Genomic DNA, 69,307 nt, shown 5'->3' with positions numbered 1-69,307 from the left:
CACACTATGACACCACATAGCAAAATAATTGGGAGACACCTATAACACTAAGAACATCCACAGTCATTGAAGTTCTCAAAGAGTTTTTTCGTTGTCACATTTGTTGAATTTTGTTTTAAAATTCAAAGTATTTTTTTTGGAGTATTTTTAATCCCACATTGCTAAGTGGAGAAGCTTGGAAGGGCTTATATAGGAAGCCCTTCCATCCTTGCTTAGCAATGATAAGAGGACCTACACGCATGCGCGGACCAAGCCCAAATCGAGTGGATTTGGGGGGTTCGAGCCGGAAATCCATAAATCGGGCGTCACGTGCGCGATTAACGCGCGCAGGAGGGGTACAAATCCCCATCCCGATCTGTTTTTGCTGGTTTGGTTCAGTCCAGCGCTTCGGTTCTGTCCGCGTCGCGTGAGTCACTTCCTTCTCAATTCACTCCAGAAAGCATAGCATTCCTTCTCCCTTGCTTTCTACTTCTTCTTCTTCTTTCTTTCTGAGTTCTGAGGCTTGGTTCGCGATCTGAGGTTGAGTCCGAGTGCGGCGCTCGTTTTGGAGTGCACCTACGAGCGACACGAGCGGTTGTCGGATCTTGGGAGGATTTTGCCGGAGAGTCTCTGCACCGTGGGCGGCAATCAATTCTCTAAAGACAGTTGGCACGTCCGACGCTTTGATCGGAGATACACAATTTCTTAACCCTTACTGTTATTAACGTTTATTGCATGCTCGTCATTTATTGGTGCAATTATAGATTACTGTATTAGCATAATTAGTTCTATTACAATTATTACAACATTTGCACCACGTCAAAAGTAAAAAACCTCACACATCTCTCTACTATAAAAAAACCTCTCAACAATTTTTGTATAAGTCTCACATTTTTTAAACCTCTACCTAATATATCTCTCCTAATTTTTTTTAAAAAAAAACACCTCTAGTATTATATTTAAATTAAAAAATTTATATTAATTAAAAATAATAATAAAAAAAAAGTGAAGAAACCATTGTTTGTTTTTTTAAAATAAATATTAAAAGAATATTTGAATATATAAAAAAAATAAAAAGGTAAGAACTACAGAGCCACTTCTACGCTTAAAATAAAAACCCTCCCTCCTCTATAGTAAGGAGGTTTTTCAAAACTACCAACTTACAGTGGAAGCTCCGTGTGGGTAGTCTAAGAAAGGAGTTAGAGTCTACATTAAACATCCTTTGCATTCATTCTTATCTTACTTAAACTTATCCTAGAATCACCGAGACTTTCTTACCAATTTATATTCGATCCCCATTCAAAAAAAAACTTAACTAAAGCATTAGGGACAATACGTGGAAAAATAACATGAAAGTGTATAAATCAGGAGATTTATTCAGCTTTAATTATCGAATCTAGACAAGGGGTACGAAATAACACGAAGTATTATTTACACCGTGCCTCACCATCCATGCAGCTATCAAAATGGTAAGACGCCTAATATTTAAGTAGTAATTTAAAATATTTTTATTATGTTATTTGATTATAATAACATATAATTAAATAAAATGATCGTTTTATTATTTGAGGGTCTTTTTTTTTTGAAAAAAAATTCATTTCAAATATGAAAAATCTTCCTCGTCTCTCTTCATCACCTGCGTCCAACTCTACCTTTTTCATTGGATAGCAGATCCAATAATACTAACTGTTAGAATAGGCTTGTACGTGCACTTCTTAGATTTATCTAAATAGTTGATCGAAAATTTTTTGGAGTCGGATCAATTATTTCAAGATTAGTCGAGTTGAAGACTTAGATACCTAGTGTCAATTAAAAAAATTCTACATTTAATTTTTCATCTTTGACAATCAACTCATTTGTAACCCCAATGTAGAGGAGCATAGCTTGGAGTTTTGAAACCGTTTTGATTGACGGTCATGAGTGGACAAATTTTGATTGATCATAATTTTTAATTCAAATATCAGAACGAGATATACTATTCGTCAAATCGAAACTCGTTCATAAATCTATGGTTGATTATCTAGTGAAACCCATAACAACCCATGTCAGAAATATTAGATCATGTTTATTTAGAAATAAACATGATAACTGAATGAGTAAAAATAAATCGATTGTTATCTCCAGCCATTAATATTTGAAGAACAATTGAACACCACTTTTGTTGCTTAATGTTTTAGAGTCTTCTAAACACTTCAAACTTCTTCTATAGATGATGTTATTTTTGAAAGATATGTATGTTTAGGGATCCTAAATACCACTATTTATAGGGATTTATTATCATCATTGAGTCAATCATTAATATTATGGTAAATCATGACGAAATAATTATACCATATTAAAAGATATGATAAAATAATTATATCATATTAAAAGATATAATATTCATATTAAGGTAAGATTTCAATTACATTTAAATCTTAATATATGACCTCTTTATTAAGATAAAAGATTAATTATACATAAATAAAATCTTAAAAAATATGTGTCACTCAATAAGTAAAGATTTTAATTAAAATAAAATATTTCTAATAACCCAATCCCAGACCCAAAATACAATATTTAAAACCTTTTCGGAAGCTCAAAATATTTTTTTTTTTTTATCATAGTTTAGGATTATTTTCATCTCTTGCATCATTAAGTTTTTGGAAACTATTTATTTGTTATTTTTGGGCAGTTTTGATCAATATTAGTTTTTAGCCGTAGTCTCCTTTTTCAGGAACAACTAATTTTTCTTTCCCATTTCCTGATATATATTATGCTAAATCAACTTTTTAAAAAGATTATTTCCGATATTCATAGTTGAATCAATGAGATCAATAACTGACAATGTGTCAAACCCTTTCACCACAATAAATTTGATTTTCCATAGTTATTGTGCATTATTAATAATAGTTTTTGCAGCCGTCCAAATAAAGCACGTTGTGGATACTATTATATTTTTTATATAAATAACAACATATAAAAATAATATAATGTTAACAACGCTCCATGCATGCTATTAATATTAATTAATAATAAAGCATTTGCAAAGCACAGGATACGCTATTAAAAAATACTTTTAACAATGCATTTGCAGAGTGCAGGATATGTGGTGTGTATAGATTATATATGTCTTTATACACTATGTGAAAAATGACTTTTTACTTCGTTGATTACCTGAAGTAAAAGACCTGTTTTTACCGAAGTAGACACGCGTGTAGTAAAAAGATTCATTTTACTTCGGATAAACTCCAAAGTCGTAGGCCCAGAAAAAACGAAGTCGTATTGGGTGTCGGGTTCGGACATATTACGAAGTAAAAAGTGCATATAACTTCGTCGGTTTTTAAAAACACCGAAGTAATTAATCCTTTTCGACTTCATCGTTTAGTATTTGTTGTGAAGTAATATACCTACTTTAACTTCGGTTAAAAATGAAGTAATGGATTACTTTTACTTCGTCATATATCGTTAATTCCTGAAGTAATTATCGATTAAATTACATTTAGCTTCGTTCTGGATCGAAGTAATAGATAGATACTACTTTGAAATTTTTGGTAATAACCGAAGTAGTTGATACTATTTTACAGCAACAAATTGTATTGCTTCGAAGTTATAAGTAGATTTTACTTCGGATTTTATGAATAAAGTGAAGTATTTTTTCTCTTTTTACTTCATTATTTTTAGACTTCAGTAATTTTGAGCATCACAAAAGGTAACTTCATAAACCTTGATCAAAATAAGCCATGATTTCAGCATATGTTTATACAAAACAAATCTCCCTAAATATGGTCAAAATAAGCTATAAAAAACCAAAAACATGTACTGGTTCATTCACACAACCTACAATTCACTTCAAATACGAGTACACAAATTCACTCCATTCAATTCTCACTTCATCATATTGTGTCTGCGTATAGTACTGGTTCTTCACACAACCTGCAAACTGCAATTTAGAAAGAACCAAGGGGCCATCTTCAGTCTGAAGTTTACTATAAGAACATATTACATCAACAGAGATAACCAGATAAAAAATTTAAGCCATCTTACAAGAGACAGTAAACGCATCAAAAGTTCCAATATCACTTTTTGAGTGACTAAACTGACACAATCAGTTATCTTTTCTCAATCAAAGAAGAAAATAAATCCAATCATCAAAACTTAAGATACCAACAGGACCAAAGTTAGAGAAAGCATCTATCATTGTTCTAATAAAAAAAAAGATGCAATTACACTTCCAACAAATAGTAAAAAATATTGGAAAGGATCATTTCGAGCTTCGAGTTCTTACCACAAGTCGGCGTGGTGTACCATATGATGAAACTTCTCCACAACTCAGTCTTCTTTTTTTCAGGTACTCCACAGTGAGACTTCTAAGCTGCAAAGAGGAAAAAAATGGAAGAGAAAAAAAAATGCACCAGTTCTCCAATGGAAGACCCTAAGATATAACTATCCACTGAAATAATCATTTAAATTAGTAATATCTAAAACAAAATATAATGCTTGATTCACATAGCACAAAACTGTGTCCCACTTTACAGGATAAATTATGAGAAACACATTATCCAGATAAGGAAGTTACTTTTTTTCGGTGTCAAACATACCTGGTTACTTGCTTCAACTACATCATGAGGAGGCATCTCTTCAGTGCCAATCTCAAGAACAAATGCTCCAGGACGTTCCAATACCTTGAGGTAAAGCAATAGAATGGGACAAAAAAAAACATTACACATGATGAACCTTTGTTAATTTTACACAATAAAAATTCACTAATACAAATTCACGAATAATATTGGAGCAAAAAAGACCAAACAGTGTAAGACTTCTAAATTAATTCAAAGGAACATAAAGAGTTCCAACTCAACAGACAAACCAGTCTAGTTGTTTAAACTTTAAAGCTCTGTCTACTAGGAAGAAGGGAAAGGGGAAGGGAGGGTAGGAAAGGAGTGCAAGGTGGAAGGAAGGGGAGAGAAAAGTTCAGTTACTCAAACATGTCTACATGGAAGGAAGAGATTTTTACTAGACAATTTATGGCATCACACCTTAGGGACTGCAGATCTTTCAACTAATGGAAATGATCGATCATTCAACAGTTGTTGCTTTAGGTGTTATAACTTACCAACAACTAAGACCATTATAGCCCATTAAGCAACATAATAAGACTAAAATTTGAAAAGGAATGAACCTTCTGCAATTGGGAATTTGGAAGATTTTGAAACAAGAGATCATTTTCCTTGGAAAATCCTAATGGGTGCCCAAGAGCTTCCCGTGTCTTCAACCAAAGTTGAGCACATTGCCGAGCAAGGCTGCAACACATTTAGAAACATATGCACTGAAAAATAGCTTAGTAGCAGCTTTATCTTTTAAGATTAATAATTCAAGAAAACTTTAGTGGATAAAAAGATTGTCATTCATCAACTCAAATTTTTAATTTAACAAAAATATTAAGAAGTATGAATGTGATACTCCATAAAAGAAAATCACTTAAATGCCAAGTTATTTTATCCATTTAAGTATTCTATCTTCATGATATTGCATCTAAAAAACCATTGTAATTGGTGTTGTCAAACGCTTCGTAACCTCGATTTAGGGGATTGGGTGGATAGACATTGCTTTTATGCTCTCTTGTCCACATCCTCTTCCCAAAGCCAAATAGAAAACTAACCATACACCATGACCTAAAACCTAGTAGAGACAAAAATCTTCTCAACTTGCTTAGATAAATTGAGATAAAAAAATTAAGTACACATATCTTTAGATAATAGTCATTAGGTACAATCAATTTAATGCAATGAAATAACTTGTGAATCTAGTGGCTCCAAGTCTGCCTCCTCATTACTGAGTTTCTGCATTAAAGAATAGACCTAAAAATGATTGAAGAAGCCTGCCATAATCTGAACCCACTTAACTGCCCTAACAACCTTGGCATCAACATTTTTCTCAACAAATTGAAGGCGCATATGCACAAAGGTGTTCAAAATAGAGTATCCATTTGTATTGTAATCACCTAAAGCAAAAACATTAGACTGATTTCTCAGAATGTTGACTCAGTGGAGCCTAATTTGCTATGATAGACTGTTGACTGATTTCAAAATAGAGTATCCTCACCCTTTTTCCAATAAGTAAAATTGTATTGATCCTCAAGATCAAGGAGCCGCAAGACGTTATCGGGAAGAGCACAAGCGACAACAATATGTAAGAGTGAAAATGCGAGTTTGCTTATTTTGATGGAACAATAAACAAATAAAAGTCACATCGAAAGGGAGCATTTTATCTTCTCTAAATATATGCCTCTATCATGACAAAGTTTCTTGAAATCGCAAGAACCTCAGCAAAAAGCGGATTACCAAATCGAAGAATAATCAATAACTAGCACAAAGCAAATAAACAAATAGAAACCATAAAAGTACGCACCTTCGTCGATCTGCTTAAGGATCTATGAAGCCGGAGGCCGCCAGAGGACGGATTCGGCATTGTGGGCATCTGCGGCTGTAGTTCATGCGTCACCGTCGAGCCTCCTGGCGAAGAATCCGAAGGGAAGGCGGCGTCGGTCGAGTCCCTCCTGCCGCCGGTCACAGCCTCGGCCATACGAGGGCCGTCGTCGTCGATATCGGCGGTTTGCGGGATAGAAACGCAAAGATTAAGCCCGAAGGCTCTCTTCGTTCTACTCCACGAGTTCGCCATGGCTTCGTCCGCTGCAAAGAAGGGGCAAGGCAAAAATACAGTTACAAAACCGGACCAAGGCGACACCCTTCCTTCAGGTCGCGCGGCTTGCGAAACAGGATCCCCGAAATCGCCTCTTTTCTAACCCTTCGCAGCGAATTTCGGCAAGGATCAGACTGCTGCGGATGGACGAACCCTAGGAGAAGGAAAAAGAGGTGGATCGATTCTCCGCTCAGAAGGGGAAGGAAGAGGAGGTCCAACAACTCAATTTCGGAAGAGGAGCATCAGAAGCCCTAACCCAAGAAAACGAAAGGAAGTGGGGGGAAATAAAAGTGGTCAGAGTCTCCTTGTAAAAATAAAAGTTAACTCTTGTATTATTACTTCGGAGTAAACACTAAAAAATGTATTCACGACGTTACTACTTCGGTATTTAACAAATTTCCGAAGTAATAACTTATTTCAGTTTAAAGCGAAGCCCGTGTTTTTAAATCTGCGAAGTCTATATTTGTATATACTTTGTCGGTTTTTGCAGCGAAGTTGCTTATACACTTTTACTTCGTATATTTAAATTGACGAAGTAAATTGTGACGAAGTAAAAAGTCATTTTTCACATAGTGTTAGGCGTTGTTTGACGCACATCTATTTGTATTTCATGCATATAATCTATATTTATTACACCATATTTTAATATAATATCGTACTTCCATTATATTCTATTTAGAGATCTGCTCTTTGCATGTTTTAATTGACAGGACATATATTGGAGTAAAAACGGAGTAAAAACGCGCTAAGGAGAAGCATGTGGAGAAGAGAGCAAAGCAAGGTCGTGCCTCTTACCTCGAGCGCAAGTAGAACATGATCATGCCCCCATGCACGACCATGTGGCAATTCCCGTGGCCGACAACTTCTGGTTGTGTAGATCTACATGGCGTGTGGGATGACCAGAACTCAACCTGATTGAGGCTATGCCTAGCTTTCAGAGACCAACTTCACTGGGGCAGTGTGATTCCATACGATCGTCCACTAGTCCCAGCAGCCAATAGGCTTTGGCCATGCCAAAGGGGCACGGTCGTGGCACAACCCGTGGTAGGGGTCGTGTCAACCTATAAAGGGGGGTTTCTTCCCCCTTTTCAAGAATCTTGGATCTTAGGAAGGGTTCTCCTCGGGGGAGCTCTAGGCTTCATCCTAGCTAATCTTTACCAATCTGTCCACCTTTGGAGCAACGGAGTGCTTCCAAAGATACTACGCTTCAACGATAAGTACCTCTTCTCTCTATCTCTATATATTGAGTGTAGCTTGCTTCTTTCTTCGTATTTAGATTGTAATAGAGTAGATCTCTAGATCTAGGATGTAGGAAGTAGTTATGATGTGATGTATAAACTTGTATTTAGATGTTTTTCTATGCAATGATGTGTTTACTATTTGTTCTATGTGTTATACCTTTTATGTGTTTGACGAAATGTGTAAATGGTGCAAAATGTGAGAAGTTTGTCTCTATGTTAAGGTTGCTATTGGACTAGATAACCCGGGGATCTTTAATGACAGAGGATACTCATTCAACCGAACATATTATGCCCTTAGTAACAGAGGGCATCGATACTTATCTATTTTCTAGAGTCAAAAGATCTTAACATAGGAACTAATTTGTAGAGGGTTGGTCACCATGTAGAGGAGATGTCATGGGTTGTAAGATCATGGGACCTAGTGATAGGGGTATCCCTTACTTTCCACGGTATTTGCTTAAAACGGGGATCCATGCTCTATTAGGGGGTTTTAATTAGATTTTTAGAGTTTTTTCCAAATTAATGTTAGGAAGTGACTGCGTAATCTGGGAACGTGTGACCAGGGGTCCTAGTGACAGGGATTTCCCCTTAATCGGACTTTCTAGGTTACCTCTCTACTTAATGACGTTAGAACTTGGATAGACTTTCCGGTGCAACCTACGTAGGGTTGTGCTAGGCTTTAGTTAAAATCCCTACATAAGTGTAACTATGGAGTTAGGTAGATGAATAATGTATAGGGGCATTAACTAGCATCGTAACGAAATCGAAATTCAAACATTTATCATCCATCCCCTTCCAAGATCATCTCTTATTCCTTCTCTCTCTCATTCTCCTTAATCTTTCTCTTACTCTCTCTTTTTCAACCAATCTTTCGTTTGTCTAGGGAATTCGCTATGTAAAATGAACTAGTGCTTAATCAACAGTCCCTATGGATTCGATAATCTTTTATATTATTGATGACATAACCGTGCACTTACGGTTTGTAACAATACACTGTTAAAAAATACTTTTAACAGTGCATTCGCAGCGTGCTACGGATGCATTGTTAAATATATGATTTTATTCCCACATCATCTAATAAAGTCCCCCCTTTTCACTTTAAAAATCATTTTTCTTCCTCTTAGCGCAAGCCACCACCCCATCCTTTGGCCCATCCTCTTTGTGCTAGTCGAGCTCTTGGCACCCCTCCGCCTCTCCGAATCCCTTTCCCTCCCTCTTCCGTCGGCGCCACCCCCTGCCCCTCTAAGTCTCTTCAAACCATCGCACCCCCTTTCCCTCCCTCTTTTGTCATCCCTCCCTCTTCGAGATCTATCAGCGAATCAACTCTGCCCCCACCCCCTCCCTCTTCGAGCAGTTCTATGCCACCCCCTCTCTTCGGACTCTGTCAATGGTAGAGGCATAGCACTCCCATTCCTCTTCGAGCTCCTTCAACGACAGAGGCATAACACCCTGTCCCTCTCTAAGCTCCTTCAACGACAAAGGTACATCCCCAGAGCACTATCAGTGGCAAAGGCACCCCACACCCCAACAAGGTTTGTAATAATATATTTTAACTTATCAGTTACTAATCTTGAAAGGTGTAGGAGTTAATCTACCATGTCTTAAGATTGATGCTTTAAATGATTCCATGTGTCTGTTTTGATTAAGCTTGATCTATTTGCAAAAAATGAAAAAAGTTAGACCTTGTTGTATAACATCATAATTAAATGTAATTATGAAATATGCATGTGTTGAAATTTAACCTAGTCACTTAATATAATTTTAAATGATGAGAGAAAAGAAAAGACATATCAATAATATTGTAGAAGTTACAACACTGCCAACTTATTCCCTTGAAAATTTCAACATTACACTTCACCTAGCTTATGATATAGAAGAAAACAATTACACTTTAACTCACTTTTCCAGAGAAGAAAATAATTACACTTTAACTCACTTTCCTAAAGAAGAAAACAATTCCTTTTTTTGTGTGCACAAACCTATTTTTTTGTGCATATCCATGATGCTTTCAATATTTCTATTTCTTTTCCAAAGATTTGGAGTATTCTATTATCTTAGGCACTTGATGTATTTCATATGGTGCTACCATGCTACTATTGATTATCAAGTACTTGTCAGAAGATGTAATTGTTACTACTGAAACATGATTGATGTCATGACTCTTGTAGTTAATGTCTATGAACTTCTTGTTGTTACTGTTATGTTTGGTTGGGTATCTTCTCATGTTTGAGGTGTCATAATTGAGCATTTATCAGATCAAGGTTTAGTCTTAATAAAATGTATAGCGCATTCATTTTGCTTCCATGGTCTGCAATGGAAGCTGATGAAATTTTTTGATCCATCAACATCTATTTTTAACTATAGTTAATGATAGATAATGACTTGGATTCATCATCGTTATCTCAATGGTAGCTATAATATTTTGTGCTTGTTGCTCCATTTCTACAGCAACACTCAGATACTGGGTTCGTTTTAGTGTTTGTGCTAACTATAAGACTTGTGCTTTTAAAGTTGATATAATACTTTTCATTGCTTTAACAACTACCAAAAACTTTTGCATGGCTGGGACGGGTTGGCGGGGGCGTTGGGGATGAGCGTATTCGCCTTTTGCCACCATAATTCAATTCATTGGAATTAGCCATCTATCTACTGCTAACTCTTTCCCTTCTTATCTTTTGTTTTTGAAAATATAATTAAACAAGCAGATGTCAACTTATGAAGCCCTTGATGCCAATTTGACATTTCCTTTCAATTAAACATAGGGTGCAATTCATGATACATGATGCCATTTATATATACACATCATTCACCTTTAGTACATTGGTTTTAGCAATTGTAACTTCTATTTTATGTATTTTAGCAATGAATTGTAACTTATATTTTAAGGTTTTGATCATTTACGAAATGAATACGGAGTGGATGAATTTACCTTCAAGGTTTGTACCACTTGCACAAGCTATAAAATATGCCAAAACACGTGAAGTAATCTTATGTCCTTGCAAGCGTTGTTAAAATAAAAAGTATATAAAATTTGGCCAAATGTATGAGCACGTACTGTAATTAGCTATAAATACATGTGTAATATACTAATACCTAAGTTATATGATAGTAGAGAAATTGTGTATGTCTAGTTCATACTGTTTCATTATTTTATCCTACATTTACATTATCCCACTTCGTATATGATGGAATTGTTGTCTTGTAACTCGAATAATGTGTTGGAATATATTAGTTTCCAATATACCAAATTTTTATTGAATGAACCAATGCTTCTTAGCATACATATTATCTTGTCTATGTTTATATTTTTGTTGAGTTCTGTTTCTTTGTTTTGGTTCTGTTAAAGTAATCTTAGTTGTGCAAGCTTGCGGGCTTGTTCTATTTCTTCACCTGTATTTATAACTAAGTAGATTACACATGTAATTAAAAGTCATAGTATCATTGACTTGGTTATTTATAAATGTTGAAATGAGAAAAAAAAATTGTAATTAGTGTTGTTCAATATTTGATATGTCAATTGATTTTCTTCATCCATTTCAACAATCCTAAGCTATATCTTATAGATTTTTTTGGTTATACAGTTACAACTAAAGAAATTGAGTCATGGAAATATCATTGATAGTATTAAATGTAAGCTGATTCATTGAAGTATTGATGGAGTTGTTGCAGAAGGTCAAACTGCATCCATATAACCAAAAGTAAAAATGCATCACATTCCTCTTGGTGGAGCTTGTTGAAAAGTTTGTATTGATAGAGTGTTTGTGGACAAGGTGGACCTAATTTGACCAAATGATGAAATAATTTTACTCGAAGATGCAATAGAAAGCACAATTGCTTGGTTATCTAAGTTTATAGTTTTTTGTGATTGAGTTACTAATTTTATACTTTTTAGGAAAGTACTTATGCTATTAAGTGAATTTGTGTTATTGGTTTGAAATGTTTGCTAGTGAATTGTTATTTTGTTAAAGTGTGATGTTGATGATTATTTGCGATATTATAAATGTTTTAGTTTTGGTTTTATAATTGAGTGTATATAGTATTATAATTCTTTGTGGTATTCATATGTGATGTAATTGTGGCTGTATATTTGTTGTATTATAATTGTATAAAATTTGTATATGTGGTTGTATAAGAATTGTATTATAATTGCTGCTATAAAATGCATCCGTAGCGTGAAGCTGCACACTGCGGATTAATGTATGTAAGTTATATAAGTTTTTAAGCATTCTTTGACGCACATCTACTTGTTTGTTGACACAACCCCTTCATGAGTATAATCTATGTTTGTTGCATGCTATTTCATTATTATGTCATACTTCCATTCTATTTTGTTCGGAGATCTACTCTTTGCATGTTTTGATTGACAGGATGTCATTTAGAATAAAAATGGAGCAAAGACACACATTGGAGCGTATATAGAGAAGACTAGCAATCTGGTTGTGCCTTGGTGCACCATCGTGTGCCTGCAACCATGTCACCCACGGGTACGATCGTGCTTGTGTACAGTTATGCCCTAGCACCAACAAAAAAGCAGGGGCAAGCATGCCCTAAAGGCACGACCGTGCCTTCCACCAACAACCAACAAGGGGCTGTCGTGTGAAATCACATGATCGTGCCTCCCTTCTAGAGATAAATTAAGGTATGACCGTGCCTCTCTGGCCATGGCGATTCATGCCCAAGAACTGCCGTGGTAGAGAAAACAAGGGGGTCGTACCCCCTTGCTATAAAAGGGGGTTTCCTCCCCTTTTCTTGTATATTTGGCTTGGGGATCCACCTTCATTCCTTGGAGAAAAGTTCTCCCCCTTAGGAAAACTTTATATCATCCATCTTCATCGATCCATCCACATCTAGAGCTAAGATTTTATCCCAGAAGCCCAGTGATGCATAGATAAGCATTCTCCTCTCTTTACTCGAGTATTGAGTTGTAGATTCTTATTCTTCTTGCTCTTGGTTGTATTTTCTATACAATGGAGTAGATCTCCATATCTATGATGTAATGTTGATGTATGAACTATGTATTCAGATATTTTCTTGTGCAATGGTATGCTTATACCATGTTCTATGTGTGTTATACTTTGTATATATTTGAAAAAATGTGTGTGAAGCCAATACATGTAGATGTAGGATTTTGTTCACCGTGTTGAGGGGATACTTAGGTTTATTAAACTGGAGACCCTGTGACAAAGGGTATCATCCTTGAAATGGAGGGCAATTCCCTACAAGGGAAGCTAATTAGAGTTTAGAGGGTTTCTCCCAAATTAATATTAGGAAGTGATTTGTGTAACATAGCGATTGTTTGACTGAAAGGCCTTGTGATAGAGGGTATCCCTTTAACCAAAATTTCTAGTTTACCTCTTCTACTTAATTGCATTAATCTACCATTAGGAAGTAAATCAGTTAACTCTAGAGATTGTATGACCGGGGGGCCCTGTGACAGAGGGTATCCCTTTAACCGGACTTTGTAGAGTTGCTTCTTTACTTCATATTATTAGAGCTTGGGTAAACTCTTTGGTGAGACCTACGCGGGGTTGTGCCGAACTTTAGTTAAAATTTCTATACGAGTGTAAGCATGAAGTTAGGTAGATAAACAATGTATAGGGACATTAACTGGCATTATAACGAAACTGGAATCCTAGAATCAATTACATTTCACTTACTAATGCTTATTCTCTCTCTACTCTCTCCTCTCTCTCTCTCTCTCTTCTCTTCTCTTTCTCTTTTAAGTGTTCATGAGCCAAGTTTTCAACTGTCTAGATAATTAACTATGCGAAGTTAACTAGTGCTTAATTAACAGTCTCTGTAAGATTAATATTTTATTACTAACGATATAGTCGTGCACTTGTGGCTTCGTAACACGGATGCACTTTACAGCAGCACGTGGCCACACACTACGGATAAGTGCATCAACAATGTGCGGTCATGTATTGCAGAAAAGTGCATCAGCATTGTGCAGCCGTGCACTGCGGATGCACTTTTCCACAACACATGATTGCACATTGCAGAAGTGTTATGACTTTTATCAATTTGGAGTTGTACAACGTGCAGTACGTGCTGGAGATAACATAATTGCACACTAAAGTCATATTTATTATAATATTTGCCTTCTTTTTTCTTCTTCTTCACGTTCCTACTATCAAGGATATTCATCACCTAGCTCCCTTAAGGGTGTCTCATTTTGATAATCTAAGTCTCACTTACTCACTTTCCTCCTTGCTTAGATTGATATATATTGAATTTTATTTTAATTAGTGATATAATTACCTAGTTTATTGAAGAATATTTTTTTATTAATTTGCATATTGTATTTATTTTAATTTATATATACATTTAGTTTCAAATTATGAATTTAATTGTTACTTGTTAATATAATGAAGGTGTTAGTTGCAAATTATAATTAGTTGCATAAACATTGAAAATTTTAAATTTAATAAGTAAATTATAAATTACATTTACTTACATAAATCGATTTGTTAGTTGTTGTGTAATTTAAGTTTGAATTTATTTTAAACTTTGTAATTAAAAATTTTTAGGCCATCAAAATCTATATTGTTGATTAACTCCATGAATATTCAACTATGTAGAATTAAAATTTGAAAATATTCGGACTCCAAAATTCATATTTTTAAGGTATGTTGTCCATAACTTGGTCAACCTAGTCCTCTCTATGACTTAGTCAACCTAATCGTCAATCGGTACAACTTGAGATGGAATTGGGCCAAATTAGCCGACTCATGCCTAAACTCGGATAAACTCAACTGGCTCTCGATTGAGTTCAATTTGAGTCAATTCTGAGTCACATCATTATGCAACTTTGAGAGATTTGGTTGTTCTTGCCAGTAGCCTTAAGGGATGCGATCATTTATGCGGCAACAATCCCAAGGGACATGGTCATTACGAGCCAACTGTCCCTTTGGGATGATGCGATGGTTAAGACATGGGATGTTATCACATGAGGTCTTGGAGTCGAAACTCGACGTGACCGAGCATAATCTCCCCATGTCTTGGCCATTTATACTAATGGCGAATCACCTTTTATCACATAATCATTACGAGCCAACAAATCAAAGGGATATAGCCGTTATGCATCAGCAATCCTAAGGGATGCAATTGTTAGGTGTAAGTGGTCCCAAAGGATACAACAATTATAGCATGTCGCCAGTAGCTCCAAAGGACACGATAATTATAATTAGTATTTTTATTTTAAATTAACAATTATCTATATTATAATCAAGTAAATTTCGACCTTCTTATTTATTTTTTTGTAAGTTGTTATTTTTATTAATATTAATTATCTTGAGTGATCAGCTTTTCAAGCAGAGAGGAAGAGTCAAAATTTGCGAACGTCAAAAATTCCAAAGGAAATTTTTATTCTGAGGTCACGATCTCCGATTCTGTGTTAGCGAACGATCTTTCTAGGGGAAAAATAATAATAATTTGAAACGATATTTATATTTATAAGGAATCAAATTCATGTCCCTAGGATTTAATTTGAGTCGGTTATCTCGATAGAGTTGCAGAATGGAATAAATATTAATTTCTGATGAAGATGAGAGAAATATCTTTCTTTCCATATAGTGATATCGGTTCAATTTCTTTATTTATCTTTATATAAATAATTTTGGAATCGACCGTGTAAAACGATCAACAATCAACAACATCTAGAATAAAATAAAATCTCTTTAAGATCTACTCGTTAAATAGCCTAAATTAATTAATCTATTAATCCAAAAGTTAATGTACCCTTCAGTTTAATAGAGAAAATTCAGTTGCATTCTAAGGAAGGTTTCTGAAGCATGTATAACTCCTATGACAATATGCGTTGTCTCTTAGTTTATCCCTATATAATATTTTCATCGAGTCAAAATAATATTCATATTCAAGAAATCAAACAAAGAACACATCATGATTCAAAAAAGTAGTTTGATTTGTGGTCTCACCATCTTCGTCCTTATTCTAGCTGCCATGGTATCTCCAACTGTTTCGATAAGAATTTCTCCGCCAACTGCGCCAGCTCCTTATCGTAAGTAATTCTTCTTATAAGATGCTATTTAAATTTTTTTTGGAAAAATAACAACAAATTTTATTATTTGTAGATGCTTATGAGGATGAGGAGATAACTAAAACCAATTATGGTCTTGAACTCTATGTACCTTGGTGGGTGTATGTACCTAATTGGCCGTCGTTATGGTGATGAGATCTTTGTTTTAATGTATTCGAATTCCATCAGACATATGAATAATGGAATTTGTTTATGAACTTGTGTGTCGCTCTCTAATAAGATTTACCTTTGTTACAATTGTCAATATCGTCAAAGAATTATGTAAAATGTTAAAACATCATTTATTTTTCTTCATATATCACAAAGTATCCTAACTCCATTTTAGGTATATTTTTTTTTCTTAACTACAAGATTTTCTCGTAATCTAATGACGATGTTAAATTTCTCCCAATAGTACTATTATATAGATTCAAGCCCCCATTTCGATGAAATTTTTCCAAGTCTTTGTTTAAGACTGTTGATTGTTTGATATTGTGTAATTTTAGGGAAATGTGGGATAAAACTTAATCAAACAAAAAAGATTTGATTGTTAAATAAAATTACTAATGATCTCAAAAATATAATAGAGTCTCACCTAATTAATTAATAAAATGCACACAATTTGCAAATAAAGTGGGAAATCAAAGGAATTTAATTTAAATTACATGGTAAAAAGTAAAGTTAGTACTTCGTTGAAAAAAATGAAAAATAATAATGAAAGGGATATCAATGGATCACAATTTCAACACTATTAATATTTTTAAATAACAACTAGTAAAAAAAAATCTTTATTTCAATATTAAAATTATTAGCTATTTTTTGTAATGGCAGTAGCCAATAGGAATTATATTCACCCTTATTTATTTGTTATTTGTATTAGCATTAGAAATGTTAGTGATCCCTATTTATTTGTCTTGTTGTGCAACTTGTGAGAACACTTTGGAAGATAGAGGCGAAGGATGATTAACTTTAATCGCTTCATTAATGATTTATTGTAATGAAAAACTCAAAATAATCGTTAACACTTGGATTTATTTAGTATCCACCTTATTGAGGTGACTAATCCAAGGATCCAAACCATACACACACTACACTATAAAAAAACACTCCTTATCAAAAATAATTCAGAGGTGGAGAAATCTCATACAAGCTCATATATAAGAATATAACGAAAACAAGATGTAAATACACAATATAAAAGAAAACCTTGCTTTCTTAATCTCTTATTACTTGAAATGCCTCCTGTGGCCTCGAAAATGCAGCAAGACTTCTCTCAGAATCTTTTAAGAACCTGTGATGAAGAGTAGAGAAGAAACGATGTTGAATCCCCTATGAAAATGCCTTTTATCTCGTGATCTAGGGTTCTCAATCGATTGCCACATTAGATTTGTCCATTCAAACCTCGCAACAGCTCTTTTATGCTTCTCCCAATTGATCAAGTAGCTTCAATCGATCAAGTTCAATACAGAAGCTTATTGTTCACTCGCGATTTTCTCCCAATTGATTGGACACTTTCCTAATTGATTCAGCACAACACCGTGCTTCATGAAACTCTACTCCAATCGATTGACCAATTGATTGGAGAGGGCTAAATCGATTGACCAATCAATTCAATAGCCCTTTGTGCTCTCGTGACGTGTGATCCTCCTTAACCCACTTGAAATTTCCTTTACCTAACTGTAATTGTTGGGATTCAATCAAACTCTCACATTGGAAAGATTTGGGAAAAATCATGGGGTTAAAAGGATGTAGGATATCTCCATTGGCACTAGACCTTTTGGGTATTGCCCAAAAGCAAAGCCATGATGGCCTAGGCTCAAAGTGGACAATATATATCATGTCATTGTGGAGATATGTGGGCATCCTTTAAGCACAACAAAATGGTATCAGAGCCATGATCCAGACCAGATGCAATGTACGGTGGCCTTGAACGAAGTTAAGGGTAGGCTCGAAGCTGGTCATGAGTGATCGGATGCTCGTGGGGAGGCCTGGAGCAGGTCAGGGTGATTGGATACTTGTGGGGAGGCGAGTAGGTCATGGTGATTGGATGCTCACAGGGAGGCCCGGATTATGAGAGTAATTGTGGTCCTTCTTTTGAGGGGAGGATTGTTGGGATTCAATCAAAGTCCCATATTGGAAAGATTTAGAAAAAATCATGGGGTTACAAGGATGTAGGATATCTCCATTGGCATGAAGCCTTTTGGGTAGAGCCCAAGAGCCAAGCTATGAGGGTCTAGGTCTAAAGCGGACAATATCATGCCATTGTGGACATCCTTTAGTCTCAACAGTAATTAGGATTTTCCTTTACCAATGTGTTGTTCTCATTGATCTACTTGGACTTTACCTTTGCTTAACTCTCGAATTAGGATTTTGCCTTGCCTAACCTCCAGTTAAGACTTTATTAGTCAAGTATCCAGTTCTCCATGACATACTTGACTTCTTTCTCATATATTTTCAAGTATCCGATCAACCTTGACTTACTTAACCTCTTTTCACATATTATCCAAATATCGAAACTCAAGCACGAATCCACTCAAGCTTAGTCAAACTCGTCAACCTTGACCTAAGGACGATTGCACCAAACAATCTCCCAACAATTTCCTCCTTTTTAATGTTTGACAATATGTTTAAGTTAGGCTAATCCATATTAATCCAACTCTATTCTTCATCTCATGCCAAATCATGAATGTGAGCTTCTAACTTAAACCCTATATTTCTCTCCCTTTGAGACACGCCAAAAACTCTTTACCTTAAGAGTCAATTTTGTCAAACTTAATAAAAATCTCATACCTTTTATTGTATCCTATGCTCACTCTAGATCATTCATTCGTTACAATGAAGATTTCCAATCTTCCATTGTCTCCAATGCTTAATCTTGAGTATTCATTACAATGAAGGTTCCCAACCTTCCATTGCAAAAAAAAAAAAAAATCTAAATCATACTTTTAAGAAGAAACTTCCCCTCAAACATGCTCCAAACTTCTATCATTACATAAATAATCGTTAGTAACTCGTGGTAGTTTTGATGTGATCAACCAAGTTAGGTTAGACCATATTGGTGTTTAACCTTGTGTCTAAGTGTGCAGTAACTTAGGAGCATAAGAAGTCAAGCGGAAGACACGGCTAGCGAAAAGGACGACAATAGAGAAAGCTGACGGGCTCGGTGGGTCTGAGGGATGAGATGCTGTGGAAGAGTACACCGGCGGACGAGAAGGAAGTGTGCGACGGTCTGAGGGATGAGAAGTTGGAGTGGAAGCCTACTCGAGGAGAAGGCCGGAAAAAGGGTTCGGGTGAGCCCTATTTCGGATGACCGCAATCACCTAGACGATCGGAGTAGTAGAAGAGCGAAAGGAGGATGGAAACATTGCTAGAGGCGCCTTCAAAGGGAATTGAAGGTGCCTCCGAGGCTCCTCCGCGTCTCACTATGGAAGGCACCTTCCATGGATGGAAGGCGCCTTGGATGAATAGTACGAAGGCGCCTTCTAGCCCTATGGAAGGCACCTTCGACCAGGCTGATTTTAACCGTTGCCAAAGGATAAAGCTTTATCTTTTGGTGCCTCGCTGGAAGCGCCTTTCAACCTTATGGAAGGTGTCTTCAAGATCTAGATAAGATTCTACAAGGGCAATAAAAAGACCCCTGGACCTAGGAAATATGTAACAACTTCAGTATTCATTTCCTAGTTACTTTCTGAGCTTCCAACGAGTGTAAGAGGCTTCTTCACCTTCAAAGAAGGAGATCTTTAGTGCGTTTACTTGCCTTGGATTAACAACCTCCTCGATTTACCAAGTAACTCTTTTGCCCTCGTTTTTTGGTTGTTCATTTATTCTGTTTTTTTAATCTGAGTTAAAAGTCGAGGAAGATTTTTCTTAACAGCTAGTTCACCTCCCCTCCTTCCGGCCTACCTAGGCCAACAATATTGACTTGGAGTTCTTAAACCTCTAAGTCTAGGAAACCTAAAATTGAAGTTTTGAGGTTAAAAGTTTAATATTGAATACAAACCTCCTCCTAAACTTCAAAATAGTCCCCTTTAACCACTCCTTTCTTGTTTTCATCAAGAAAATTATCCTTAAATATTTATCAATGTATTTATTAGGGTTAGGGATGGTTAACTTGACTAAATATGACTTAATGGACTGAAATCAGACTATTTCAGTCTAAATCAGCCTTCTTAAAAGATTAAAGATGAGAATCAATCGATTACAACATCTTAATCGATTGGATTAATCGATTAAGGAGTGTTAATCGATCACCTAATCAATTTCGCGAGCCTCTGTGCTCGCGGAAAGCCTTCATAATCGATTGGTGTACATCAATCGATTAACTAATCAATTGCTGTATCTAATTTCCTGATTTTCGATATTAGCCTGAAATTTAGAAATCCCTAAATAATTATACGATTTTCCAAAAATCATGAAAATTTACATAGATAATATTTATGTCATGTACTATTAAAGAAAAATAGTTTTTTATGAAAATAACACTCATTTTAAAAGATTGATATAAAATTAGAAATCATTGAAAAACTTTAATGTTTCACTCTACTTTGTATATACTTAATCAATGGTTACTCTTATCAAACGATAGGCTTCGATAAGGTTTTCCAAAGTGATTTTGAAATATTTTTAAAACAAATTTTAAATCATATTCTTTGGGCTAAATGCACATGATTTGTACACTAGCTTTCTCAATGATGGGACTTCACATAATCCATGTATTTTGATGAAACTAAAAACTTAAATGAATGCATTAAATCAACATCTTGAGTTTTGTTTATCCTCCTAATATCTCACTTTATCTAATGTGTCTCAAAGGCACATACAAGTCAAGCCTATGGTATTGTGAGATATAAAATGAGTTTTCCCTAAAACTAAGAGATCATTCATATCTAACTAGTCATTTAAACTTTGATCATCCAACCTAAGATGTCAATTCATGTCATTGCCCTTAATTAAAAGGAATTAAAAATAATACATGATAAAGATTTCTATACATCAAATGTATATTTTCCAAAAAGAAATCTATCATATCTAAATGATGCATGTATAATATGATATATGACATTTTTATATGGATATAAATATAAAATATGATGTCATGATATGTGATAGAACATACAATCATGGTAATTTTAACATAAAGAAAATCCTAGATTTTCTATCTAAGTATAACTGACTAATCACTAAATTTAAAAATAAGCCTAAGTTTGCCATTATTTTCTTAGAAATTACCAAAATCCCAACTTGATTTTTTTTTTTTACTTTTAACCTAATTGTGCCAATTTAATCAATCTCAATTCTTCAAATTTCATTAGTTACTTTTACTCTTCAAGAGTAAAGATTAAACCCTTTATTTTCAAGGTGTCACAATACCTTGAAAATGTCCTAAAGTGCTAACTTTACCAAGGTTGTATTAACTACCCTTCTAATTTGAGTTGACACTTTCTAAACTCATCTATGGTGTAGAGAACATACTCTTAGAAACTCAAACCTATTGGTGCTCCTTGGGTATTCTAGGTATTCACTAGGGATAACTTTTCTTGATATCTTCTTAATGATCTTCCTTGATTTTTTAGAAGTCTTGGTCACACTAGTCTCCTCAAGGTCAACTCTAGCGATAACCTCCCTTATAACCTTGGCTTGACTCCTAAACCTAGAGTTAGTTCCATAATCATATGGAACTCTATGGTACAAGGGCACATTCTTCTTGGCTTTTAGTTTATATTTCAAACCTCTCTTGTCATTGAATGACTTTTGTTTTCGTTCTTTTGACCCCTTAAGTAAATTTTTCATTTTTTAAGGGATTTTTATAATTTCTCAAGTTTTGACCTCAAAACTTGATTTTCCATCCTTAAATTCTTAAATTTTGATTTTCTATTATTGCTTGGGACACTTTTCTTTTTAAGCACATATTTAACCTATTTTAGTTTCTTGCCTAAACCATTTTCTACCTTTTTATCCTTGGATAATGTAGTCCTAGCATAAAAAAACTTATAATTTTCCTTATGGTTTTCATGTTTCTATTTTTCATAATAAATAGTATTAAAGTAATAAAAATTATTTGTAGCATGCATTTTATCATGATATAAATAAGTATCATTAACTAATGATACCTTAGTTTTTCCCTTAGAAGCTCCCCCTAGGACTTGAGCTTCCTCCTTTCTTCTTGGTTAAATTTCTCCCCTTTAGACATTGACTCTGATAATGTGCTTTTTGATTGCAAGAAAAGCACACAATGTGCTCCTTGTCTTTTCGTATCACGAGGCAGACCTCCTTTGGCTTTTTCTTCATCTTGGGTGCCACTTGGGCATTCTTGTTCCTCAATTTAGAACACTTACTCTTATAGTGTCAATTTTCTCTTCACTCAAAGCAAATGATATAATCTTTATTTTTACAAATTAAAATTTTTATACCTTTGCTTGTAGGGGTGACACTTAATTCTTCTTCTTGTTTTGGTGTTAATGAATTATGCTCCCCCTCAATCCTTGAGATGGATGCTTCTTTAATTTCTTTTTCGGATGTTGGACATCTTTCAACTTTTGAATTCTCTTCCTCTTAATCCAATGTGTCTTTCTCTTTGGATTTGTTGTTGCTTTCCATTGAAGATGAGCCTTCATAAAGCTTTGTCAATTTACTCCATAGCTCCTTGATATTTTGAAATTCTCCAATTTTGCACAATATGTTGCTTGATAATAAATTAACCAATAATTTAATTACTTTGTCGTTTGCCTCGCGCCTCTTGACTTACTCCTCGATCCATTTCTTCTTCTTAAGGAACTTTCCATTTCCATCAATTCGAGTTTGAAGTCTCTCCATTAGAGAGAACCATTGCTCTATGTCTAATATTAAGAAATTTTTGACCCTTAATTTCTAAAGATCAAAGCTTCTAATTTTGAATGGTGGAGGTGCTCGGATATCATATTTGAATCCATCTTGACACTTTATTTTTGAACTTAAGCTCATTGAATGATAATCTCTTGAGTTGCTGAAATTAGGGCTTTAGAACTTCTTCTTCTTCTTCTAGTTCATTGCTCTTTCAACGAGTAGTACAAGAAGAGCAGCCTCGCTCTGATGCCACTTGTTAAGACACTCTAGGAGCTAGAGGCGGGTGATTAGCTCCAATCGTTTTGTCTTGTTGATATGTTGTAGCGGAAAACTCGAAGCAAATGCTCACACTAGGATTTATTTGGTATCCATCTTCGTGAACTGACTAATCCAAGGATTCACACAGTGCACACACTTCACTATGCAGAACACTCATTCTCGAAAATAATCTGGAGATGGAGAAACCTCGTATAAGTTCACATACAATAATACAATGAAAATAAGGTGTAAATACACAATATAAATGAAAACCTTACTTTCTTGATCTCTTTTTGCTTAAAATGACTCTTGTAGACTCGAAAATGCATCAACACTTCTCTTAGAATCTTCCAAGAACCGATGGTAAAGAGTGGAGAAGAAGAGATGTCAAATCCCCTGTGAAAACATCTTTTATCTTACGATCTAGGATTTCTAATCGATTGGTCTTACTCCCAATTGATTGCCACGTTGGATTCGTCCATTCAAATCTCGCAATAACTTTTTTACGCTTCTCCCAATCAATTACCTAATCGATTACGCAACTTTAATAGATCACCTGATCGATTCAGAAACTTACTGTTGACTCACTATTTTCTCTCAATCGATTGAGCACTTTCCCAATCAATTTAGCACAACACTGTGCTTCATGAAACTCTACTCCAATCAATTGACCAATCGATTGGAGAGGATTGAATCGATCGGCTAATCGATTCAGCACCTCTATGTGCTCTCGCAATGATTGCCCCAATTGATTGCTTAATCGATTGGGGAAGACTTAATTGATTGCCCCAATCGATTCAGGCATTCTCCTTTCTTGTGACAGACAACTCCCAATCGCTTATATGATCGATTAGCTTTGGGCTAATCAATTACCCAATGAATTGTCCATCCATAGCTCACTTAATATGAGTCTAAGGTTCCCTTGTCCAATATTTAGTCAACCATGACCTGTTGAGACTTCTCCATCAAGTGTTTGATCAACCTTTGGTTAACTTAGACTTTGCCAACCACCCGTTGGACTTTCGATCGCCTAGTGCGGTCTTTCTTGAGCCACTTGAATTTTTTTCTTGCCTAACTATTGTTAGGACTTTCCTCTTGCCAACGTGCGGTTCTCCTTGACCCACTTGGACTTTCCCTTGTCTAATCGCAGTTAGGATTTTCCTTTGCTAATGTATGATCCTTCTTGACCCACTTGGACTTTCTTTTACCTAACCACAGTTAGGACTTTCCTTTGCTAATGTATAATCCTCCTTGACCCACTTAGACTTTACCTAACCATCGAGTTTGGACTTTACATTATTTAATTTCCAGTTAGGACTTTACCAGTCAAGTATCTAGTTCTCCATGATTTATTTAACTTCTTTCTCGCATATTGTCAAATATCTGGTCAAATTTGACCTACTTAACTTCTTTTCACATATTTCCAAATATATTATCTAAAAAATTAAAACTCCAACTCGAATCAATTTAAGTTTAGTTAAACTGATTAAGCTTGACTGAGTATGATTATATCAAATAATCTTCCCACACTTAAATGAAATACCTGAATGTATTTAAGAAAAGTTATTTTTCAAAAAATATTTATTTATTTATTTATTTTTAATCTATTAAGACACTGACCAAAGCAGATGGTAATTTTTCAAAATTTATAATATATTTTTTAAAAATATATATTTTTATATATCCACTATCGGAAAAAAAAAACTATATATATTTTATGACAAAGAATAATTTAAAATTCAAAATAATAATTTTAATTACAGAATTTTAAAGTAGAAGTCAATTATTTACACCGAAGTTAGGTAGTATTTTATATTGTAGTTCTTGCCCCTGGTTATAATAGTAAAATATTTAGGTTGTCATCTAAATATTTATGGTTTAATTTTTAGTTATGATAAATTTATAAAAAAAAAATTCTAAATAGAGCGTGCAATAAAATGATACTAGATTTCTTGACCACTTGCCGTGAGCACTTATTGATTTATCTTGATGACCAATGAAAAAATTCTATGAGGCTGGATCAATCATCTCAGAACTAGCCAATAACACTAACAGAATTTATTAATTTTTTTTATTGTAGTTCGAACGACTAAAATTGATGACTAGGTGAGTTGTGAGTTTTCATTCTAAAGATTCAAATAATTTGTTTTGAATTCCAATCATATAATTTGATTTAAAGTTTCAATACATTTTACATCAACTATGTAAGCATACACACCACATAGATGTGGTGCAGTGACAACATTTAGAGAGACAACTAAGTATAAATTAGGATTTGAATTTCACTAGGACTAATATTCATAGATCGATTTTGAGCATGCATAAGCTATACTCCAGAGGTACATGCCTTTATGATATTATATTTAACAAAAAAAAAAAGGTAAATATGCACATCTTAAATGAGATCAAATAACCTAAATTAATTTAATCTAATCCATGAGTTAACGTGCCCTTAGATCAGTTTAATAGAGAAAATTCAATTGCATACTAACTCCCATGACAATATGAGTTATCTCTTAGTTTATCCCTATATAACAACTTCATTGAGTCAAACTAAATATTGATACTCAAGAAAACAAACAAAGAGCCCATTAAAAGTAGTCTTATTTGTGGTCTCACAATCTTCATCCTTATTCTAACTGTCATGGTATTGGTGTCTCCCACTGTTTCAATAAGAATTTCTCCATCAATTGCACCAGCATCTAATTATAGTAAGTATTCCTTCTTATAAAAAGCTATTCTTATTTTTTAAAAAGAAAACTGAAAAAAATGACAACAAATTTTATTGTTTTTAGATGTTTTCACGGATGAGGAGATAACGAAAATCAATTATGGTCTTGAACTCCTGGACCATTGGTGGATGTTTATTCCTGACTATTTTGGAGGGCGTTGGTGATGATGAGATCTTTCTGTTCAAATGCCATCAGACATACGAATAATGGAATTTGTTTGTGTAATTGTGTGTGTCTCTCTAATTAATCAATATGCGATAAAATTTAATCAAGCAAAAAGAGATTTGATTGTTAAATAAAATTACCAATGATCACAATAATAGAGTCTCACCTAATTAACAAATGCACAAAATTTGCAAATAAAGTGGCAAATGAGAGGAATTTTAAATTATATTGGAAAAAAATAAAGTTAGTACTTCATTGAAAAAATGGAAAATAATAATCAAAGGGGATATTCATGATATCACAATGTCAAAACTATTAATATTTTAAAATGACTACTCGTAAAAGAATCTTTATTTTAATATTAAAATTATTAGCTAGTTTTGTAATGGCAATAGGAATTATATTCAACCTTGTTTATTTGTTATTTGTATTAGCATTAGAAATTATATTTATCCTTATTTATCCTAATTATAGAATCAATATAGGTAGGGCTAAGCATTCAGTCAAAACCGAACCGATCGAACCGAATAAATCGAAAATCGAACAAACTGAATTTTTTTTGAACCAACTGAACCGATCGAAATTTAAAAAGAAACCCGAAATAACCGAACCGATATAATATCGGTTAATTCAGTTTTAAACCGAAATAACTGAATTTATTTTCTTTTTAAAAAAATTATAAATATACTAATATACGTATAACTCTAGCACTCTATTTTCGGTTAATTAGAATTTTACAAACCGATTTATTCAAATATAAGTTATTCGAATATTATTATAATTAAACATTGTAAAACCCTAGTAACTCGGCTTAAATATAAGTTATACCTATTATTTCGGTTAATTCCTTAAATATAACTTATATTAATAGAGTGCTAGAGATGGACTAGGGTTTTATTTTTAAATTCTAATTAATATTATTTTGGTTTAACCGAATAATAATTTCTAAAATAGAAATCGAACTGATATAACCGAAATAATCAAATTTTTTTTAAAAAATGAATTTTCAAATAAATCGAACCGAATTTTTGCTCATCCCTAAATATAGGTGAATCTTAATTGTTACTTGTGCAATGAAAACATAACATGAAATAATAACAATAAAACACAGCTAAATACTTTCTTTTATATGGCTCCAAATCATGGACTTCATGACCTAACTTTGCACTATCTTTTCTCTTGTTAGGAGGCAAAGAAATCTATTACAAAAATTCTTACAATGAAGCAATAAAAAAAGTCAAACTTGTAAGTAAAACAACAATAAGATTAAAACAAAATAAAGAAAATAATTTTCAATGTGGGCGCACTTTCTTTGGTCTTTTTCAAGCCTATCTTCCACCGGTCTTGACAAGATTCCATTGTCCCTTTGAGTTGTCTTCAAACAAACTACAAAATGTTGTTCTATGTGAGCTTAATTGACTACTCATTTTTCTAGTCAATTTTTTTCATTATCGTATAAGCTTCTTTTTAAGACCCGTGTGAGACGCATCTAGTGAAAACTTAAAACAAAATACAATACAACATGAGATAATTGCTAACATACTTGATTTTACTTAGTTCACTATCTCCCAAAACGACTATATTTAAGAACTAGTTGTAACAACTACCATCATTAACTTTCTTCTTTTCGGATACCTTCCGGAGGCGAGGAAACCTCTTACAATAGGTTTTACAAGCAATACAACGAATACAAGATACAAATAGAAATGAAAACGAAAACAGCTTTATAAGTGAAACTTTGTTTTGCTTACTCTTTTATAGCTTTGGATTGCCTTTTAATAGTGAAAAATGTAGCAATACTTCGTCCTCAAATTCTCAAAAATTGGCTAGTTCAACAAGACAATTGGATTGGGCAGTTGAGTTGCAAGCCTTCTTTCTCACCTCAAACCCCAAAGGTTTAGAGTTACCAATCAATTGCAACTTCTTGACAATCGATTGTTCTCTATTTTAGTCTTTTGAAGGCTAAATTCTCCCCTCACTTAGTATTTGATTGACCTCAATCCATTAGGATTTTTCATTGCATAATATCCTATCAATCTTGACCTATTAGGAATTCGTTATTGCCTAACATTTGATCATTCTTGACCTGCTAGGACTTCACCCATGTGCTAAGTATCTAATCCTTGATGATCCACTCAGACTTCATACCTTGTCACTTCCTATTGGACTTTCCTCATTGCCAACTATTCGATCAACATTTGATCCACTTGGATTTTTATATGCCAACTCCCCATTGATCTTCCTATCACTAGGTGTCCAGTCAACAGTCAACAGTGATCTATCTAAACTTTTTTTTTTGCATGCCAAGTGTCTAGTCAACCATAACTCGAAATTTTTTCTTGTATGTTAAGTGTTTGATCAACCGTAACTCATTTGGACTTCTCCATCGTTAAGTATCTAGTCAACATTAATCTACTTGACTCTTCGCTCAACCAACTAATATATTGATCGACTCTCAAGTATCCGATCAACCTTGACATACTTAATGTCTCACTTGACCAACTAACATATTTATCAAACATTAAAATCTAACTTGAGTCAACTTGAACTTAATCAATTAAACTTGGTCAATCTATCAACTTTAGCCAGAGGTTGATTGCACTAACACTTCTATATAGCAACAAACCCTTTAGTCAACTCAACTTAATTTGACTAAACTAATTTACTTGATTACTAATATTTAAGTCGACTCAACCTTTTTCTAGTTGTTTGGCCTACTTGATCATGTAAGTCATCTGATGACCTTTCTCTAGTGCATCAACAATCTTCTTCCAACTTTTGTCATGTTTAGTCAATTGCTAGTGGACTAAACTCTTATTAGTCAAATATTCAATAAACTCCATTCTAAATAGAAATATTTAGTTTGTAAGAAGTGTTGGGGATACAATCAAAGTCGGTATAGTCATGTGTTGTCGACAGATGCTAATCCGCCAGATGCGGGGTTGTTGCCGCCAGACGCAGAGTCGTGCGGCCACGCGGTGCGAGGTTACTGGATGCGTAGTCGGTGTCGCCATGTGTTGCCGCCAGACGTTGATTCGCCAAATGCGGATGTGGAGCCGCCAGATGTGGGCTCGTCTCGGTGGCGTTTCTCGGCGGTGAGTTTCATTAACACCATGAACACGCTACCAAGCAAAAAAATGAAAATCAAGGTTAATCCCATGGAGTGAAACTTCACCTGGAACTTGAGCGACAATCGGGTCTTCGAAAAACCCTCGAAAAATTGGAAAGTCGTCGAGATGAAGCAGGGATCCTCTAGTCCGCTTTTAGCGGACCAGGCCTTGGTCCACTGCAGTGATTGGAAGGATTGGAGGGATTCAATGGTCCCCACTTGCTAAACAGGCGGGGACCATTGAATCCCTCCAATCACTGCTCTTGGTCCTGCCTTCCGCATCTGGTGACGACGGCCCCATATCTGGCGGCTCCGCATCCACATTTGGCGATGACACGTGGTGACTCCTATTACGCATCTGGCGATCCCAGACGCGCCACCGCACGACCCCGAGTCTGGCGGCGACGACCTTGGCACAATTTAGTGTTATTGCTTATCCTATTTCCGTATTTTACGTTTACTCATTTTACATAGTCTAAAAAGTCTCAGATGTGATTGGAGGGGATAATCATTTGCACTTAGCTATGGTTTTTCACTAATGAACACTCATGGTCTATATTCTTTGGTAGGAGGTTTCTCAAGAACTTTTGGAATTTAATTTTGTCCACAATTAAACATCATAAATTTGTAGGATTTTTGATATCCACATGGAAATTTGATGAATCTTGAGATTAATGGAATTCCATGGGCTTTTGTGCTTGCTTAATAAACTATAAGGTATTTTCTTTAAATGAATGTATTATTTTTTATTATGATGTAACTTTAAGATCTATGGGGGGAGTGTTATACCATTTATTGGACATGTAAGACTCACAGATCTCGTAGCCTTTGAAGGACTTCCATCATATTCTTACAAGATCTCAGTATAACTCTTGCACTAGGGGTGGGCATAATTTGGGTAAAATCGGAAAAATCGATCGAACCGAACAATTTAGGTTTTTTTATTCGATTTTTTCGGTGTTTCGACTGATTTTGATTTAAGTTTTTTAAAATTCGATTATTCGTTTCGTTTTACGATTTTGACTCCCAAAAAATCGAGTAAACCGAATTGATCATATTATACTTAAAATATGATTTTTATAGATATTGGGCCATATAAGTGGATTGGACCTCTAATTATCATTTATAATATAATAGCATAATCAAATTATATATTTATATATTTACTTATTGTTATCGGATAATAAAATTTTATTATTACTTTAAATTCATAATTATTTTAATAAATTGATACTTTTTCTTTGTCTCTAAACTAATATTTGTAGTCGCACAAAATCAATTTAATTTATTATATAAACCGTATATAACCGATCGTATAAATTGGACGGTATTACAATAAAAATTGGACCGAACCGTAATAATATGGTTTGATTTTGGATCAAAGATTTTCAAAACCGAAATCATAAAAATCAAACCGTAGTAAAATAAAACCGGATCAAACCGGCCGATGCCCACCCCTATCTTGCACAATCCCTTTCTCACTATTCTGCTGCTGTCATTGAGTTTCCTCCTGGAGATAGTGCTCTTCTCAGATCTGGTCTAGAATCTGCTCGTTTGTTTTTTTTATCAGCATGAATATACTCCTACTGATATAGCTCACACGAAGAAAACCAGGGAATGGTGCAAGACATCTGGTTATTATGTTGATCCTATATTGTGACAAGAAACATACGATTATAAGCATGGACTTACTCCAGTAGAGACACATGGTGCAATGGAACTTACTCCAGGTGCCTTGCCTGAGATATTTGGAATACTTCATGCAATCAACCTTTCATTAAACTTGCACAGCTTTTCATTTGGAGTACTTGATAACAGGCCATTGAGGATGGAGAAATTTCCTCCTCAGTTCTTTCAGTATGCTGTCACTCGAGACCATCATTTCAAGCAGCACAACATCATGCTATGACAGGCAAGCAAGGTGGACACATGCTCACATAGATGGAAGAAGTTCAGTGATTTTCAAGCTTATGCCCAGATCAATGGCAAGTCTGAGCTGCTCTGAGATGAGAGCAGCTGGGTATGGAGTCGAAGCACAATTCCAGATTCCTATATCGGTGGATGAATTTATGCGGAAACCACACTCTACTGGTAACTCAAACATTGTATTACCAATGTTTAATCAAAGAAGAAAATCTTGTTATTGCAGGATGATTCAAACAGTATATGAGCATAACTTTTTTGATTTTTTTTATGATTACTTGTGTGCACTATGCAATTTCATTATAATGGTAAAAGTATACAATCTACATTCATGTGAACACAAATTTACTTTACGAGCATATGCGCCTGTTCATCTTATCAATCAGTCTCTTTTTTAACTTCACAATAACCTTTCTTCATTGTTCTAAGGAACTGAAGGCCTGACTGAAATGTTCAAATTCATTTTATTCACAATGGGTGCATTTCCTTGAATGAGGTTGTTATGCACTTGAACAAATTAACAAAATAGAATCATTCTGTCCTTAAAATTTCTTACAAAATCCATCGAAAGAGGATATTTTTGTTTTTTTAACATCAAATTGAGTGCTAGCCATAATCATAGAAATCTCACTCAATCCTTCAACTCATGCTAACACCATTCGAGTACAAATCTCCTCATAATAACCTGTGATAAAAAATAATATATAAATGCAATGTATTAGCGACATGCTAAGTAGATTTTCCCTAGAATGAGGTTAAGCATAAGATGGGAAATTTAGGAATTTAAATAATAGTTTAGAAAGCAACTAAAGGGGCAAGTAAGCTAGCAAGTCTCAATAACATAGCGGTGCACATGAACACAAATTTAACAGAGTTTATTAAACAGAACAGTATACAATACTAAATCAATTTCAAGCGAAAAGATACAATAAATAAGCAAATAAGCATATAAACAAGAGTACAAATCAACATATGAAACATAAAACATAAGGAATGAACATTAGTAATTGACATTTTATGCTACCGATCCCACTGGATTTCATTGACACCTCTTTACCAAAATAGTGTTCAAAGTAATCTAAGTCAATATTGATGAAAGGCATATCAAGGCCAAGTGCACAACACCCAAGACGTGAGTGGTTCGTTTGGAGAAACTTCAGCAATCCCTTGGAGTGGTGTATATACCTGCCATGGTGTGATATGAGTCCACACGGTGAAGCCTATTCTTACCACACACATTTGACAACTCGAATACTGCAAAGTATCACTACATAGCATATGCTGCCACTACTAATACCCCACATTGTGAGATAAAATGAGTGGTCGAGAAACAATAAGGAATATAAAGTTCTATTTTAAGAATATTGAGAACAAAGTTAAGTGCATTATATAAATCAAGGATGGTAATATCAAGTGTTGAAGTCAAAAACATCATTGTAAGAGTTATTATGGAATTATTGGATCAATTTGTAAAATAATCACAATTGAAGATTTGTTTATAAGAAAGGATTCTCAAATTTATAGATGATTTATTATTTATTTATAGAGTACAATATCAATAGTCGTCATAACTTAATCAATTGGATTTTTAATTAAATAAGTCTATTATGGTCAATCTATAATAATGGTCATATTCTTTTAATAGCTGTGTCACTATCAAGGTATAAAATCTTGAACCTATACTGTTGTGTTAAATAATCTAATAGTAATGACTTGTTAATCATCTTCATTAAGTAACTGGGTTTAGTAACTTAGTTAAATATTGAATCATGATCATTAACTAACATTACCTTATATATATATATAGACTATTAGAGCTACGTATATTAGGCTAAATTTTATTAATTTAGTTGGGTTTAGGAATTATGGACAACTAATTCAACCTACTAACCAGGTTAAGTGTGCTAATTCTATGAACTTGGTGTAAATCAAGATTAAGAACAAGATATGATCATGCACCAATTTGTGTTTAAGAAAGCTAATAATTATAATTAATCAAACCAAGTTAAATTCATCAAATAACTAATCAAGTCATCATTGGTTGGTTGCATGCCACATGTATGTTCATTATTGTGCCTCTTACATCTCAAGTTAAGGTAATAATTACCTTAAATTATAAAACTATGGATACCAAACAGGAGAAAATTGTAACCTTTACATATGGGACAATGGCGCAACTCCATAAACTTGGTACAGATCACACATTCAATTTCATATAAATTGATCCCTAGCCAAAGTATGATTTACTCCTAAATATCTTAGTTGAGTCAAGAGGGACCAAAAATTCTAATGAGTCTGGCAACCATTTTTTAAAATAATGCTCAATTATTAATTAGTAAGTTGATCCAAGTAATTACGATATAGTAAGAAATGTAACTAACCTTTACTTATGGGTTCAAGATTTGGTTAGAACTCGATGACAAAACAATGGCTTTAAATCTATATTCAATCATGGTTTAATTTTGGTCTTAGTTAAACTCAAGATCTGTGTTCTTGAACATGATTTGGCAAGTCAATGACTGCACAATCTAACATTTAACTGGTATTAAATTAAAGAATAAAGATTTAGGTTAAGTCTAGGTTCCCAAGGGACTACGTTCAATCGTCAATATTAGACTCTAATTAGTTCGTAATTCATAAAAAATATCTAGTTGAGGTTCAATAAGTCAACAATCATTAAGTTACATATTTATTATAGATAGTATCCAGGGATCACTATAATGACTAATTCAAATTCAATTTGATTAAAATTCTAATCCAAAAGAAATCAACCTTATCATCAATTTGTCCATATCTCAGATAACTAATTTACCATCATATCATAAAGAAATCTACTTGTTACTTGATCTAACTATTAGAAAATTTACCCATTAGATAAAGAGATCTAGCAATCTTACCTAATTTGTGAATTTACAGAACTATCTAATTACAATCTGTATAAATGACTAGAAAGATACTAAATCTGGTCTTTCATAAACATTGTTCTAATTGAATGTATCCTCTGAAAAAATAATAAATAAATCACAATACCCAAAGCTATATGGAAGGTTAAAGGATGCATGCATTTCCATTGTAGCCCCTATAATAATGAATTGTAAAGCTTATGCCAACTTAAAGATTATATTAGTTGCATTGTTTATATAAAGAAATGTTTGATGAAGCATGTATTTGCATCTATAGATGTGAAAATAGGATTTATCAGTATGTCAATTAAAATTTTCTATTCTCATACCGACTAAAATTACAGATTCTCTAGGATGTATCAGATTGTACTAATAACTAAAATAGGGTTGTAGTTAATATGCAACAAGTCATGACTAAAGATACCAAAAGAACAAAGATACAAATAGAATAAGAAAAAAATTTTCAAAATTATGTGCATGGCAAAGATAAAAGTGGAAGAACCTACTCTAGTTTGGAAAAAAAAACTAACTCTCCTCTTCCTACCATTGGTGAACCAATGGTTTCAGCATGGGAGGAGGAGAGGGAGCTTATTTATAATACTGTTGAAAGAAAATAGGAAGCTTTCTCTTTAAGAAAGCATTAAATTACATCAAATGAATACCATAATTTATAATCAATTTAAAAATCAAAATTTACTAAACATAAAAATATTTTAGACATTTAGGCTTCGAAGTTCAAATTACAAATTCCAATTTTCGATTATAATATAACATTTAATTTGAAATTTTCCTAAATAAGATTATAACATGGGTGAATCTTTAGGTGGTTGTCTGATTGTGCTAGTTGGGTCAAAATATCAAAATTTAATTCACTTTACAACTCTATATTGAATGCCTGGTGATTTTTTTTTTTTAAAGGAAATATGTCATTTCTTATAAAGAGAAAAATCATACTAGAAGGGGGGCCCAACCTGACCTTCAAGTATAGTTTATTTACACCGACTCCAACCACTTACATTGATCTCTATAGTAATTGAAAATTTTCAGTACTACTCATTGGCATCACATAATAAACAGAATAAATCCCAACATTATCACAGCCAACCAATTTCAACCAACTTTCCATTTGAAAAAAACAACGCCCAACAGGAAAACTGAGAAATTCAACAGCAACATCAGCCCATCAAAATCTCAGTTTTCCTTCACGTGATCTCGCATCAACAAATAGCAGCCATCCGTAGCGGCGATTGCACCAAATATATCAATTTTAAGAGAGCAGCTCCAACTCACTTGCACCGAAAAACAACAGTTTACCACTCTAGCAAACATTCACAGCTTAACATTTCTGCAATTAAAACCTCCATCACCACCGAACTTAGCATCAAAATAACCATAGTAAAGCCAGCTACATATCCTAATATTCACAAGATAGAGCACTTCAAATAATACAGCAACTGAGAAATTCAACAGCAACATCAGCCCATCAAAATCTCAATTTTCCTTCACGCGCATCAACAAATAGCAGCCACCCGTAGCGGCGATTGCACCAAATACATCAATTTAAAGAGAGCAGCTCCAACTCACTTGCAAAAAAGACCGAATAACAACAGTTTACCACTCTAGCAAACATTCACAGCTTAACATTTCTGCAATTAAAACCTCCATCATAAAATTCCTGAAAGTCAATAACACAAGATAATATCAATAAGGAGACGAAATACTACTCCCTCAGTAATAAGGAACACTAAGAATTCCACAGCCAATCATAATAATTCCTCCAAATCTTGCACATTCCAACTCACAGAAAGACTTGCCCAGCATATCTACTTTGCGACCCACATCTATCTTTTATATTCTATACACAACAGCCTTGGAATAAATACATCGTTCATCTCTCACAAACCTCCCATAGACCACTTAACCTCTTTTGAAAACTTGCAAATTGAAATACACAAGAACACCATCGAATCCATTCAAGAATTCTGCTCTTTACAGCCATAGTTCTATTTTCCAATCTTCATTCTAACCTGGTTTTGAAGAAAACCGAATATATGGAAGGCCACTCTTATCCAAATTGCAAATTCCACAAAGCTCCTTATCAATCTCATGATTATAACATATTCTATCTGTATACAAATCAAGAGGAGCATCCAATCCATCATCCACAAGTGAATAAACGCTTGGTTAGCAATATGATCAGCTGCTGCATTGGCCTCTCTATACACATGAGAAAACCATACCTATACCTGCAAATAATACATTTGATTTTTCGTATCAGATTACACCATTCCCATGAAAAATAAGAAGCCAATAAAATTTTCAAAGTTATCAAAGAATCAGACTCTAGCCAAATCGGGAAGAACTGTTTTTCTACACATAATTCCAAGCCTTTAAGGATTGTCATCAATTCTGCCCTAACATTCGATCCCCTCCAATTAGTCCATACTTTATCATCATAACATTGCCACTATGATCTCTTATGATAACTCTGAAAGAAGATAGACCTGGATTCCCCTTCGAGCATCCATCCGTATTCAACTTGAACCAACCTTTGGTTTCTTCCACGTCACCACTGAAATGGTATTAACAGTTCTTCGTTTCACCAGCAACCCCAAATTTTGAGCCGCCATAATTAAGCCCTTCCAATGCCCTGGTTTAATGATCCCCGCAGCTATACCAAAAATAATATACTGGAAACATTCCAAATGATCTTTTTAGCTACTATTCTTATCCCACGATGCTTAGCATCATTTCGTGCACACCATAAAAACCAAATAATCAAGAATGGGATAACCTCCCTAATATGACCACCATAGGACCAAGACCGACCTCTTCTCCAATTTTCAAAAACCAAAAACCTATCAACACCAAACAATTGAGCAAAATACCTCCACACTTCTAATGCAATCGCTCTATGATAAAACAAATGATCCCAAGACTCCACAGAATCACAACAATAACATTTTGAAGCTAGGTAAACTCCCCTCCTTTGCAGCACTTCATCCACAGGTAACCGTTTCCTTAGAAAACGCCAAACAAAAACAGAGATATTTGGGAAAATAAGCTTACTCCATACTGTTCTCCAAACAACTTTGTTGTTGCCCAACTCCAACCTGTTGCTGGTCTTTCTAGGAACCCTTCCAAGCAGATTTCAAAGTAGACTTTCCATCCAAAGATGGCTTTCATACTATACAGTCCCTAGCACCATTTTGAACAACCTCTTCCACATTTCCTGCCTCACCAGAAATTCCCCCCGGCAGAGCAACCTCCTTAACTTCATCAACTATCTGTTCCGGCACACAACTTTGAAGCTCATTTACATTGCAGCCCAAATTATCAATAAAATCAACAATTCTTGCCAAAAATTGGGCACAAAAGGTAGAGAGGACCACTATCCAACCAATTATCATACCAGAAATTAATTTCTCCATTTCCAATAATCCAACCTATATTATTTTCTCCATAATTCCGTAACTTCACAAGCCGACGCCAACATGGGGAAGCATTTCTTTTTAAAGGAACCACACATGGAGAAGCACCACCATAATACAACTTAGACATAAAAATTGCCCAAAAAGATATTTGCTCCCTAAATCGAAACCAAAATTTCAATGTAAACGCCATAGCAACATCCGAGAGCCTTCGTATCCCCAATCCACCTTCCAATCTTGGTTTACAAATATCATCCCAACTAATCCAATGTGGCTTCTTGTTGGAGCCCAAAGGGCCCCAAAAGAAATTAGCAATTATCATTTCTAACTAATGAAGAATGGATAAAGGAGGGAGCAATACCTGCATTAAATAAAGAGGCACTGAACACAAAACACTTTGAATAAGCATGAGCTGACCTCCGTGAAAAAGCCTAGAGAGGTTCCAACCAAGCAACCTTGCCCTCACTTTTTCTAAAAGAGGCTGAAAATAAATTGCCTTTCAATTGCCGGAGAATATTGGCACAGCCAAGTACATGATCGGAGCAGTACCTTCCTTAAAACTTGTAATACTTGCAATCTGACCCCTTCTATCAGTAGAAATCGATTTTGAAGGATAGAAAGAACTCTTGGCAACATTTATAGATTGACCCGAAGAAGCCATGTAAAAATCCAAAAACTTTCAAATCCTTTTAACACAATTTATCGAGTCATTCATCAAAATTATCACATCATCCGCATAAGCCAAATGAGAAATCCTCATAGTACATCCAGATTCAAAAAACATTTGAGGATATTTAACAAATAAGCCATCCAAACCTCGTGATAGAAATTCCGCCATTATAATAAAAAGTAAAGGAGATATAGGATCACTTTGTCTTAACCCTCTTTTTGAATGAAAGAAACCAGACAACTGTCCATTAATTCTCACCGAAAACCAGCAATCACTGATACATCTCTTGATCATATCAATAACCTTGTCAGAAAAACCAAAAGCAACCATAACTCTAAACAAAAAACTCCATTGGGTTCTATCATATGCCTTAGCCATATCCAATTTCAAAATTAAGTTTCCTCCTCTAATATGATAGTTCAACTTATGATTGAATTCTTGTGCTAACAAAATATTATCATAAATTAATCTTCCAGCCACAAAACCACTCTGTGATGGAGATATAATTTTATCCAACATCAAGCTCAGCCTGTTTGCCAACAATTTAGATACAATTTTATTAGAAACATTACATAAACTAATTGGTCTAAATTCTTGCCAACACTGCACATTGTCAACTTTAGGAATAAGCACTATTGTCGTTGCTGCCATGCCTTTAGGGATAGAACCCCCTTGAAAAAAATTCTAAAATAGCTTGGTACAGATCCTCCTTTATAATTTCCCAGCCACATAGAAAGCTGCAGAAAAACCATCCGGTCCAGCTGCGCTGTCTTCACTAATCTCCCATACCACACGTTTCAGCTCCTCAATAGATGGTAATACTGGCAAGGCTTGATTCTCTTCCAAACTCACTAACTATGGTATGACGTCCATACCTACAGAATCACACTCGAAGTCCTCCCCTGTTAATAGATCTTCAAAAAAATGAACTCCAGAAATCTGGATAAGATTATTATCCTCCAAACAAACTCCTTCATCCCAAATCCTGAATATTTGGCTTGTCATCCTCCTTTTCTGTACCAAATTATGAAAGAATTTAGTATTCCTTTCACCTTCTCCGAACCATTTCACCGCCGCTTTTTGTTTCCAAAACATTTCTTCCATATCTAATATATGAAACAAAGAAGCTTGACATTTAGCCATATACATTTTATTCTCTATCGTTGGAGAGCGATCAAAAGCCTTTTCTGCCAACTCAAAATTCTCTTCAGCCTTCTTTACATTCTCAAAAATATTACCAAATACCTCCTCATTCCACCATTTCAAATGTGTCTTCAACCTTTTAAGCTTGAATTGAAATGTCTGAAGTCCAAAACCTGAACACGGTAACATCCAATTCAATCGTACTGTAAGAGGAAAATTATGGTGTTTAATCCACATTTTTTGAAACCTGAATGAGGCCCTTGGCATAGTAAAGCTAGGGAAAGAGATATACAAAGGGCAGTGATCTGAAGCTGCCCTACTCAAATGTTCCACCCTTACCATATGTTTTTGTTCTCCCCAATATGTTGAAACCAAAACCCTATCCAACCTCTTCCAAACTTTGCCATTTGTCCACGTGAATCTATCACCCACAAATCCAGCATCTAGAAGTCCAGCTAACATACTAAAATTATTAAATTCACTTGTGACGCCAGGCTTAGCAAGAGACCCTGCCGAATGCTCAATAATATCTGATATTACATTAAAATCTCCACCACTAGCCAAAACTCATCCATATTCGGTTTAACAGCCAAAACATCATCCCATAATTTTCTCCTTTCAGCTCTATCACACTTCGCATATACCACAGTTACCAATATAGATATAGGAAAATTAGGCGAGCAAATTCTAAGATGCAAAAACTGTTCATTATCCATCAGCACAGTACAGATTATTGAAAAATCATACAAAAACCAAATCTTACCAGAACAATTAGAAATAGCCCCATCGAAACCCAATCTTTTAGTAATGAAATTAGCATCAAGTGGAATAAATGGTTCCAAAATTCCCATAAAATTAATATGATGAACCTTCTTCAAGTAAATTAATCTCCTAAGAGAAGCATTATTCCCTATCCCCCTTATATTCCATATTAAGCCAGACATTTAAGAATTAGAGGAAGACGGAGCTTTAGGTACCTGGACCTTACTTCTAGTAATCATTCGGCTAACTCCAGGTGGTACGTACATTGTAGATGTTTTCCAAAGAGGGTCTTTCACATTAGAAGCCAGCCAGAAGGATGAAGACCTCTGAGAATCCACTACCTCTCCATAATCAGAATCATCCTCATCCTCAGACGACTTAGAAATATCATTCCTACCAACTTCATCCTTCAAATTCACCCCAGCCATATCAGAAATCCCAGAACCAACAGCAGCATTATAAGCTTCAGTCCTGAAAATAGAATTATCATCCATTTCCTGTATACCTGCCAAACCAGTTGGACTAGCTTGAGTCTGTAAAGCAACCACACATCCCCCTGCTGAAACCTTCTGCCCTGGATTTATAACAATCTGGCCCTTTCCATATAAAACCTGTGCAGCCAATTTAGGACCTGTAGTCTCCTTCAGAATTGACACCTTCTGATTTTGAACTAAAGAACTACCTCGATTGACTTGTACATCCTGTTGACATGCCTCCTTTACTGAAAACCCAACAACAATTTTACCCTTATCCCTCCTTATTCCAGCTTTTAATGCGTTGACCTGATTAACAGCAGGAACCGGATCTAAATCAGCAACCAAATGAGCATCTAGCTCATCTAACTCTTGTTCCTCCACTTCCAAAATTTTTTTGCCAATTCATGTTTCCCCTCTAATTCACCCATGTCCCCTCTTCTTCCAGAATCCACATCAGCCACTACTTGCTCAACCACCTTCTCAGCACTTCCTTCTTTTTCCTCCTCCAAATCAGCCAAACAATAAAAAACCATTTCCTTGAGCTTTAACAAACTTAGACTTAGTAGCTTGTTCTTTTGAAACACCTTTCTTTTGTATCCAAACTTGCTTTTCAACCCTCTGAACATTACCATCCAGTGCCTCAATAGGGAACTCAGAATCCACTTTTTCTGTAAAAGCTTCGTTCCTTTTGTTTAACTTCTCCCTTAGATCCTCACCACCAGGTTAAGGTCCCAATGCTGGTCCCCACCCAGCTGATTTCGCATTACTTCCACTTGCATAACATTCCTCAACCGAATGGCCCAGATGCAAACACTGAACACAGAAACTTGGATGTTTCTCAAATTCCACTCTTTGTAGTCTCTTTTCCTCACCTATACCAATCCAGAAGTCTTCGATCTTTGGTTTTAGAAGATCAATTTCCACACACACCCTTGCAACAGATAGTCTCGAGCAGTCTGCTGTAGCTTCATCAATTTTAATTGGCTTCCCTATAATGCTGGCAGCAGAAAAAAGTGTAACCTTGCTGAACATATGAATTGGAAGATCTGGAAAGCGTATCCACACTGGAACTACAGAAGATTCAGCAGTATATGAAAAATATGGCGTCCATTTGAAGATTCTTAAAGGCACACCTCCAATAAACCACACTCCTCTAATCATGTCAAAATCTTCCAAAGTAGGTTCTACCCACAATTTGCAGTCAGCTAGAAATAATCTGGAGATTGCTATAGTATGCCAATTGCTGAAAATCATTAACCGGCCATCTGTTGATTGTTGACAGAAGCTGTAATATTACTATTTGCTGATGGAGCCCTTAATTATTGAGGGCCTCATCATGGCTTCCCTTATGAAGAACTCTTAATAATTGAGGGTCTCATCATGGTTTCCTATTGAGAATTTTCTTATAAAGCAATTAGAGTGTTTTTAAAATTTTCAATTCTTTATTTAGGATATCCTAAAATAAGTCCTATATGATTTTTATATGATTTTTGCAATAAGACAGAATTGTTAGGTTTTGGGGGATGCATTGGAATCATTTCCAACATAGTCTGCATTGAAAAAGTTTGTGAACTAGGTAGTCAACAACTTGAACTCACCGGCTCCTGCCAGAAATCAACTTTAGGTGAAGTTAATGCAGCATTTCTCAACTTGATACTCAACATAATCAGGCATTGGTTAAGCTGGTCCAACTTCAATTTCCTTTAGCAATAAAAGATGACTGAATAAACTTGACCTCCATGAGCAACATATAAATATATAACTCAACTTGAATAAACTGTACATTTAACCAAGAAGTCTTGATAACTGAGGGTCTCATCATGGTTTCCTATTGAGAACCTTCTTATGAAGCAAATAGAGTGGTTTTTAAAATTTTTAATTCTTTATTTAGGATGTCCTAAAATAAGTATGCACAAAGCGATCTTAACTAGCATGCACAAGAAGAGATTGTTTCTTGTGTGTTAATGTAGCATGAAATGAAAAGAAAGGCCTCCACACTTTATCTTACCTTAGAAGAAGTATTTGGAGTTGAAATATACGCTGTAGTTCCATCTACACTTGCATCAGATGTGAACCCCAACAGAGCATTTGATTTGATGTCATCTTTTACATTAATCTGGTTTGCATTATAAGAAGATGAATCCATGGAGTTTGCAGGATTAACTTGTTGGTTATCTTTGTATTTTCCAGCACTTTCCCTTGCCTCAGACAACTCCAGTTGAAATTGTTGTATGACTTGCATATGATGGCGATCCATTTCAACAAACTAGCAAGGCGCCAAAGATTAGTTATAGAAGAGGAAGCAACCAAACAAAAGATTGTGGCCGATGCACAATATAGCGGAGGAAAAATCCATGATCACACTTTCGTAGCAAATAGAGGCACAAAGCATTAGTAATCTAACCTGTCGTTGGATACCGATCCAGCATTGGTTAAACTGCTCAGTGCGCTGTCATAGCTCAGCTTGCAATGACTGGTTAGTGGAGGTATGCAAAGCATCCATTTCTTGAACACGTGAAATCCATGAGTGTGCCTCCCTCAATTGTTCATCCTTAAAATGAATTGTTTCTTGTGCAAGTTGATTCTGAAAGGAAGAATATTATATTACTTTGCTTCAAAACAACAGAAGGATACATCATTGGATAGGATATATAACCAGGCAAATTTTAAACAAATGCATTAGCAGTAGAATGGAAGAAGAAGAAAACTATTAAAATGACCAATTGTGATTATCATAAATCCAGTACAAGCAGGTCAAAGTTTTATATTTAAAAAGTTAGGAAGCAACTCCTGGCAAAATAAATGGCAGGTGGACATAATATTCTCTGCACAATATTTTATAGGTTTGGTGAATGATTGGCAGTCTCTAGAAAATTTATCTGTCAACCGTGAATAAGCTTATTCACACCCTTTAGTAAAAGTGTGTCGTGCTAACTCTTCTGACAATATGCCTCCAGTCATGTGATAATCCAATTTCACTAACCAGATAACAATTGTCTAAGTTGATACTATCTACCAACTTTACCACAAATCTTTAGGTACAACCGTTAAGTATTTCCATTAACACTCATCTTCACAAGCTCAGAAAAAAATGGCAGTCACATCACTAACTGTCAGTGCATTTTTTTGCTACGGCTCAATCTATTTTCTATTGGTAACTTGACAAAAGGACACTGTCTTGTCAGCTTTTCTTGATACTTTTAATTCCCTATTATAACACCAGTTATTGAATCTTGAAGAAAGAAATGTAGCTGTAATGAAGGAAATTATTAGACTTTTTCCCTAAACTTATTACAACTTTACATACAACATAGTTCACATATTTATAAAAAAAAAATTCTAACTATTCATAAGCAAGTTCATAGCACCCCCCACCCCCCAATCAAACTGATTCAAAAAGATTATATGTAGGATTTGAAAGAAGGCTGGGGAGTGGGGGCGGCCTTAAAAAGAAAACTATGTTCAGGGTCCACAAAACAAAGGAATGGACGATAAAGAAAATGCACAAAAGTAAAGAGAGAAAAGCAATGATAACTCAGTTTTTTATGTCATTTGGTAGCCCTTAGGCTCCAATTCCACAGCTTATGACCTTTTGATAAGTCGCTCCACAAATTCCACTAGCTTTCTCCTTCTCGAATAGCTTTGGAGGTGGAGAAACCTCTTGCTTACAAAAGAGTAAAGAAAAATACAAACGAAGGAAAGAATGGAAAAGAGAGCCTGAGAGTAAAGATTTTGGCTTAGTAGATCTGAGAAGAGCACTATCTCCAGGAGGAAACTCAATGACAGCAGCAGAATAATGAGCAAGGGATTGTGCAAGAGTTATACTGAGATCTTGTAAGAATCTGATGGAAGTCCTTCCGAGGCTACGAGATCTGTAAGTCTTACATGTCCAATAAATGGTACAACACTCCCTCCCATTGCACCCTGGTTTTCTTTGAGATATCAAAGAAGGGAGCAAGTTGTGCTAACTTAGATCTTAAAGTTAACATCATAATAAAAAATAATGCATTCATTTAAAGAAAATACCTTATAGTTTATTAAGCAAGCACAAAAGCCCATGGAATTCCATTAATCTCAAGATTCATCAAATTTCCGTGTGCATATCGAAAATACTACAAATTTATGATGTTTAATTGTGGACAAAATTAAATTCCAAAAGTTCTTAAGAAACCTCCTACCAAAGAATATAGACCATGACTGCTCATTAGTGAAAAACCATAGCTAAGTGCAAATGATTATCCTCTCCAATCACATCCAAGACTTTTAGACTTTGTAAAATGAGTAAAAATAAAATGCGGAATAGGGTAAGAAATAACACTAAATTGTGCCAAGGTCATCGCCGCTAGACGCAAGGCCGTGCGGTGGCGCGTCGCGGGATCGCCGGATGCGTAATAGGAGTCGCCGTGTGTCACCGCCAGATGCGGATGCGGAGCCGCCAGATGTGGGGTCGTCGCCGCCATACACGGAAGGCGGGACCAGGGGCAGTGATTGGAGGGACTCAATGGTCCCACCTGTTTAGCAAGTGGGGACCATTGAATCCCTCCAATCCCTCCAATCACTGCAGTGGACCAGGGCCTGCTCCATCTCCGATGGCTTTCCAGTTTTTCGAGGGTTTTTCCAAGACTCGGTTGCCGCTCAAGTTCAAGGTGAAGTTTCGCTCCATGGGATTAACCATAGTTTTCATTTACTGCTTGGCGGCGTCTTCATGGTGTTGATGAAACTCGCCGTCGAGAAACGCCGCCAAGACGAGCCCACATCTAGTGGCTCCGCATCCGCATTTGGTAGATCGGCGTTTGGCGGCGACACATGGCGACACCGACTACGCATTTGGCGACCCCGCACCGCGCACGGCCCCGCGTCTGGTCGCGACGGCCCCGCATCTGGCGGCGACGGCCCCGCATCTGGTAGCGACGGCCCCGCATCTGGCGGATCAGCATATGCCAACGACACATGACTACACCGACTACATATCTAGCGACCCTACGACGCGTCGCCGCACGACCCCGCGTCTCGCGGCGATGGCCCCGCATCTGGTGTAGGGATCCTCTAGTCCTAGTTCACTGTAGTGACTTGATATAAAAAATATATCAAAATATAATTAAAAATAAGAAAAAATTAACTTGATAAATGTTAAACCATTAATCTTCTAATCTATTAAATGAAAATTTTAGTGGAAAACTAAAAATAAATAAACTTGTGGGGGTAAAATAAAATTTGCACATCTGATCTCTTCCGCAGATGCCGAGGGAGAGCCAGCAACGGATTCCCCACCCTACTCATGGCAAAAGCCAAACGCCTCAATTTTGAACCATCGACCCTTCCTCCATTCCTCCTCTTCCTCCTGCTTTTTGGTATCAATCTCTCTTCTCGTCTCCTCGGAAGCAGCACCGATCCTTCAACTCAGAGGTCCTAGGCGAAATGATAAAATAAGATCCCAAATAAATTTCTAATAATATATAATTTATCTATAATGACTTCTTCTAGCATTTCTATTTGTAAAATCTTCTATAATATTATTAGTTTCAAGATTTTCCAAGATGTCTTTCTCAATACATAAAATTGTCAATCCATTTAATCTTTCTTGAGACATTGACGATCTCATATATGTTTTTAATAATTTTAATTTTGGAAAACTTCATTCAATCGATGCTACTGTGATAGGCATAACCAACAAAATTCTATAAGCAATTGCAACATTTGGATAACAATTTACACTTTGAACAAATTCAAGAAGAGGAATCAAATGTGACAGGCTCTCCCTCGGCGTCTGCAGAGGAATCGGATGTGCAAATTTTATTTTACCCCCACAAGTTTATTTATTTTTAGTTTTCCACTAAAATTTTCATTTAATAGATTAGACGATTAATGGTTTAACATTTATCAAGTTATTTTTTTCCCTTATTTTTAATTAGATTTTGATATACTTTTTTATATCAAGTCACTACAGTTAACCAGGACCAGAGGATCCTTGCTCTAGACGCGGGGCCGTCGTCGCCAGATGCGGGGCCGTGCGGCGGCGCATCGCGAGGTCGCCAGATGCGTAGTCGGTGTAGCCATGTGTCGCCGGCAGATGCTGATCCACCATATGCGGATGTGGAGCCGCCAAATGCGGGGTCGTCGTCGCCAGACACGGGGCCGTACAGCGGCGCTGTGCGGGGTCACCAGATGCGTAGTCGGTATTGCCATGTGTCACCGCCAGACGTTGATCCGCCAAATGCGGATGCGGAGCCGCCAAATGCGGGCTCGTCTCGACAGCGAGTTTCATCAACACCATGAAGACGCCGCCAAGAAGAAAATAAAAACCAGGGTTAATCCCATGGAGCGAAACTTCACCTTGAACTTGAGCGACAACCGGGTCTTGGAAAAACCCTCGAAAAATTGGAAAGCCATCGGAGATGGAGCAGGGATCCTCTGGTCCGCTTGTAGCGAACTAGGCCCTGGTCCACTATTGGGATTGGAGGGATTCAATGGTCCCCACCTACTAAATAGGTGGGGACCATTGAATCCCTCCAATAATTGCCCCTGGTCCCGCCTTCCGCATCTGGCGACGACGGCCCCACATCTGACGGCTCCACATCCGCATCTGACGGTGACACATGGCGACTCCTACTACGCATCTGATGATCCCGCGATGTGCCGCAGCACGGCCCCGCGTCTGGCGACGATTACCCTGGCACAATTTAATGTTATTTCTTACCCTATTTCCGCATTTTACTTTTACTCACTTTACAGAGTCTAAAAAGTCTCGAAACGATCAACTCCTTTCTTTTCAACAATTGCTTGAACACGTTCTTTAAGAACCCTCTGTGCCTCTTGACGTAGTTTCTTAGAAGGGGGCAAAGACTTGCGTCCTTTCTTTCCTCTCTCCCTCTTTATATCAGGCTTCAGAGTTGCTGCAAAAAGATGTAAAATTGATCACAGGCTAGCAATCAGGACAAGGAATTCATTTTCCCTTAGAAGCAAAAGAAATATAAATTCATTTGGAATAGACAACTTAGGCATAATTAAAATGATTAAGAAATCAAGAAAAAAACAGGCAGCATTCAGTTATTGCAATAGGCATTTATAAGCATTACACAAACAAATAATATGAGATCACATCGACAAGTTGCAAACATTGATTGAGCCTATATTATCCAGATTCTTCATTTTTAAAAACAATCAAAATCCTTAAATAATCTAATAATGCTAGAAAGAGATTTCGTAACATTTTTCCAAAAATCTTATCTTCTATTCTTTTCCGCTGTCACAACTATATCATAATTTTTAAGCCAGCTGTAAAAACATACGAGTGATAAATTAAATACTAATGGATGATAATCAAATCCACTGGGTCAAATGAGATTTCAATCCTATCATATTAATCTTATCAATCTTGAGCTGTTTTAGTGAATTTCTATTGACTAGTAATAAAAGCTCAATCAAATAAAATTCATCATTGGTCTCCACCATTAGCACCAAAAGCACTCCATGAGTATGATAACCTCTGAAGATCTCATATATTTACACTAGAATGATAGCACATAACACAACAATGTTTATAAGTTGGAGCGTCATGAACTCTGGTCTTGGATGCACTCAGCTTGAGCAAATCTACCTATTAGAAGCTTGACAAGCTATATTGAATGGAGTCAAGATATTAGGCAAGAATTATTGAATTTAGAAATTGGCATCACAAGTTAATAACTTATTTGTATCATGGTTAACATAAAATTCTAACTGAGTGCTGTGTTTATGACTAGCACCTATTGTGTTCAGGCTAAAATTAATCTCATGTTTAAGTGATCATTATTCTAAATAACTGAGAACTGTGTTTATGACAAGCACATATTCCATTCAGGCTAAACTTAACCTCATGTATTTAGATCTTCATCTGTATAATTATAATGACATGGTAAATAATTAGTTGGTTGTTTTATGCCCCACCAAAAAATAGTCATATATCCTAAGACAAATTAGTGTATTTCGATAAATGGCGGAATGCCATATTATGCTTCAGATAAGTAAAGATCAATGGACTTAGAATTCTTAAAGGGATTAAATCACCTCCAATTATCAACAAAAACACTTCAAATGAGCTAAACTAACTTAATCTTTGCTAAATGTACAGTTTTATTCAAGTTGAGTTGTATACTTATATGTTGCTCATGGAGGTCAGTTTATTCAGTCATTTTTTATTGCTAAAGGAAATTGAAGTTGGACCAGCTTAACCAATGCCTAATTATGTTGAGTATCAAGTTGAGAAATGTTGCATTAACTTAACCTAAAGTTGATTTCTGGCAGGAACCAGTGTGTCCAAGTTGTGACTACCTAGTTCACAAGCTTTTTCAATGTAGACTGCTTTGGAAATGATTGCAATGCATCCTCCAAAACCTAACAATTCTATCTTATTGCAAAAATCAGATAGGACTTATTTTAGGACATCCTAAATAAAGAATTAAAAATTTTAAAAACCACTCTATTTGCTTCATAAGAAAGTTCTCAATAGGAAACCATGATGAGACTCTCAGTTATCAAGACTTCTTGGTTAAATGTACAGTTTATTCAAGTTGAGTTATATATTTATATGTTGCTCATGGAGGTCAAGTTTATTCAGTCATCTTTTATTGCTAAAGGAAATTGAAGTTGGACCAGCTTAACCAATGCCTGATTATGTTGAGTATCAAGTTGAGAAATGCTGCATTAACTTCACCTAAAGTTGATTTCTGGCAGGAGCCGGTGAGTTCAAGTTGTTGACTACCTAGTTCACAAACTTTTTCAATCCAGACTATGCTGGAAATGATTGCAATGCATCCCCCAAAACCTAACAATTCTGTCTTATTGCAAAAATCATATAGGACTTGTTTTAGGATGTCCTAAATAAAGAATTGAAATTTTAAAAACCACTCTAATTGCTTTATAAGAAAATTCTCAATAGGAAACCATGATGAGACCCTCAATTATTAAGAGTTCTTCATAAGGGAAGCCATGATGAGGCCCTCAATAATTAAGGGCTCCATCAGCAAATAGTAATATTACAGCTTTTGTCAACAATCAACAGAAGGTCGGTAAATGATTTTCAGCAATTGGCATACTATAGCAATCTCCAGATTATTTCTAGCTGACTGCAAATTGTGGGTAGAGCCTACTTTGGAATATTTTGACATCCCTCAATTAAAAATCACCAGGCATTCAATATAGAATTGTAAAGTGAATTAAATTTTGATATTTTGACCCAACTAGCACAATCAGACAACCACCTAAAGATTCACCCATGTTATAATCTTATTTAGGAAAATTTCAAATTAAATGTTATATTATAACCTCAAATTGGAATTTGTAATTTGAACTTTGAAGCCTAAATGTCTAAAATATTTTTATGTTTAGTAAATTTTGATTTTTAAATTGATTATAAGTTATGGTATTCATTTGATTCAATTTAATGCTTTCTTACAGAGAAAGCTTCGTATTTTCCTTCAACAGTATTATAAATAAGCTCCCTCTCCTCCTCCCATGCTGAAACCATTGGTTCACCAATGGTGGGAAGAAGAGAGTTAGTTTTTTTTTTCCAAACAAGAGTAGGTTCTTCCACTTTTATCTTTGCCATGCACATATTTTTGAAAATTTTGTTCTTATTCTATTCGTATCTTTGTTCTTTTGGTATCTTTAGTCATGACTTGTTGCATATTAACTACAACCCCATTTTAGTTACTAGTACAATCTGATACATCATAGAGAATCTGTAATTTTAGTCGGTATGAGAATAGAAAATTTTAATTGACATACTGATAAATCCTATTTTCACATCTATAGATGCAAATACATGCTTCATCAAACATTTCTTTGTATAAACAATGCAACTAATATAATCTTTAAGTTGGCTAAAGTTTTACAATTCATTATTATAGGGGCTACAATGGAAATGCATGCATCCTTTAACCTTCCATATAGCTTTGGGTATTGTGATTTATTTATTATTTTTTCAGAGGATACATTCAATTAGTACAATGTTTATGAAAGACCAGATTTAGTATCTTTCTAGTCATTTATACAGATTGTAATTAGATAGTTCTGTAAATTCACAAATTAGGTAAGATTGCTAGATCTCTTTATCTAATGGGTAAATTTTCTAATAGTTAGATCAAGTAACAAGTAGATTTCTTTATGATATGATGGTAAATTAATTATTTGAGATATGGACAAATTGATGATAAGGTTGATTTCTTTTGGATTAGAATTTTAATCAAATTGAATTTGAATTAGTCATTATAGTGATCCCTGGATACTATCTATAATAAATATGTAACTTAATGATTGTTGACTTATTGAACCTCAACTAGATATTTTTTATGAATTACGAACTAATTAGAGTCTAATATTGACGATTGAACGTAGTCCCTTGGGAACCTAGACTTAACCTAAATCTTTATTCTTTAATTTAATACCAGTTAAATGTTAGATTGTGCAGTCATTGACTTGCCAAATCATGTTCAAGAACACAGATCTTGAGTTTAACTAAGACCAAAATTAAACCATGATTGAATATAGATTTAAAGCCATTGTTTTGTCATCGAGTTCTAACCAAATCTTGAACCCATAAGTAAAGGTTAGTTACATTTCTTACTATATCGTAATTACTTGGATCAACTTACTAATTAATAATTTAGCATTATTTTAAAAAATGGTTGCCAGACTCATTAGAATTTTTGGTCCCTCTTGACTCAACTAAGATATTTAGGAGTAAATCATACTTTGGTTAGGGATCAATTTATATGAAATTGAATGTGTAATCTGTACCAAGTTTATGGAGTTGCGCCATTGTCCCATAGGTAAAGGTTACAATTTTCTCCTGTTTGGTATCCATAGTTTTATAATTTAAGGTAATTATTACCTTAACTTGAGATGTAAGAGGCACAATAATGAACATACATGTAGCATGCAACCAACCAATGATGACTTGATTAGTTATTTGATGAATTTAACTTAGTTTGATTAATTATAATTATTAGCTTTCTTAAACACAAATTGGTTCATGATCATATCTTGTTCTTAATCTTGATTTACACCAAGTTCATAGAATTAGCACACTTAACCTGGTTAGTAGGTTGAATTAGTTGTCCATAATTCCTAAACCCAACTAAATTAATAAAATTTAGCCTAATATGCGTAGCTCTAATAGTCTATATATATATATATATATATAAGGTAATGTTAGTTAAAGACCATGATTCAATATTTAACTAAGTCACTAAACCCAGTTAAGATGATTAACAAGTCATTACTATTTGATTATTTAACACAACAGTATAGGTTCAAGATTTTATACCTTGATAGTGACACAGCTATTAAAAGAATATGACCATTATTATAGATTGACCATAATAGACTTATTTAATTAAAAATCCAATTGATTAAGTTATGACTATTGATATTGTACTCTATAAATAAATAAAAAATCATCTATAAATTTGAGAATCCTTTCTTATAAACAAATCTTCAATTGTGATTATTTTACAAATTGATCCAATAATTCCATAATAACTCTTACAATGATGTTTTTGACTTCAACACTTGATATTACCATCCTTGATTTATATAATGCACTTAACTTTGTTCTCAATATTCTTAAAATAGAACTTCATATTCCTTATTGTTTCTCGACCACTCATTTTATCTCACAATGTGGGGTATTAGTAGTGGCAGCATAAGTTATGTAGTGATACTTTGCAGTATTCGAGTTGTCAAATGTGTGTGGTAAGAATAGGCTTCACCGTGTGGACTCATATCACACCATGGCAGGTATATACACCACTCCAAGGGATTGCTGAAATTTCTCCAAACGAACCACTCACGTCTTGGGTGTTGTGCACTTGGCCTTGATATGCCTTTCATCAATATTGACTTAGATTACTTTGAACACTATTTTGGTAAAGAGGTGTCAATGAAATCCAGGGGGATCGGTAGCATAAAATGTCAATTACTAATGTTCATTCCTTATGTTTTATGTTTCATATGTTGATTTGTACTCTTGTTTATATCATATGCTTATTTGCTTATTTATTGTATCTTTTCGCTTGAAATTGATTTAGTATTGTATACTGTTCTGTTTAATAAACTCTGTTAAATTTGTGTTCATGTGCACCGCTATGTTATTGAGACTTGCTAGCTTACTTGCCCCTTTAGTTGCTTTCTAAACTATTATTTAAATTCCTAAATTTTCCATCTTATGCTTAACCTCTTTCTAGAGAAAATCTACTTAGCACGTCGCTAATACATTGCATTTATATATTATTTTTTATCACAGGTTATTATGAGGAGATTTGTACTCAAATGGTGTTAGCATGAACTGAGGAATTGAAGGATTGAGTGAGATTTCTATGATTATGGCTAGCACTCAATTTGATGTTAAAAAAACAAAAATATCCTCTTTCGATGGATTTTGTAAGAAATTTTAAGGGCAGAATGATTCTATTTTGTTAATTCTATTACGGTTCGGTCTAATTTTTATAGTAATACGGTATGATTTATACGGCCGGTTATATACGATTTATATAATGAATTAAATTGATTTTGGGCGACTACAATGGATTCTTCCCCGGGACCCCGCATAACGGGAGCTTCGTGCACCAAGCTGCCCTTTTTTATCCCTTTATCTAATATCAAAACTGAATGCATCGACATAATAAACCACCAACTTGTTAAAAAAGTAAATTCTAAGACGACATTTTAATTTAGCAAATCTACTAGTTGAGAAAATAAATGAATTTAAAATTCACCACGACTATTAAAGCAGGACTACCATAGATGAGGAGATCATGAACTTGAGATTTATCAAGGAAAAGGCACAATGACTTGGGCAATTTACATGCAATAGCGGCATTGGGCGAAAGAAGTGGTTGGGACTCTAAAGTAGTGCGACAAGGACTAAATTTGATCATTGGTTGTTACAGAAAAGCCCAACCAATGTTTTATTAATAAGCGGCTCATGCATGAGCAATTATCAAGAAAGAGCAACATACCTAAAATCAAACCTTAAACAAACACCATTAATGCCCCAAACATCAAAATGGACTTTGGAAAAAAGTGTAAAAGCATGTTTAATGACGCTAGAGAAGACTGATAAATGTTTAGCCTTCTAGTATATCATTGTTTTTCACTAATAGCCAACTCAGGCATGAATAATTATCTAGGGCAATAATGTTATACCAAAAAACAAATTTTGAAGAAATTTGACTAACATATCAGACATCAAAATGGACTAAAAATGTGTAAAAGCATGTTTAGTAACACAACTAGGAAAGGAACACAAAATGTTTACCATTCTAGTACGTCATTGTCTATTTAGAAAGGAGAAGAATCACATACAAGAGTAAGATGAACATGTAGCCATTATGAACTGGTACATTCCTCAAGATGCATTCTAAGTACCATTCAGCTTTCTAAATCATGAATCTCAAATGAAAAAAGAATCAACAAAATTATTGAGCAACTTAGTTACTTTGTGCATTTTCACACAAATGGTAACTTCCAAGAAAATTTCGGCATATAATATATAGAAAAAAGCAACAATGAGGTGAAAGTGGCCCATCTGCTAATGTATCATTGGTAGAATGAAACATTAGTGTAAGGATCTAGGGAAAAAAAAAATATTACCAGAAAATTCTCAGTAGCTCCTAAATTGAGAATCCAAGTGTTTGACCTAAAGGCATGCACCAAACAAGTGCAAGACTACCTTGAGAATCATGGACATAGAAGAAGCATTTGGAAAAGCTTGGAATTGAAAGTACCATTCATGTTCCTCCCTTGATATAACATCAGTGTATCTAGTCCTAGAAGGCTTATTACCAAGAAAGCCAGCATTAGAATAATGCTTACTTTGGTTCAGACTACTAAGTTGAAAGATTTTCTTAATGATAACTAACTACACAAGCAAATATAAAGTAAATAAAGATATAACCAAGCTTTATCCCACTAGATGGGTAGGCTATATTGATCCTTTTACGTCATTGGACTCTATCCCCTACTATATTATCATCTATACTTAAATAAATTTTATCTTATTTTATTGTAGTTAACTAAATCTTTTTTGATCTTCTTCCTACTTTGATGTGCGTATTTGTCATAGTTTTACATTGGCAAACTAGAGCATTTATTGGGCATCTAAGTACATGTTTGTATCATATTAAATGTGTCTCTCGAAGTATTTCCTCAATAGATACAACTCCAATTTTCTCTCTAATGCTCTCATTTCTTATTCTGCTCATCCTCACATCTACCTTTGCATCCTCATCTCTGCAACTCTCATCTTCTGCTCATGTGGTACTTTACAATCATATAAAACACCTTACCTTTTCCTCCATTTCAACAAAGATAATAAAGTAAAAATAAAGATACTTAAAGTTTTAGAAGTACTTTAAGTAAATAAAGAGAATGAAGTAAAAAATAAACAATATATCATTTGACATTAAAGGAGTTGAAAACGAGTGATAATGCTTTAATCAGGTTCTGGAGCCATCAAGGACGTGATGGTTAAGAAGAACACTAGGTTAAGGTGAGAGAATTAATAGAAAAGGCAGAAAGGTAAAGCAGCAATACAAGAATCGCATGCATGGTATCTAGGTGCAGCACAAGTACGTTGACAGAGAGAATTAATACGAAATTGATGCAGCACCAAATTAAACTTTTAGATCACATAAAATTGAGATGAATTAATGAGGCATGGAATACCTATCACACACGATGGGGAAAAAAACCTCACACCGAGATTAATTATGGAATATTTTTATTAATCAAAAGTTGATTAATACCAACCAAATTAAAAAGGAAAATGCACTAAATGGAAAATATAATAGTCCCAATAAACTATTATCAGGTTAAAAGATACACACTAAACTCCTACCAAACTAAAAGATATCAATCCTTTTGACATCAACTATGGAGTTAGAACATATGACCAAATAATTAACCAAGTTCATGAAATGTATTCCTTTGACATGAACCAGATGAATGTCCCTTATACAAGAAAATCATGGAAATTAACCAGTAGTAGTGATCAAAAATCAGATAACTACCATGTAGGTTATGCTAAATCATCATCAATCACAATTACTTGAATGATAATTTAAATAAAATAGTATCTCTAAGTGAGTAACCACAAATGGGAGACAAGATGAAAAAAAAAAATCAAGATGTTACTGAATTTTCAAAGAGATGGATAACCTAAGTTTCAACTGCAAGTAGTATATGGCTCTCAGATAATTGCGAAAAAGTTAAATAAAGTAGGAAAATTTAAGAAATCAACCTGATCCTGCAATGCAAGAATTTGACTGTCTTTCCCTTGAATGTGTTCTTGGAGATCGCAAATTTGGTTAAGATGCTGTGCTCTTTCTGATTCAGTGTTATCAAGCTCCCTTCTACATATAGGAAATAGCAAGCTCATGATTCTAGCAGTATATTTACTTAGAAAATGCATAAGATCATTGAATCAGAGAAACTACACATACCTGAAGCTGGCTAATTCTTTATTTTGCTCCCGAAGAAGGTCCTCTTTAGCCCATGCCTATAACAAAATAAAAAGTAAAAAGAAAATAAAATTCTTAGAACAAAACTAAAAATCTACATAGAGGAAGATTAATAGAAATCGGAGACAGAAAACACAAACAGCTTCACTGTCAATTTTCATAGTTTGTAGCTCCCTGTCTTTCTCTTCGACTTTCCTCTCGAGTTCAAGTATGTGTGGTTCCCTTTCATGAACTTGCTCCTGTCAAGGAGTAGAATAATGTATTATGCATAGGTATGGAACAAGTCATTGATGCAAGTGAAATAACCTCAATCAGACAAACATGAGACTGAGAATGGAGAATTTGGACATTTCAAAGCATTTGAAGCATAGAAGTACTCAACAAATCGTTGATGCAAATGAAATAGCCATCAGACAAACACGAGACTGAAAGAATGGAGAATGAGACATTTCAAAATACATATTACGATATTCAAACTACTTCAATGTATGGGGAAAGAAATTAGCAAATGTCCCAAAGAGGTTTCACAAAACAGCACATATAAAGCAACCAAAAGACTCAGAAACCAGTTATGTCATCAAATTTTAAAATAATAATAATAATAATAATAACTGGTGCTTGCATTATATACTGTAGTAACCATAACTATATTCTGGAGCACCAAATAAGACAGAATTACATATTATACAATAATTGAACAGACATCTTTAACTATCGATGATGTGGATATATTGGATGGCATTGGGGTAATTAAGGGGAAAAGGGAGGGTGTTTTGGTCATTTGACGGGAGTCCTTTTAGGGCACGGTTCATCATGTTCGAAAGGGAGGCTGGTCTTTGGAGTCCGCGGCCGCCAACAGGAAGGAAGAGATCTTTCTTCCTCCCTCCCGCGCTCCTCGCCGGTGCCAACACCGGCCGCCGGCCTCCACCTCTACTCCTCTCCCACCTCCTCGCGACGCTGGCCAAAGCCCTTCTTCTTTCTTCCTCCTCCGCGCCGCCGCCGAAGCCACGCGAGAGGCCGTCGTCGCCTCTTTCTCCCTGCCGTCCTTGTCGACTTGTCGCCTCTAAACTCTTCTTCCTCTCTCACGCTCGCCTGTAAGACGTCGCTCGGCAGTTCCCATCGCTGCACTCTCCCTCGTCTTCACGCCGCAGCCACCACTTCCCGGCAGCCCCCCTTCGCCGGCAACTTCCATGCACCGCAGCCACCACTTGCCGACAGCTTCCATGCGTCGCAGCCACCACTTGTCGGCAGCCTCTTCGCGCCGCAGCCACCACTTCCCGGCAGCCTTCCTTCGCCGGCAGCTTCCATGAGCCGCAGCCACCACTTGCTGGCAACTTCCATGCGCCGCAGCCACCACTTGTCGACAGCTTCTTCGCGCTGCAGCCACCACTTCCCGGCAGCCTCTTCGCACCGCCGCCACGCACTGCAGCCACCACTTGCCGAGAGCCTCTTCGCACCGCCGCCACGTACCGCAGCCACCACTTGCCGATAGTCTCTTCACACCGCAGCCACCACTTGCCGGCAGTCCATGTGTCGGACGTCCATGCGCCGACTCTGTCCCAACTCCGATTCTATGTCACTGTTGTATTCCGACCCTTGTGATGATCCAGTTTGTGTGTCGTATCCCGAGCTACAACCGTAGTGCACCATTGCACATCGCTATTATGTTTCGGCCTTCGAGCTATGGTTGAATTCCGATCTATGTGCCATTATTGTATCCTAGCATGCGTGCCGATATTTGTATCCCAGCCTGCACACCGATATTTGTATCCCGGCTTGCGTGCCGATGTCTTATCCCTGCCTGTGTGCCGAGGTCGCATCTAGTTTCGTGCCGCCACTTCTGGCTCCATGATGTGTCCAGCTCCACTTCATCAAATCCAGCTCCTCGTCCGGCACATTCATCTACCCTTCTGGATCACGATAACTCGACTAGCGTCCCATCCGAGGGCGCCCCCCGGGCCAGAGTACGTTTTTCGTGCTTACCCCTCATTTATTTCATTATTATATTATTAGCCTGTTATTTATATATTCGTTGGATCTGCCTCGAACCTCGGGGTACCAGAGACCGGGGGGACCCAGTCATTGGCTGCAGGTAGCATTGACCAGAGGACTTCTGAAGACTTGGTTAACATAGAAGTCAGCACACCCCCCCTCCGGGACGTCGCGATTCGGTCAACATTCCATCCACCTCGCCTGGCGGTCCGTCTGACTCAGATTCCGGATAGGATCAATCGAAAACTAAAGTAAAACAACAAATATTCTATAGTGGAAGGGAGAAGCAAGTTTATCCGTGTAGAGGTTTGAAAATTTTCAATCTCCAACCATTAAAAAAAAACTATGATCAGAATAAGAAAATCAAGAGCAAACTCTACAATGACGATGATGTTAACAGTAGGAGTTAAGGGAAATAAGAAATAGTATGAGTTGCATCAAGTAACCTATTTAGATCAGAATTCAGGAACAAAATGCAACGTATAACAGTTGAAAAGTCCTATGCCACAACAACTGTTAAAGAGAAACACCATAAGTTCAAGCTAGGCTTTCTTTTGTGTCGTGGAAAATAAAAGTGCTTATCTTAGATACCTTCAGGTTGTTATTGCTATCAATCTGCTCCTTAAGCTTAATTTCAAAACTATTCTGCAATTCCATCATCTCAGACCTAGCAATTGTCCTAGCTAGTTCAATCTCCATCTGCTGAAGCTGTTCTCTCAGACTTGTGATCTCTTGCAACTTCCGCTGCAACATATCATCGTTCATTCGACTGCCATTATCAATTGTAATTGAACAGAAGCCTGCATCGTACGTCCCTACACCAACCTGCACCTTTCCAGCCCGTGTTGCACTCAGATGGTGATTCCTTGTCGTAAAATTCTTTGCCTACTGAGACAAGGGAGGAAAAAGACTTTTCTTCTTAGACAACAACCTAACAGAAACATACCTCATGTATTGTTCTCTCGGCTGATTGGGCAGTATCAACATGCTCCAGCTCTTGCCAGCATTAAACATATAAATTTTGTAAAAGATGCGAAACATAACCACGAGCAACCCAACAATAGAAAACGACGTGCCCTCTCCACCTCACCTCGCCTCCATTGCTTCGATAGGGGACGTCCGGCATAGCGCGCCACTCCTTCCTTGAAGAATGGGAGGAGGACGCTGGAATGGCTCTGTTAAGACCCGCAACAGCCTCCATGGAACCGACCGAGCTGGTTTCGATCCCGAAGGGCGGATCGGAATCCGCCCCGGCACCTAAGAAGAAGAGCGCAACAAAACCAGTTTCCGCGTCCCAAAAAGGTTACTCGAGCCTTCAAAGGGGGATCGGAGGCGACAAGTGACAACGGTCCTAGGGTTTCACAGCGGTGCGATAAGGGTTGGAGAACCAAACCCTAACTCCTGGAGCGATCTGCGCTTGCAGGGAGAAGATGCATTGCGTAGGAAGGATCGGAGCTGACCGAAGGAGGAAGCGGAGGACTTGGAGTAAGCAGATGAGAAGAGACGACAGAGAAGGGCCGGAGGGCTCCCTCCGCTACTTCATTTAGCTGAGAGAGGCGAGCAGCGATGATGAGAAGTCGAATGTACACTATTCCTGCGAAAATAAAAATGAGACTTTAATTATAGTAAAATTAAAAATGCCTCTTAATTATTGTAGAATAAAAAAAAAATATGTCTCATGCACTCTCGTTATGTGGAGTCCCGATATCTTAATTTTTTACAAGATACTATTTTCAAAATTCTAACTCATGATTTTTCAATCATAAAATAATAATTTCATCGTTACGTCATTATCTCTCCATTGAAATGAAAAATATACTTCCGTTTTTAAAATATTAAAAAAAAATATCTCAGTCTAACCGCCTTATAAATTTTATAGGGTTAGTCTCGAGTACAGTGATCGGCTGATTTTAATCGGTTGACAGAGATTTTAAATTTAAATTATGATTGGAATTAATATGTTGCATAATATTTACATTATAGTAATTATAATTTCTTAATTATTATAATATGGACGGGACTTCTTCATTTAATATTTACATTATAATTGTTACTATTTCTTAATTATTAAGATACAAATTTATCATATCCAATCATATTTAAACTATAGTTATTACATCATAGAATTATTTTATTTACCATCATTCATATTATACCGATTACAAAATTATAATTATAATATAAATTTAATTTGTTCAATAATATTTATATTGTAATAACTATAAAACTATAAAATTATAATTACTATAATACATATTTATGTTATGGGAGCATATCTCTTGGTCCATAAAAAAATAAAATAAGGATGGACCACTTAATTATCATCGAATCATAGTTGTGATCCGATCACAATTAATTGTGATCAATTCCTGAATTCATCATTCCTCAAGTTATAGTTTGGGTTTGAACGAGTGGTCAGAAGTCACCCCTTACTCGACGCCTAATAACTTGACCACTTGTCGACCTCCGACTATCCGCTCAAACTCAAATTATAATCTGAGAGAGACAATGAACCCAAAAAAATATTATATGATCGGATTACGATTATGATCTAATCATATCATAATTATAACCTCATCTCTTAATCAACTTTTGAATGAATCAAGAGATCTGGTATCTTATCTTACTCATATAATTATCCAATCGATTTAGGATTTAACGTAGGTAGCTAGAGATAATATTATATCTATACTTAAGGCCACATAAATCATTTCATAGGCTATAGGTTTTATTATTATTATTATTATTATTATTATAGTCAAAAATTACTGAACAGTTGTTTTCAAATTGGACGGTCTTAATTAAAATTACTATAATATAAAATAATTTAACTTAATTTTAATCAAAGTCATTACATATTCTAATTAATTGCTATACTAGTATTAAAATAAAATTGAATATTAAGTAAATTGAAAAGGAATATTTTAACATAATAAAATTTTATGTATAATAATTTTTGCTAAGTAGGAATAACTTTACTAGTATAACCTTCCGTTTACGCTATCCAACTAACCAATAAAAAATAATAGATTATACTAGAATTAAAAGGTAATTTTATTCATAGCAAATTAAAAAAAGGGATCGATTCTGCATTTTGTTTTTTTGTGAATATTTATAATCTTATTTTTTATAATTTAAAATTAGATGGAACTATTTTTTTTATTCTTTCTATAGTAAATTTGATGACCCACCAGCTCTTATGCCAAATTCGACCATTTCGAATAAAAGAGTTGCATAAATTATTGCTAGTAACATGCTCTAAATCTTATTTTGATAAGATAAATGCGTTAGAAACGGTGCTCCCTAAAATATTTTTTTTTATAAATTATTGAATATCTTTCAAAACGGAGAAACAAAAAGTTATTGTGATTTTAAAATCATCATAATAATTACAACAATAATAACTCAGTCTTGTCCAGATGAGATTTATTATATAAATTATTAAACTATTATAATTTCTATTCAAAACAAGCCTGGGCTACGATGCAGCATTAAAGCTGTTTAGTTATCTCTAAGATATTCACAATTAAATTCTTAATCATGATGTATTTATAAACATTTGTCCTATAAATAAAATTTACAATTAAGAGATACTGGGTTTCTGGATCATCCGTCATAAATACTTCTCAATTTATCCTGATGGTCGATAGAAAACTTTCATGAGGCTCGATTTACCCTGATGGCTGAGGGAAACTTCCGTTGAGCCGGGTCGGTCACCCCAAGTAGAGATTACAAATAGATAGGATTTGGATAGAATTTTATATCCTCTGTATCCATCCTCATTTATTATATTTATACTCATCCTCGTACCTATCATATATTTAATTTTCATAATTATCCCCATACCCATCGGATAATCGGGTATCTATATCATACACATCGTCTTATTACTACCTACCATTCTCTTTATTTCAAAAAATAAATAAATTATTTCAATGTACTAGTTTGGTTTTCCTTGTCTCACGCTCCTTCGATCGAATGAGCATTTCTCATGGAAAAGAATATGAGAAATGTGTTGGTGACCGGATAAATAGGTTGATCCTGTCTAAAAACTAAGGAGATGGCAAGCTGGTGATGTGGCTCACTGGTTGACCCAAAGAAGACTACTCCCGTGTCTTGCAATCACAAGAAACATCAGTGTCAAGAAGGGATTCCTAGCGTTGACCCTCCGATGCCCAAGCCAGTTTCTAATGAATGGGGAAGAACAGTAGACCAACTATAGCAAGAACGTGTGAGAAATTAGAGTTGCGCATATCTCCTCCTGTAGATGGGAACCCCCCTTTTATAGTGTCACTGTAGTGCATGTGCACTCATCTCAAAGCACAGACGTGTTTTCCTAGATGTCCTTATGAAAAGGCAACTCAACAAGGTGCCCTTGACATTATTCCTTAAGCAGTCGTGTCATTCTCTAATGTTACAACCTGAAAGCTTCTAAAGTACCATTTGTCGGCTGGACTTGCCACATTGTCAGCAGTACAAAGTCCCAGGAGGATTTGATGGGATACTTAACTAGATTGGCCCAATCAGCCATGGCACGTCCAACCATGCTCCAATCCACTCGGGCCTGCTTTGATATGCTCGACCATGCCCCTAGCCCGTACGGATATGCTCGGGTTCACTCAGTCCTGTTGTAGTTCACTCGACCACACCTGGTCCGCTCGGCCCGGCTCTAGTCCGATCGGCCATGTCTAATTCGACTCTATATCCCACGTCAACCTATCTTTCTAACTTTGACTCTCCTTCGGTGGGATCCCTCGTCATCATCAGATCACAAGTCTTTCTCTCAAGTCTAGTCGAAGGAGGCTACAAGTTCGACTGACTGGACCATTAATGTGCTTGGCCGCCAACCTTCCTTCACTTGGACCTACCGCTCATAGTCTAAAGCCCGGGATTTGTGGACATTGCTCAATCGTTGCACATTTGCTGCCGCTCACCCTTGCAAAACGTCGATCGGCAGATATGCGTCCGACACTTGGTTGTTTGACATTGCTCCTCGGCTATCTTTCTCGACCGGCCGATGGCGTTTAGTGCCTTCTGATTGCTACTGAGGTCATTAAATTTATTGAAAATTGCTCAAATCTCCTCCTATTAATGTTGGGCACATTCAGTCATACTCTGTAATCATGTCCCCTACTATATGATTAATGCTCCTTGTAGAAGAATGGCACGTGTTGCCATCCGCACCTGCCGGATGCGTGAAATGACAAGTGTCAGTTATGCTTCCGATGTGACATCCACCTTTTTGAGTCCTACGGCTAGGATTAGAGCGCAATGTCCCAAACCCTGGATCGGACAGCTCCTTACGACCAACTGCTGGGTTTTTAACCTTCTCTGAACTTTTATTTCTTTATTGTCTTATTCACTCTCTTCTTCTCCGTCTTTGCTTTAAATGTGTTCCTGATAACATCAGAATGGACATCTATGGTAGACTCTTACTATATCTCCAAAGATCTCGAAGTGAGTACTTTAGAAAATCTTTTCTCCACTTTCGAATTACATGAATCTCGATGTACAGGACAAAGAAAGGGACCGAGTCAGAACATTGTCCTAAAGGCAAGAACGAATAATCCAGACTCTGAAGAGTCAATTGATGAAGACGAAATGTCTTTAATAGTAAGGAAATTTAATATGTTTATTCGATCTAATAAGTTTAAATCACAAACAAAAAAGGATTATCGAAATAAAAGGAAGGTCTCATGCTACAACTGTAACGAAGAAGGACACATCAAGGATGAATGCCCTAAACTAAAGAAGAAGGAGAAAGACAAGGGCAATAGACCAAAATACAAGAACTTGAAGGTCATATGGGATGAATCATTATCCTCTGAGTCCAAGATTGAGACCTTCTCTGGACTAACCCTAATGGCAAACTATCAAACAGAAGATGAAAGCAGCTCAGAGATGAACATCGATGAAGGGGAGGATCATCAAAAGATAGCTGTGATGAAGGGGGAGCATCAGATCACGAGGTAAGTGAGGTACGTGCACTATCTCCAGAGCAGTCTTTTAATTTTATCAAAATTATTTTTAAAAATTTGTATAAATTAGAAAAAGAAAGTATTGATTTAAAAAGACAATTAGCTAATGCGTGTCCTCTAAAATTGTATGAAAATCTAAAATTAGAAAACGAAAAATTGCAGATAGAAATCGAAAATTGAAAAATGACCATGCGCTTGAATTTGAATAATTATCAAAAAATCAAAAATTAAAAATCATAATAGGATAAACTGGTATTTATGATTTCACATGGGTCAAATTAGAAAGATCCCCAGAAGTTATATACCTCCAAAATTTTTGATTAATCCAGTAGATAGAAACCTAGGTTTCAAAGTCATACTTAGACTAAAATTTTTAAAATAGGGTTAAAATATCAGAAAGAAAATTAAATATTATTTTTTTAAAAGACTTTGTCTAAGAAAGTGGTTGTTGTTCCAATATCCAAGAAGGTCTAGTGCCTCGCCACAACCTGGAAGCCAATTATTGAATTTAATATTTAATTAACTAACTGTTAAACGATTTACTGTTATAATCAGTTAATAAGTTTTTTTTAAAGGAATAGTCGAGTTTTTAGAATTGACAAAATATTTTCTTTAAAACTCTTTCTTGCCGAATACAATGTATGACTTTATTGAATTTTTTTTTAAGTCTGCTAAAATTTATTTCATACTTTCTTTTTATATTATTTTTCTATTTTTTTATGTGATCAAAGAGAGAGGAATATGTACAAATTTAGGGGGGGTTTTAAAATTTTGAATTTGAATTTTAAAATTTTGAATTTTGCAACATTATATTTAATGTTCTTAAAATGTTATTATTACAATTTCTTGACAATACTTTTATTGCATTATTTTTTTCCTTAACTTGAACTTTGATTAATACACAACAAAAAAAGAAGATTGTTGGAACCCTGTGATAGTTTTGATGTGATCAATAAAGTTAAAGTTAGATCCTATTGTGTTTAATCCTTGTGTCTAAGTGTGTAGATGCTTGGGAACACAAGAAGTCGAGTAGAAGATGCAACTTAGCGAGAAGGATGACACGGGAAAGGAGCCGATGGGCTTGGTGCTCCGAGGGACGAGGTGTCGCGGAAGAGTACACCGATGGATGAGATGGGTGTGCGTGACGTTCTGAGAGACGAGAAGCCGGAGCGGAAGCCTGCTCGAGGAGAAGGCTGGAAAATGGGTCAGGGTGAGCCTTATTTCGGATGATCGTGATCACCCAGACGATCGGAGCAGCATAAGAGCAAAATGAGGCTGGAATTGCTACTGGAGGCGCCTTCAAAGTGAATTGAAGGCGCCTCCGCACCTTCACTGTGGAAGGCGCCTTCCAACCCTATGGAAGGCGCCTTCGATCAGGCTGATATTGTCATTGCCAAAAGATAAAGTTTTATCCTTTGGTGTCTCGCTGGAGGTGCCTTCCAGCCACGGATAACTTTTTTCAGGGGTTATAAAAAGACCCCTGCACCTAACAAATAGAAATCAACTCTTGCAATCATTTCTAGCAACTGTCTGAGCTTTTCAACAAGTGTAAGAGGCTTCTCCGCCTTCAACAAAGTGTTGGTGCAACCTTAGGTCAAGGTTGACCTGGTTGACCTGACTCGAGGTGACTTGACTCGAGTTGTATTTTGATGTTTGACTTGGGAAGATTGTCGGTGCAACCTTAGGTCAAGGTTGACCTAGTTGAGTTGCATGTTGATGTTTGACACTCGTGAGAGAGTTCTATTCTTGATGTGAGACAAGAATAGATGGTTGGGAGATTATTGGTGCAACCCTAGGTCAAGGTTGACCTGGTTGACTTGAAAAGTCCAAGTATGGAGACTTGGCACTGGAAAAGTCCAAGCAGGGAGCTTGGCACGCGAAAAGTCCAAGTATGGAGACTTGGCACGGAGAAGTCCAAGCAGGGAGCTTGGCACGAAGGAAAGTCCTGGTGAGTGAAGCCAGGCAGTAGGAAAGTCCTAACTGGGATGTTAGGCAGTGTGGAAAGTCCTGGTGAGTGAAGCCAGGCAGTGGAAAAGTCCTAACTGGGATGTTAGGCAATGGGAAAGTCCTAACTGGGATGTTAGGCAGTTGGAAAGTCCTGGTGAGTGAAGCCAGGCAGTGAGAAAGTCCTAACTGGGATGGGCGGTGTGGAAAGTCCTGGTGAGTGAAGCCGGGCAAGGGAAAAATCCAGATGGATCAAGGGTGATCGGGCATCTGGTGTGGAGAAGTCTAAGTGGGTCATAAGGATTGACCGGACAATTAGCGGGAAGTGCTAGCAGGTCAAGGGAGTGACCGGATGCTAGGAATGATGTACCAACAGGTCAAGGTTGACCGAATGTTGGTGTGGAAGCCTTAGGTCTAGGGCTGAGAAGTTTGGATCGGTCTGGTGACCGATCCAGTGATACTGCGTTTGCCCTGATCGGTCTGGTGACCGATCAGAATCAGATCAGTGGCTCACTGATTGTAATCTGATCGGTCTGGAGACCGATCAGGAGGCAACGCAACCTCGCGAGAAGAAAGCCGTGGATCGGTCTGCTGACCGATCCACCCATGGCATGATCGGTCGGCAAGACCGATCAGGGCTTCGATCGCGACACCTGATCGGTCTGGGGACCGATCAGGTGACAAACAGAAGCTTCATGCGCCTAGGCTGATCGGTCTGCAGACCGATCAGGGTTCTAGCCTTTGCGACGCAACGGCTAGTTTCTTCGTTGTCTTCTTCGCAGGTATAAAGGGGTCGAGGGCTGCTGCTGCACGACTACTTCTTCTTCTTCCTTCCTGTTGCGAAGTGCTGTTGTGCTTGAGCTTTGTTGAGCTCCTCCTTGTCGAAGCTTCGCGTGAGCTTCATTCCACGACTGGATCAGCTGCTGCTGAGTTGCTTCTGTCCGTGAAGTTGCTACTTCATCCGGGACCCCAGTCGACGTGAAGGCAAGCTACTGTGTTTACATTCCTGTTGTATTTTGTTCTTGCTATTCTCTTGTACTCTTAGCTTGCTGTTGCAAGTGATTGTGGCGAGGTTTCTCCACCCACAAGGAGTTTGATTTAGCCGGTTTTTCGGGGACTCATCCACCGACGGATTGATAGACTTCGTCCACCTTACGGACACGCCGAGGAGTAGGAGTTTCATCTCCGAACCTCGTTACATCCTTGCGTAGAGGTTTGATTTCTTCTCCTGTTTTCTTTCTGCATTTAGTTTCCGCTGCGCTAACCCTAGTTTGTAGAAAGAAACGCGAGCAATTGGGGTCGGCTATTCACACCCCCCTCTCTAGCCGTACGAAGAGATCCTAACAAGTGGTATCATAGCAAAGGTTTGCTCTTCATCGGATTGACACCCGAGGAGCACGAGCTAGAGGATGGATCTACTCGGAGAAGATGTCACCATTCCACCCTTCTACGAATGCGGTGACTTCGCGTATTGGAAGGTAAGGATGAAGTACTTTCTTATGACTAACATAATGAATTGGTTTTGTGTACAAGAAGGTTTTACTCCTCCGGTGGATAAGGAAGAAAAACCTCTTGAGAAGAAGGAGTGGACCAGAGAACAAATTCACAAATCCGAAATCAACGAAGAGGTAACGAGAATAATTGAATTTTCATTGCCTACTAACATCTTGTGTAAGATAGGTTACAACAATGCCAAGGAATTATGGGATAACTTGGCCAAGTACCATGAGGAGAGCTCCACTTCAAATCATGAAGAGGAGACAAGTGAGTCATCAAGTAGCTCACATCATGGAGGAGAGGAATTAGAAGTTGAGGGTTACTCAACATCTAAGGACGAAGAGGAGGAGAGTTATTCTTCAAGTTCGGAGCAAGAAGAAGAAGCTTCTACCTCCGAAAGGGATGAAGAAGAGAGCTCGCATCCACCCTCAACCCTAGGTAACTCAAGCAATTTAAGTTCAATTAAATTACACATTATGTGCTTTGAGTGTAGGGAACATGGACATTACAAGAGTAAGTGTCCGAAGAGGGTAAGAAAGACTCCACCGGCGCCAAAGGTCAAGGAAGCCGGAGTCCCGAAACGCAAGGGCAAGGAGCACATCGTGTGCTTCCAATACAAGCAAAGGGGACACTATAGGAGTCATTGTCCGAGGGGGAGGCAACCTCACAAGGGCAAGAGACCGGGCACATCGATAGGGGGAGCTAAGGCAAACCCTAAGGTAACCTCTAAGGTTCATTTTTGCAATTCTAATAAAATGCATGCTAGGAATTTTATTGCACTTGTCGATAATAACAAGTATGACAACCTTAGGAATCAATACATGTGCTTAGGAGTTAAACATGTGAGTCTAGATAAGGATAATTCTAGAAAGGCTAACCCTAGGATCAACCCATCTAAGGCTAAGGATAACCTAGGTAGGAATCCTAAATCAACTAGACATATGCCTAAGAATACCTCAAGGAAGAGTGATAAATCAAAAATTGAGGTATTAGAGAAGGAGAATCAAGTCTTGAAGTCAAGACTTGATACTTTGGAAAAGACTCTTAAGAACATGGAGAAGTCATCCCTAGGGTTTAAGGGTCAAAAACCAATGTCCAAGGACAAGAAATGTATGGGTCACAAACCTAAGTCCCAAGTGGTCAAGCTCACCTATCATGATGTTCCATTCGATTATGGAACAAAACCTAGGGCTAGGAAGACCACCAAGGTCACAAGGGGAGTCACCCCTAGAGTTGATCTTGATGAGTCCCAAATGACCAAGGCTTCAAAGCGTAGGAGGGTCATTAGGAGGGTTGCTAGGGAAGTCATCCCTAGTGAATATTTAGTGAACCCAATAAGCTCACATAGATATTGGGTTCCTAGGAGCATCTTCTCTATCCCATAGATGGGTTAGAGAGTGTCAACTCCAATTAGAAGGGTAGTTAACCCAACTTTGAGGAAATTGACACTCAAGGAGCATTTTCAAGGTTTTGATAACCTTTGAAAATGAAAAAGAATTATTATTTACTCCTTGAAGAGTAAATTGTGCCATATTTGAAAAATATCGATTTTAATCTTATTTGGCACAATTTAAGAAAACCTAGAGAAATACCATAATTGGGATTTTGGTTTTCTCTTAGGGATATATGGGCAATCTAGGGTTAGATTTTAAGTTAGCTAAGGCTAAGGATACTTAGATAGGGAATTTAGGTATTTTATTTGTGCTAACTTGCCATGATTGGTTGCCATATGCATGCCATGACATCATATTTATTTTATTATCATTTGAAATGTCATGATAATGCTTAGGCTAGTTTATATGTCATGCTTTATTTAAGTTTTCAAACTTTATGCCATGACATCATGACATTGGCACATGTTTTTACCTATGATATCATTATATGCCATGTCATCATCTCTTGCATTATAATCAATGAAATTGATTTGAGGACAAACATATAATTTGATATTGAGATCAAATTGGTGTTTAGAAAATGCATGAGAACTTAGCCTAAGTTGACCTTAACCCATATCTCACATCAAATTGACTTGAATGTGGTTTGATACACCTTAGATGTGTGTG

General features: G+C 36.0%; 1 protein-coding gene, 1 long non-coding RNA gene and 1 pseudogene across 12 annotated transcripts; 2 read left to right on the top strand and 1 right to left on the bottom strand.

The window, feature by feature from the left end:
• The first annotated feature begins 28,850 nt into the window (after positions 1–28,850).
• LOC122013743 lies at positions 28,851–30,966 on the top strand (annotated as a pseudogene).
• Positions 30,967–34,802: 3,836 nt separating this feature from the next.
• On the bottom strand, positions 34,803–59,415 carry LOC122014655. Of its 11 annotated transcripts, none has more exons than XM_042570989.1 (11): positions 58,916–59,415; positions 58,772–58,821; positions 58,417–58,690; positions 55,974–56,072; positions 55,816–55,871; positions 55,614–55,725; positions 42,738–42,917; positions 42,342–42,599; positions 41,932–42,034; positions 37,644–41,721; positions 34,803–36,097 (listed from the first exon to the last, which is right to left on the bottom strand). In XM_042570989.1, exons 1-7 carry the CDS (start codon positions 59,024–59,026, stop codon positions 42,786–42,788), a joined length of 834 nt encoding a protein of 277 aa, XP_042426923.1. In that variant the 5' UTR covers positions 59,027–59,415; the 3' UTR covers positions 34,803–36,097; positions 37,644–41,721; positions 41,932–42,034; positions 42,342–42,599; positions 42,738–42,785. The 11 variants fall into 11 exon arrangements, with proteins under 11 accessions (XP_042426923.1, XP_042426925.1, XP_042426926.1 ...); XM_042570991.1 differs by having other exon boundaries at positions 34,803–39,268; positions 40,073–41,721; XM_042570992.1 differs by having other exon boundaries at positions 40,073–41,721.
• Positions 43,752–52,948, top strand: LOC122014656. The gene is made up of 3 exons (XR_006120736.1): positions 43,752–44,207; positions 48,949–49,051; positions 52,617–52,948. It is a non-coding gene; the product is annotated as an uncharacterized LOC122014656 (long non-coding RNA).
• Positions 59,416–69,307: the final 9,892 nt, after the last annotated feature.

The sequence above is a fragment of the Zingiber officinale genome, chromosome 8B (assembly GCF_018446385.1).
Source record: "Zingiber officinale cultivar Zhangliang chromosome 8B, Zo_v1.1, whole genome shotgun sequence".
Classification (NCBI taxonomy): Eukaryota; Viridiplantae; Streptophyta; class Magnoliopsida; order Zingiberales; family Zingiberaceae; genus Zingiber; species Zingiber officinale.
The sequence above is the reverse complement of the archived record's forward strand: the minus strand, read 5'-3'. Positions and strand labels throughout refer to the sequence as shown.

Excerpts from the sequence above, each read along its gene's own strand:
- LOC122014655 (XM_042570987.1), bottom strand. The coding sequence starts at position 59,026 with ATGGAGGCTGTTGCGGGTCTTAACAGAGCCATTCCAGCGTCCTCCTCC. Across the intron at positions 56,073-58,416 it reads ATAGCAATAACAACCTGAAG|GAGCAAGTTCATGAAAGGGA; the intron begins GTATCTAAGATA and ends ACTCCTTGACAG. Across the intron at positions 55,872-55,973 it reads TGAAAATTGACAGTGAAGCT|GCATGGGCTAAAGAGGACCT; the intron begins GTTTGTGTTTTC and ends ATTTTGTTATAG.